Below are 72089 nucleotides of genomic sequence, written 5' to 3'. Positions count from 1 at the left end.
AAAAATTACACATTCTCAGAAGTAGTACTTTTTTAGATTGTCTACATTCCAAGTTCTAGGCAGGCGACATCCGTTCGGAGTTTCCAGACGGTAGGTGCCGTTCCTGACTTCTTCATAAATCCGGTAGGGGCCCTCCCAATTAGGGGTTAGCTTCCCAGCCTCATTGGCCCTACCGGTTGCCTCCATTTTTCGTAACACAAAGTCATCCACTTTTAGGGGACGCTTGTGCACTCTCTTGTTATAGGCTCTGGTCATCCTCAGACGGTATATCTCATGGCGCAGGGCAGCATTGCCCCTACGTTCCGGGAGGGAGTCCAATGCCAGCCGCATGGCCTCCCAATTTGCCTCCTCATCATAGAGCATAACTCTGAGAGTCGGCTCATAATGCTCAATAGGCAAGACAGCTTCAGCACCGTATACCATAAGAAATGGGGTTTCTCCGGTTGCCCCTTTAGCAGTTGTCCGGATGGCCATAGGACATGAATTAATTCTTCTGCCCATAAACCACCGGCCCGTTCAATTTTCTGTTTTATGCCGTCGGAGATGAGTTTGTTGAAGGCTTCAACTTGGCCGTTTGCTTGGGGTCGGCTGACTGATGCAAAACAATGTGAGACACCCTGATCTCCCAACCAAGTCTTGAGCTGAGGGGTCTCAAACTGAGGGCCATTGTCAAACACCATAGACATAGGTACCCCAAACCGGGTGATGATGTTCTTCCAGATGAAGGAGATGACATCCTTTGTCTTGATGTTTTTAACCGGCTCAGCTTCTACCCATTTGGTGAAATAATCCACAGCCACCAAAATGTAGCGCTTTCCGCCTGGGGCAGGCGTATAAGGACCCAAGATATCCATGCCCCATTTGGCAAATGGGATTGGGCAGTGGATTGCCGTCAGATCAGTAGCCGGGCGACGAATCAGTGGGCCAAACCTTTGGCACTTATCGCATCTTTTGACCAACTCTTTGGCGTCTGCTTCAAGAGTAGGCCAAAAGTATTGCCGCCTGGCTCTGACGGCTAAAGACCTGCCGCCTACATGAGAGGCGCAGTATCCGGCATGCAATTCTTCGAGAATTTCTTTTCCCTTTTTTGGGGTAACACACTTCAATAAAGGTTTGAGGAAACCTGCCTTGAAGAGTTCTCCATTTTTCAACTCGAAGTTTGCTGCCCGCTTTTTCAGGACGGCTGCCTCCTGTGATGAATCAGGAAGCGTGCCGTCTGCTAAATATTCCCGGATGCCATCCATCCAGGTAAAGCTTCGGTCTAAGGTTCCAATGGGCTCTTCATGTATGCTTCTCTTTTCAAGAACTTCCCAAAAGACCGACCGAGGAGTATCACAGCAGGCGGAAGAAGCCAATTTAGACAATGCATCCGCCTGGTTGTTATCTGACCTAGGCACTTGATTCAGACGGAATTCCTCAAGTGCCCCAGTCTCTTCTTTGACTGCCTGAAGATATTTGATCATAGCCGGATGAGTTGCCTCATATGCTCCCTCATACTGGCTAACGACCAATTGTGAATCAGAATAGGCGTCAATTTTAGTTGCCCCTGGTTCCTTACACATGCGGATTCCGGCTAGCAGGGCTTCATATTCCGCCTCGTTATTTGAGGCTTGAAACTTAAACCGCAGTGCATATTCAAATTTGTCCCCCTCAGGGGACTCATATATAATTCCTGCACCGCAGCCGTTCTTTGTTGAGCTTCCGTCCACATACACTTTCCAAACCTGGTCAACATTATCCGGTTGCACCGGTCGTGTCATTTCAACAATGAAGTCGGCAAACGCCTGACCTTTCACTGCCTTTCTAGGTTTAAAAGTGATTTCAAGACTTTGCATTTCAATAGCCCATTTCAACATTCTGCCGGATGACTCCAAAGCAGACATTGGCCGCTTGAGGGGCTGGTCGGTGTAGATTACCACCGGATGAGCCAGGAAGTAAGGTTTCAATTTCTTGAAAGCCATATACAGGGCAAGGCGAAATTTTTCTACCATGGGGTACCGGAGCTCAGCATTTTTTAAGACATGGCTAATGAAATAGACCGGAAGCTGAACACCGTCTTTCTCAGCAAGGAGAACGGCACTAAGGGCATGATCTGAGACGGCTAAGTACATGTATAACACCTCCCTAGGAAGTGGACTAACAAGTCTTGGGAAAGAGTGGAGGTGTTCTTTCAGCCGTTGAAAGGTCGCCTCAGCCTCATCCCCCCATTCAAATCTGGTCTTCTTCTTGATTGCTTGGAAGAAGTAAAGGCATTTGTCACCTGACCGGCTGAGGAATCTCCCCAGAGCAGCCAGGCAACCGGTTAGTCTCTGTGCTTCCTTGACAGTGCGGGGTGACTTCATGTCAATCACCGCCTGTATCTTCTCAGGGTTAGCCTCTATCCCCCTTTGATCAATCAGGAATCCGAGAAACTTCCCAGACTCAACACCAAAGACGCATTTCTTAGTATTCAACATGACCTTATGTCGTCTGAGTGTGGTGAAGGTTTCTCGGAGATCAGCAAGGTGATCCGCCTGCTGTTTGGATTTGACTATCATGTCGTCAATGTATGCCTCTACATTCCTCCCAATCTAATTAATAAAGACAGTATTAATCATCCGTTGGAACGTAGCCGACGCATTTTTCAAGCCAAACGGCATCACCGTGTAACAGAATAGCCCCTGATCAGTGACGAAGGCCGTCTTTTCTTAATCTTTCTTCCACAGGGGTATCTGATGGAAGCCGGAGTAGGCATCCATAAAACTCATCAAGGCATGCCCGGCTGTTGAGTCGACCAGACTGTCGATCTTAGGAAGCGGATAACTGTCCTTGGGACATGCCTTGTTAAGATCTGTTTAATCAACACACATCCGCCAGGTACCATTCGGCTTCTTTACAAGCACAACATTTGCCACCCAGTCGGGGAAATTACATGGCCGAATGAACCCAGCATCCAACAGCTTTTTTACTTCGGCTGCTGCCGCCTGACTTCTTTCCTCGCCGTGATTTCTTTTCTTTTGCCGGATGGGCTTCTTTTTAGGGTCCACGGCGAGTTTGTGGACAACAAGATTCGGGCTGACGCCTGGCATCTCTTCCACTTCAAAGGCAAAAATGTCCTTGAATTCTTTCAGCAGAAGGTGCAAGTCTGCACCTAACTTAGCGAAGGCAACCGTCCCAACCTTCACAGTACGCTCCGGACGGCTGTCGTCCAGAGGTATGTCAATATGTTAACCAGCCGGTTGGGGACAGAGTTCATCTGACCGTTCACCGGTCAGTGATTGCTATTTTTTCTCCTTATTTACCTCCACCAGCATAGGTGCCTTTCTTTTCTTTCCGGCGGCTGGTGGGGCAGGCGCTGGGTCAGCATCCTTGACATTGTCAAGGTCTATTGGTTCCTGGCCGCCTGGGGTTACAGTATCTTTGACGGCTGAAAGATAGCACTCTCGAGCCGTCTTCTGATCCCCATTCAGGGAACCAACAGTGCCATCATCCCTCTCATACTTGATGAGCATGAGAGATGGGATGATTACTGCCTTGGCTACGTTGAGGGTTGGCCTGCCAAGGATAATGTTGTAGGCGGTCGACTCCTCAACGACCAAGAATCTGACGACAATGTGTCGTCCTTGGCCCTTCTCTCCCAGCCGGATGGGTAAGTCAATTCTTCCAGCTGGGTAGACCATCCCACCCCCAAAACCAACCAAGGGGTGGGTGACCGGATGCATGCTGCTGACATTGTATTTCAGCTTTTGCAAGCACCGGAGGCTGATGATGTCTGACGAGCTGCCGGTGTCAATAAGGATTCTTCCAACAAGTTGGTTGGCAACCTTACATTCAATGACGACCGGGTCATCATGCGGATGGCGGACGCTGCCCCTGTCCTTCTCAGTGATCAAGACGTCTGGGAAGGAGGTGCTTGCAGACGCCTGCTCATCATCATCCTTGTCCATCTTTCGAAGATGGCTCTTGGTGCCCCGGATGGTAGGGCCACCACAGGAAAACCCGCCTGCTATTGTGTAGACCGGCTCCTTGTCGGTATCCGAGCTACTAGCAGGCTGGGGGGTAGTCTTGGTGGACTGACCCTTATTCTTCTTCTTTGCTCCGGCTGGGGACTTAGAAATATAGGACTTCAGCATTCCTTTGTCAGCCAGACGGTCCAACGCCCTTTGAAGGCTGAAACAGTCGTTGGTGTCATGGCCAACTTCCTCATGGTATTGGCAAAATTTATTTTTGTTCCTTGATTGAATGGAACTTTTCATTGGATTCGGTTTCTCTAGGGACAGCCGGTCCTTAATTTCCATGAGGATGGAATTGCAGTCCTTGATAAACTCGTACTTGGGGACGTACGGTTTAAACTCTTTCTTCTTCTTCTGAGACGGCTGGTCAGAATCACTAACCGCCCAGATTTCTTTTCTCTTTTTGCTCTCTTCTTTCTTTTTAGCCGGTTGAGCAGGTCGGTTGTCTTTCTGCTTGTTGGACTTTTTAGAGTCCGACTGGCTACCAGGCGAGCAGAGGTCGGTAGCTTGAATGTAGCTTTCCGCCTCCCTCAGGGCCGCCTGTAGGGTGAAAGCCCCTTTTCTGACTAGGTCGAACTTAAAGGTCGACCCGTCTCTCAGACCTTTGAAAAAGTCTGTAAAAGCTACCTCATCAGACAGTCCCTTAATCTGAATTCTGATCAGATTGAACCGCCTGACATATGAGCGCAGCCCTTCTCTCTCTCCCTGCTTAATAGTGCTCAAATCAAGGCTTGTTTTTCTTAGCAAGGATGTTTATTGAGAAGTTAGAAGCAAACAGGGAGGCTAGCTTCCTGAAGCTATCGATGGACCCGGCTGGCAAATTACCAAACCAATGTTGGGCAATGCCCTTCAATGTAGCCGGGAAGCACCGACACCAAGTGGCATCATCCAACCCCTGCAGATAAATGAGGTTGGTGTAAGCCATAAGGTGGTCTTTCGGATTGGTGGTACCATCATAGGTACCAACCAATACATTCTTAACCTTGGCCGACTGGGTCGCCTCGGTTATCTCCCGGGTGAACGCAGAAGGCTGTTCACCCAGGCGCAGCAGACGAAGCTGCCAGTCCAGTGGCTGGACATTTGGATATGCCGCCTGACCTCCAAAGAAGGTCGGCTGCATGAAGTGAGGAGGATACTGCCCGTAAGCCTGTGTAGGTACATACGGTACAGCTCCAATCATGTGAGGGACAGAATGGACGGTATTACCGCCTGTCTGGCTCTCATGCAAGGAAGATGCATTCCCGGCAGAGGTATTGTTGAAGCTGTCTGGAAAGTTCGACGTTGAAGTCGACTCAGACATCGACTGGTTTCTCCTCCGATTAATGATCTCCCGGGAATCAAGAGTTGATTTTTTACTTCTCACCGACTGCTGAGTCCGGCGAGGGTTATTGGTGTTCCTCCCAGGAAGGAGAATTTTTTACCAATCAATGGTCCCGGCTACCTTCTCCTTTGGATGAGGAGTGGGCTGCCGGTTTCTGACTGACTTCCCCTTCTCTAGAGGAGTCTTCTTCGCCGACTGACCTTTACTTGGGCCAGCCCGGATTTTGGTGATCAGCTCTTTAATTTCACCCTTGAAACTTGTCATGAATCTCATGAGTTCGTCTCGGGTGACAGGGGCTGATCCAGCGGCCGTTTGGGTTTCCCCTTCTGGCTGCCCAGTGGGTCGGCTTGGACCCACCTGGGTGGCACCCCGCTCCATAATATCTCTGGGCCGGATGCTCTTCATTCTGAGCGAGCCATCTTCGGCTGTAAAGGTTTCGACCTGAGGATCTTCATCCTCCTGGTCTATAAAAACTTCTGGGTCATCGTCCAGACAGTTAGGGGGTGGTACAGACTCTTGAACCATCTTCGAGGTACTCTCCCCACAGACGGCGCCAAATGTTTTAGGGTGTTTTTGTCCCTTGGGAGAGTTACGTCACGAAGTCTGATCCGGCTGAGCTGTACCTGCAAAATAACGGAGACTCCGGGTGGTCGGAGCTCCGCCTCCGAAGGTCAAGTTAGTAACTTGAAACGAAATAAAGAGAACGAAAATTTAGGTGGGTATCTGCTTGGATTCCAAGCTCAGGTCTTTCTTTGATGTAAGAGAATAAGGGTGTAATAAATGATTCAATGTGTCCCCAAAATGGGGAAATATCTCCCTATTTATAGGGTCGTTGGAAAATGTGCCCCAATCTAGGTCACTTGACCTAGATTTATTGGGCTGCGCCGTTTTACGGCACCCCTAGGAATTTGGGCCCTTGAAGGCCGCCATTTCAGAGGCATATCTGAGGGCGCCAAGTGTCAAGAGGATGTTGAGCCACATGGGCCATCTTGAGCTCGACACGTGGCGACCTCTCATTGGTCCACGTGTCTAGGGTAAAAATACCCTAAATAGGGACCAAAAGACGGCTCGAGAGTGTTACCTCTCGGACGTCAAGCCCGCGGCCGTAACATCCGGTCGGGGCAAGCAAACAATCGACCTCGACGATGTCGAGGAAGAACAGTCGGCCCCACCAGCCGAAAAGAAAAGAAAGACTGATCAGCTTGTGGTGGTCAAAAAAGAAAAACAATAGCAATCACTGACCGGGGAACGGTCGGATGACCTCCGTCCCCAGCCTACCAGTGAACACATTGATATCCCTCTGGACAACAGCCATCCAGAACGGACTGTTAAGGTGGGGACGGTTGCATTTGCAAAGCTGGGTGAAAGCCTTCACCAGCTACTCAGAGAATTCAAAGACATCTTTGCCTTTGAAGTGGAAGAGATGCCAGGCATCAGCCCGGATCTCGCTGTCCACAAACTCGCCGTGGATCCTAAAAAGAATCCCATCCGGCAAAAGAAAAGAAACCACGGCAAAGAAAGAAGTCAGGCGGCAGCTGCCGAAGTAAAAAAGCTGTTAGATGCCAAGTTCATTCGGCCATGCAATTTCCCTGAGTGGGTAGCTAACGTTGTGTTAGTAAAAAAGCCGAATGGAACTTGGAGGATGTGTGTTGACTACACAGACCTCAACAAGGCATGTCCAAAGGATAGTTATCCATTGCCTAAGATCGACAGTCTGGTCGACTTAACAGCCGGACATGCCTTGATGAGTTTTATGGACGCCTATTCAGGTTTCCATTAGATCCCCCTGTGGAAAAAAGATCAAGAAAAGACGGCATTCGTCACTGATCAAGGGTTGTTCTGTTATACAGTGATGCCGTTTGGTTTGAAGAATGCGCCTACTACCTTCCAACGAATGATTAATACGGTCTTCTTTAATAAAATCGGAAGGAATGTAGAGGCGTACATTGATGACATGATAGTCAAATCCAAACAACAGGCGGATCATCTTGCTGATCTCCGAGAAACATTCGCCACACTCAGGCGGCACAAGGTCATGCTAAACCCAAAAAGTGTGTCTTTGGTGTTGAGTCTGGGAAGTTTCTCGGATTTTTGATTGACCAAAGGGGAATAGAGGCCAACCCTGAGAAAATACAGGCGGTAATCGACATGTAGTCGCCCCGTACTGTGAAGGAAGTGCAGAAACTAACATGTTGTCTGGCGGCCTTGGGGAGATTCCTCAGTCGGTCAGGCGACAAGTGCCTCTACTTTTTCCAGGCAATCAAAAAGAAGACAAACTTTGAATGGGGGGATGATGCAGAGGCGGCCTTTCAAAAGCTGAAAACTCATCTGCACTATTTGCCGAGGCTTGTCAGCCCTTTGCCCAAAGAGAAGCTCTTCATGTACTTAGCCGTCTCTGATCATGCCCTCAGTGTCGTTCTCTTAGCTGAAAGAGACGGCATCCAGCTCCCGGTGTATTTCATTAGCCATGTTATGAGAAATGCGGAGCTTCGGTACCCCATGGTTGAGAAATTCGGCCTTGCCCTTTACATGGCCATCAAGAAGCTTAAACCCTACTTCTTGGCGCATGCGGTAGAAGTCTATACTTACCAACCGATCAAACGGCCACTCACAACCTTGGAGTCTTCTGGACGAATGCTCAAATGGGCGATTGAAATGCAAGGATTGGAAATCACTTACGAACCAAGGAAAGCAATAAAGGGGCAAGCATTCGCCGACTTTATTGTGGAAATGACAAGGCCGGTTGCTCCGGATGATACTAGTCAGGTTTGGAAAGTGTATGTGGATGGGAGCTCCACTGCGAACGGCTGTGGTGCAGGAATTATCTGTCAGTCTCCTGAAGGAGGCAAATACGAGTATGCACTACGGTTCAAGTTCCAAGTCTCTAACAATGAGGCCGAGTATGAAGCCTTGCTTGCTGGCATTCGGTACTGTAAGGCAGCAGGGGCAAAGAAAATTGACGCCTGCTCGGATATACAACTGGTCGTACTCCAAGTCAATGGGACGTACGAGGCCACTCATCCGGCCATGATTAAATACTTGCAGGCGGTCAAGAATGAAGTTGGGACACTTGAAGAATTCCATCTAACTCAAGTGCCCAGGTCTTCAAACAATCAAGCGGATGCTCTGTCCAAGCTGGCATCATCCGCCTCCTGTGAAACGCCTCGGTCAGTTTTCTGGGAGGTCATGGAAAGAACAAGTATATCTGAGGAAGACCCCATTGGAATTCTTGACCGAAGCTCAACCTGGATGGACAGCATCCGGGCCTATCTTGCAGACAGCACGCTCCCTGACTCACCACAGGAGGCGGCTGTTCTGAAAAAACGAGCGGCTAACTTCGAGTTGCGACAAGGAGAACTCTTCAGGGCTGGTTTTCTGAAACCCCTGTTGAAGTGTGTTACCCCTGAGAAGGGTAAGGAAGTCCTCAAAGAGTTGCATTCAGGGTTCTGCGCCTCCCATATAGGCGGCAGATCCCTCGCTGCCAAGGCCAGGCGGCTTTACTTCTGGCCAACTCTGGAGTCGGATGCAATGGAAATGGTAAAAAAATGTGACAAGTGCCAAAAATTTGGCAAGCTCATCCATCGTCCGGCTACAGACCTGACGGCCATCCACAGCCCAATACCTTTTGCCAAATGGGGCATGGACATTCTGGGGCCATATACAACTGCGCCAGGCAGCAAGCGCTATATACTGGTAGCTGTGGATTACTTTACCAAGTGGGTAGAGGCGGAGGCAGTCAAAAACATCAAGACAAAAGACGTCATTTCCTTCATCTGGAGGAACATAATCACTCATTTCGGGGTGCCCATGTCTATGGTTTTTGACAATGGTCCTCAATTTGAGACGCCTCAACTCAAGACTTGGCTAAGAGACCAGGGGGTCTCAAGCTTCTTTGCATCAGTCGGCCGGTCTCAAGCAAACGGCCAGGTCGAAGCCTTCAACAAGTTAATCTCAGACGGGATTAAAAAGAAAATTGAACGGGCTGGTGGTCTCTGGGCGGATGAATTACCACACGTCCTCTGGTCCATCAGAACAACTACTAAAGGGGCAACTGGAGAAACCCCGTTTCTCATGGTGTATGGTGCAGAAGCTGTCCTGCCCATTGAACACTATGAGCCGACTCTTCGAGTCATGTTATATGACGAGGAAGCTAACTGGGAGGCCATGCGGCTGGCATTGGACTCACTTCCAGAGCGTAGGGGCAATGCTGCCTTACGCCATGAGATTTATCGTCTGAGAATGACACGAGCTTACAACAAGAGAGTACACAAGCGCCCTCTCAAAGTGGGGGACTTTGTGCTACGGAAAATGGAGGCAGTCGGTAGGGCGAATGAACAGGGAAAGCTAACCCCAAATTGGGAAGGCCCCTACCGAATCTATGAGGAAGTAAGAGACGGCACCTACCGCCTAGAAGACCCAGACGGCAGGTAGCTGCCTAAAACTTGGAATGTAGACAACTTGAAAAAGTACTTTTTCTAAGTACGAATATAAAGACTTCAATTTTGATATCTAAAGTTTTGTTAATGAGAATATGCCTTCATTTCCTAACTTGTCTTCATTTCCTAACTGTACAGATAGCCAATGCGTTTGGAACGCGTCTGTCCCAACAGCAGACGCCCCAATCCTTCTGAAGGAGCCGATTGCTTTAGAACAGTCGTTCCTACGAAATTCATTAAGTGAATATCGACACTTAACAAATATTTATTCAACCATTTAAGAGGCCTAAGGACTGATAAAATAATGACGAGGCCCATGGCCGGATATTAATAAACGAAAGAGACCGAATGGTCACAGTCTGCTCCAACATGAGTATGACCGTCTGCTCCAACATGAGTCAGATAACCGGCGACGTCCATTCGGGCGAATTCGTCGAGGAGAAGCATCTCCCATTTGGGTGGCACATTGCTCTACAAATATAACAAGCGGCCCTACCGAATGCTAAGGCAGCATTCGCAGTCATTTGTTTTAATCGAAAGTGAAATCTAAAAGGCCTGAATTTTCTAACTGTTCTAGCACAGCTCGAAAATGGTCACTGTTTCATAAGTAGAGACTAATGCGGCATTAAGCCGGATGCGCCTGTTTTTGCCCAGGGGCAAAGCAGGCGGAACATTCTTGTTAATATACGAGTTAAGTTAACTACTTAAGCACCTAATGAGGCTTTTGACCGGATGACGCCTGTTCTTTGCTTTTGGGGCAAGACAGGCGGACAATTATTTTTAAAGAACATTTGCTAAGTTATAAACTTATCTTATCTCAAAGAGGCCTATGGCCGGATGCGCCTGTTTTTAGCTCACGGGGCAAAACAGGTGGAAGTTTTCCCCTAGCAAAATTTTCTAAGTTGGAAATTTGAGTTTTGTTTGAGCCAATGGCCGAATGAAAACTTTAAGTTGCCAATTCTGGATGGACGTCTGCTGATGTGAATTATTGATCCGAAAATCAACAAAACACAAGGGATATGTTTAAGTCTAATTCTATACAGGAAATCCACCAAGAATTAAACAAAAACTAAGATTAATCAATTAAGAATCCACCTAATTAATCAATCCAAACGAATGTTTTAACTAAAACAAGCCAAACAGCAATTGATCGCAATCAACCAAAACTCAAGTATGCAACTTAAGAAATAAATCTGAATATTAATCTATGTATGTTTATTCGTGTGTTTACAGCCCTATTTATAAGACTTAGTTTACCTAGGAAGATTAGGACAAGTCCCTAATTCAATCCTAATTAAACTAGAATTCTAACTTGCTTGAAGAGCAAGCACCTTGGCGCACAAGCATACACCAAACTGATTTATTTTGCTAACTAACTGATTTTTAAAGCAACTAAATAAATAAATAAAAATTAAAGAACTAAATAAAGATTAAAGATCCTAATGCTTGAACCAAGAAAAACCCTTTCAAGTGAAAGGTAAAAACTTGTAAGCAAAATCTAAGTAAAGAAAATTCAAGAAAGTTCAAGAAAGTGAACTAGACTCCAAGAAAAGTCACTAAGCAAACCGTGGCTTTGCTTTGATATCCAAGAAAGTGTCCATGCAATGCTAGGCTTGAATCAATGTTTAGGGATAAACTATCTTGATGCATGATAAGCAAATCTTCGAAGTTCTTCATGCTTAGACTTGCATCATCTGCCGAGTGGTTTGGGGCAATCACCATAGTGATTGATTGACTTAGAAACCATGAATACTCTTCTAAGTATCAATAATTTCTAAGTAAATCAATCCAATAAACCAAAACCACTCGACATCCGTCCAGGGGCAAGAACATTCGCATGGTATACAGGTTATAATACTTAGCCAAAAACATGCAATGAAAAATTAAAAAATGCAAAGGACAACAATATGAATAACTTCAGCCAAATGGCCGAATGATTTAAAATTAAAAAGACCAATCGCCATCAGACGACTGGTTAAGATTGTTTTCTGGCAAAGCCAGAGAAATTGTTAAAGTACCCGACCCCTTGGTCGGTAAAGATACACCAATACTCGGCACGCAGGCCGGAAAAACAAGTACATGGCCATTCGGCCGCAGAAAAAAATAAAAAGCCTAAGTGATCAGGGGAGAGCCTCTTCATTGGCAGCCGGCCTGTTGTCCTTCGGCTGCTCTTCATCATTTTTCTCTTGTTCCTCCACCTGATCTTCCTCCTCACCACCAGAGGACGACTCCCCAGAAGAGTCGGACCCAGAGCTTTCCTCGGCCTCAGCAGCAACCTTAGCTTCATTCTCAGCCTCGTCAAGAAGGCGAGCGTCGAATGCTCTGCTGGCTTCATCGAACTTGGATTTCCAAGTCTGATAGTCCGAGTCCGGCTGCACAGCCGCCCAAGTGTCCCGCATGATGGCATCATAGTCGCTCATCATTTTCTTAACAAGAGTTTCTCTCTCTTGTTCGGCTACGGACTCAAACTTGGTCTTCAGCTGATGCTCCTGGTTTAGCTCGATCCAAGGCTGACTCGGACCGAGCTTTAGCGGCTGTTACCTCTTTGGACTTGTCCTTGAGGGGTTTCCTGAGCCCTTGGACGCGCAGCATGGCCTGCAAAAAGAGCCGAATGGTTAAAACCAGGCGGATAAAGACTTGAGCAAAAAAAAAAAAAAAAAAAAAAGAATTGAATTGCTTAAGATAAAACTCATACCTCGCAGAGGTTCCCCAAGATGTCATCCAAGTCCAGGGTGCCGACTCCTCTGACAGACGCTTTGTCCTCAGGATCAACCGCCCTCAGCATGGACTTGGCCATTTGGATTACAGTCGGCCTCTGCACAGGGACTGAGAAGGAAAGAGAGTTAGAAAAATAACACAAGTATATCTAAATGGAAGAACAAGAAAGGCGAATGGTTTTTACCGTCGTCCTGTGGTTCCTCCTCTTTTCCCAAACTCCTCCTCTCTCCTGCTGAGCCGACAGCAGTGGTGAGTTGCTTGAAGCCACCCTTCGATGTCCTCTGGACATCCGGTTTGCTGATCCCCCTATCAGCTTCGAGAGAAGAGGCGTCTGGGCCTTTCTTGGGCTTGTGAGCAATGTGCTTCCGGCCGCCCTTGCCGGATGCGCTCACATCACCCGCTCTTGTCTTTTGGATTTTAGGGTCGGATGGTTTTGAGGGAGATTTGGTAGGGGCACCCTACATCAACACAAGATAAAACAAGTTAGAAATCATTCGGACAAATTTAACATTGGTCAGAAATGATAAGTATAAAGAGTTCTCACCTTGGGGGTGCCGCCAGTTTTCTGCTCATCCACCTTGGTGTGGGTGGTTGCCTCTGCCCTGTTTAGGACATTTGATCTGTATCGAGCAGCAGATACAGCCAGCTTCCTTGAGGCCGAGAGCTTCTCCATTGCCTTGTCTGCAAAAATGAACAAGTGTTAGCACCATCAAACAAGTATTGAAAAGCAAAATGAAATTGCATATAAAGCAGACGGCCGACTACCTCTCGGCATTTCAGAGCTTAGCCCACAGGCGGCTAAGAACGTTCCCTCTTCAAACCATTTGTACAAAGGGAGATAGCATTGAGGGGTGACCTCCTTGTCCCCCTCATCATTCGTCCTCCTTGTCCATGATCTCCTCCTTTGCCCGCCTAGAAAGAGGCGGCAATGCACTCCTGCCTGCTAGGAGAGGTGGATTCTTATTCCACCTGTTATACTTTTGGTTCAGGCGGCTGTCGGCAGACTTGACTATGTAAAACTTAGTCCTCCAGTCATTCCACTTGTTCTCTTTGCCAACAGCCATCATGTACCCCTTGCAAGTGGTCAAGGTGTACCAGCCCTCACCGCCCCTAGCAGGCGCCCTGCTCAGATAGTGCATGTGGGCGAACGCTTCAAAGCTTGCCTCCACCTGCAGCATCTCACAGGCGGCAACGTACCCCAGAATATTAATCCAGGAGTTGGGTACAAGTTGCCAGATACCTAGTTGGTATCCATCCAAGATCCTCTCCACGGCCGGATGGAGAGGGAAGCGGAGGCCAACTTGGAAGGCCGCTTCATAGTAGCCAAATGCTCTGTCTTGATAGCTGGCCAGGCTCGGCCAGGTAATGGTGTCGCCCTCGTTAGGGACCGACAAAGTATAGCCATAGCCTAGAACGACCTTGCGCCTAAAATTGGCTAGGCCGGATGCCATGGAGCTCCGCCTGCTGAGCGGAACATGATGATAGTAGGGGGCTCTCTCCAAGCGCCTGGAAGCGCTCGGCTCGGCCCAGCTTTCCCCCTTATCCACTGCCAGGGACTCCCTGGCAGAATCTATTTTCGTTCTTGCCTCCTCTGAAGTTATGGAGGCGTTCTCTGAAGAAGATGACGAGGCCGACTCGTCATCAGAGCTCTCATCAGAGCTAGGGGACCGCCGACTGGTGCCAGCGGGGTTCTCCCCCAGACTCTCTTCCGGCGCCTGTCCAGAAGGCCCGGGTTGATATTGTTCATCCGCCTCCTCCAGGATTCCATCACTAGGAGTTCCACTAGATGTGGGCGAATGGTAATAGGTGGGGGTTGGAGGAAGATAAGAAGGGCTGTCAGGATGCTCCGACACCTCACTTCGAGGCACCCTTATTGAGCCGTCTGAATAAACAGTCGACCCATCTGAATGGTAGAAAATTCCATCGGAGCTACATTGTCTTGTTGTTCTTTTGGTTCTGGCCATAGTATCCTGCACAGACACGGAAACAGTCGGATTTGGAGAAGTTCGCAAAGCAGGGTCTTTGGCCAAGCATTCGACACTGCTAGTTCTAGATTCAGCCGTCCCCGGTGACCGGCTGATCACTATCCTCTGTCGTGCCGCATGCGATTAGGGAACCATTTTTTTGAAAACAAAGAAAAAATGAAGAGTAAAAGAAAAAACAGGCGTTACCTTTAGAAGAAGGGTGAAAGACGCTTGGTTGACTGAAGAACGGTCGGACAGTTGGCCGAGTGTCGGATGCTTGAAAAGTTAAAACGCTTAGGGAATTTTGAGATTCTTTAAGTCAAAAAGTCCAAGATTCTCCAAAGATTCGCAAAGGTGTGAATCCAAGGGGGGGGGGTCAAACCTCACTATTTATAGGGGGGTAAAACCCTAAAAATTTTCCCTCCAACAGTAACTTTTTGAATCCGACCACTCGGATACTGACACCTGTCACAGGTGTCACGTGCAATGCACGTGACCCCTGTAAGGGGAAAATGATTTGGGTATTTTATACTCGGCCAGGTGGCCCAATCAGAAAGCGCCACGTTTCCTCCAAAGAGGTGCCATTTGGACCTATGGAATGATGACACGTGGAAGGCGGACACTCTTCTGTCCTGCGCAGACTGATGATCCAGCATGGACTATTTAGATGGCGACACGTGTCACCCAAAAGATGCCCAAAGGTCTTTTGGGCTCAGTGACACGTGTCACTCAGGCATTTCCCCTGGGATGACGGCCTTCAAAGGCCCAAATCCCGAGGCGCCGCAAAACGGCGTGACCTAATTCCTAGGTCACCAGATCCTAGGAGGGGCACACTTTCCAAAAGGACCCTATAAATAGGGACATTCTTACATTTATGACAAGACAGAGAATATACACGTAATACGAGACAACGCGTCACTTATCACAGAGCTGTCGTTTTCAAGGAACACACAGCACTTTACCTGAGCTTGGAATCCGAGCAGATAAACTTTACTTCCGCACGTTTTATTACCGAACGCTTACTAACTTAATCTTCGGAGGCGGACCACCGACCATCCGGCGGTCTGTTTGCTTTGCAGGTACAGGCGTCCTTTGTTGAATCCAGTCTCAGTGTTGTAACTCTCCCAAGGGACAAAAACCCCCAAAACAATTTTCGTGTTTATTTTATCTTATTTTCCCTTTCTTTCTCTTGTTTTCTCTTTAATAACATTTCTTGTTTATTTGGTAATTTTGTCGTGTTTTAGTTCTTTTCGTAGTTTTTATTATAATTAGTTTATTTTCGTATTTTATTTGTTTTCGATTTATTTTATTTCGCTCCTTTCCTTTGTTACTTTCATAGTTTTAAGTTTATTTTATTTAATTGTATAGTTTTATGTCTTTATTAGTTTTAGTTTTATTTCTCTTATTTTTAGTTTTATTTATTTATTTTTATTAGTTTAGTGTTACTTCTCTTTTTCTATTTTATTTTATTTATTCCTATTTTATTTATTTTATTTTATTTGTCTCGGTTTCACCCTCGGGTTTGTTTGTGTGTAGGCTCAAGTTCAAAGTCCAAGCCGAGGCTTTTCAATTGCCACCCAACATCAAGCCCCTGCTGCCTCCTATCTGTCACCCCACCTTCCTTATCCTCCACCACACCAAAACAAACCAAAACCCCCTGCTCCAATTCACCGAGCTGCTGCGCCCCCCTCGCAACACCACTCACCTCCAATACACCAAGCAACAGCACCACTGCTCTCACCACCTCACGCGACCACAACCAGCGCTCACCCTTCACCAATAACCCCTCACTTCCAGTCGCCAACAACAACAGCAATCACCACCGCAACAGCTACTATAGCAGCAGCCCGCAACAGTTGCTGCACCTCCCACGCCTGCCACAATCTCCACCGCTGCAACTCTCACCACCAATAGTGCAGCGGCGCATCTCCACTAGCCCAAATCGCAGCAACCAACTTCACCACCGCCCCAATTTACACCCACAATCAGCTGCACTCGCAACAATCACCAGCAGCAGCACTTTGCGCCACATCAAACCACCAATTCGCACAAGCAACGACCAAAAATCAGAGCAATTAGCAAATTCTCAAGGTTCGAGCAAACCGTTGAGGGTTTGGTCGAAGTACGAGTCAGAGACATTTGAAGTTGTCCAAATTGAATAGGTGTGGTCGAACATACCCATGGTTTGATCAAACCAGCCCATAGTTCGGCCGCACCTACCCTCGGTTCGATCGAACCACTTCACGAGCTTCACACGTGATAATTAATGAGAGCAAACAATTGGAGCTTGGTGATTACCGTTGATTTCGATTTGTAATGATGATGGCCGTTGATGATGGTTGTTCGATGATGATGATAGCAGCAGCCATAGATTTCGAAGAAGGGGAAATCGGGGTCTGATGGTTTTTGTGGGATTTGTGGGTTTATTTTTCTTTTTCTTTTATTTTTATTTGTTTTGCTTTTCCTTTTCTTATTTCTTTTCTCTTTTATTTTCTCTTTTATTTTTCCTTTTCTTTCTTTATTTATTTCCTTCTGTTTTCTATTTTTCCTAGTTTTATTAAGTTAGTATATATGCCCATTTTTGGGGTAATTAAAGGGGGAATAACCATCTATTCTACTCTCTAATTAGTTTTAGGAGAGCTTCTCTCTCTCTAGGTTTAGGTTAGGATTAGGATAGTTTAGAGAGAGAAAGTGAGGGTTTCACCATTGTTGAGCTTGGATATTGAAGAAGAAGATTGACTATCTTGTTTGTAGATATTCACATTCAATCAATGAGAATCTCTAACTCTCTCTCCTCTATTTTTATTTGTTTTATTTTGATTATTATTTTAGTTGTTGGTATTGCTTGTTAATCATGTTTATTCTTGATTGTTTGTTAATTAATCTTGATATTAGCATGATTATTGAGTAATTTCCCCATTAAGGGGATGGTTGTGGTGTAGTTGGATCTTGAGCATGTTCTAGGGTTTAGAATTGATTTATTTGTGATTAAAGTCTTTATATGCTTGATATTCTTTAATCTTCTTGCAAGTGCACATTGTTAGTTGATTAAAGGTGAATCTTTGCTAACAAGAAACGGAAGTTGACTTAGTTAAGGTTCATTACTATCGATTGTTATTTAATAGTACCTCCTAGTATAAGGTTCTAATGTGGAAACATAGAGGCTATGTTAGGAGAAGCCAATTGACCCCGGAAGGCGGCTAGATTGGACCCTTTACTTCAATATTCATGCATGTTTAGTTCATAATTAATTCAATTTCTATGCCTTTGTTTATGTTCAAGTGAATGCTATACCTAAACCATTTCCCTTTATGTTTTATTTCTTGTTTTTAGCATCTTTAGACTTTAGTTTAATTATCCCCTATTCCGGACTAGCTTAATTGTCGATAACATTTGGTGGTGTTTATCCGTTCTCTGTGGTTCGACCCCTATGCTTGCCTTATACTCGTATTAGGTTTGTTTAGGTTGTATAAATTGTATTTGATCTAGGGATAGACAATTGACGACGCGTTTATTGCCTTGTCATGTTCTTGGAAATTGGGCCTTGAAGGGCGCAATTCTAGAAAACATCTAAGGCTGACATGTGTCACCTGGCAATTGTCCCAAATGGACCTGCCTAGGCTTGACACGTGACCCTCTCTAATTGGTCTACGTGGATAGTTTAATTTTACCTAAAACATTTGCCCCTCACAGGTGACACGTGGCTGGCCACATGGCGCATGTGACACGTGAACTATTCACCTTCTAGGGTTTGAAGTTGATAGCTTTTACCCTTCTATAAATAGAAGGTTTCACCCTCTCTCTCTCTCTTCATTTCACACTAGCGCATTTGACTTCTTAGAGAAAGAAACTTTGCATCCGTCTGCTGTGATTTTGCGTTTTTCCGTCTACGCTTCAAGGAGCACATCCGGTCATCGCGTGTAGCAGTTTTCAGATATTCATAGCTAAGTTTAAAGGTAACCGCCTATTTTAATTTCTAGCCTTTTATACTTTTTCGCTTGTATAGTTAGGCTTGAAAAACAAAATGGACTCTCCATCGACACACTCGGCACCGCCTAGGTCATTAAGCCGGTCTCCTGGTACGACTGAATCTAGAACTGGGGGTGCCTTTTTTGGACATTCGGACCTGCTGTGCTCATCCTCAAATACCTCCTATTTCGGGGTTTTTTTTATTCCTTTGGGAGAGTTATAGCTCAAGACTAGATTCAGCAAGGACTCCTGTACCTGCAAAATAAACGGAGCACCGAATGGTCGATGGTATGCCTCCGAAGATTAAGTTAGTATGATATACGGAATAAAACGTGCGAAAATTGAGGTTATTTGCTCGGATTCCAAGCTCGGGTGCTGTCTGTTTCTTGAGAACGAAAGCTTAGTAATGATTGCAAAAAGTAACCTGTCCCCATAAATAAGGGGAATGTCCCTATTTATAGGGACCTAAGAAAGTGTTCCCTCCCTAGGGTTTAGGGCATGTCGTTTTGCAGCGCCCTTAAAGTTTGGGCCTTGAAGGGCGCCATTTCAGAAAGGGTTATCTGAGTGACACGTGTCACGCATCTGGAAGGGCCATTTGGGCGCATCCTAGGGAGACACGTGTTGCTCTCTCTCATTGGTCCACTTAGGGTATTAACTACCCTAAATCATTTGCCCCTCACAGGTATCATGTGGTATGCCACGGGGCACCTGTGACAGGTGTCGGCCTCTGATTGGCCGAGGATTTACTTTTACTGTTCACCTGAATCTAGGTTTTACCTTGGATCATTTACCCTCTCTATAAATAGAGGGGTAGACCTCCCTTGGATTCAAACTTGCGTGACCTCTATAAACAACCGGATGTCTCTACGGCATCGAAGGGTTGTGAGCCACGCATTGCTGTGGTTGGCGCTGCAACAGCAGAAGGGGAATCTCCTCTGCCCCGCGTCTAAGGTAAGACACGAGTCGAACTCACCTGGCCGGTTGACTATATGCGAGTCAAGACTCAGGTCAATCCCCCTGAAGGTTAGATGAGCAGCCGACATGAGTCGGGTGCCGCCTATGCTGCTTTCTCATCAAGTACTTCTTTTAGTGTAGATATGATGCAAGTCTAAGCATGGAGAACTTCGAAGATTTGCTTATCATGCATCAAGATAGCTTGTCCCTAAACATTGATTCAAGCCAAGCATTGCATGGACACTTTCTTGGATATCAAAGCAAAGCCACGGTTTGCTTAGTGGTTTTTCTTGGAGTCTAGTTCACTTTCTTGAACTTTCTTGAATTTTCTTTACTTAGATTTTGCTTACAAGTTTTTACCTTTCACTTGAAAGGGTTTTTCTTGGTTCAAGCATTAGGATCTTTAATCTTTATTAAGTTCTTTAATTTTTATTTATTTATTTAGTTGCTTTAAAAATCAGTTAGTTAGCAAAATAAATCAGTTTAGGCGTGTGCTTGTTCTCCAAGGAGTTTGGTGTATGCTTGTGCGCCAAGGTGCTTGCTCTTCAAGAAAGTTAGAATTCTAGTTTAATTAGGATTGAATTAGGAACTTGTCCTTATCTTCCTAGGTAAACTAAGTCTTATAAATAGGGCTGTAAAACACACGAATAAATACATAGATTAATATTCAAATTTATTTCTTAAGTTGCATACTTGAGTTTTTGTTGATTGTGATCAATTGCTGTTTTGCTTGTTTTAGTTAAAACATTCGTTTGGATTGATTAGTTAGGTGGATTCTTAATTGATTAATCTTAGTTTTTGTTTAATTCTTGGTGGATTTCCTGTATAGAATTAGACTTAAACATATCCCTTGTGTTTTGTTGATTTTCGGATCAATAATTCACATCATCTTTGGTATCAGAGCAGGTTTGCGCAACTTCGGAAAAAATTAAACTGGGAACAATTGGCTGGGAATTTTTGCGTGATTTTTTTTGCATTAAACTCTAAAAACGTCCAGCTATCACCATATAAAATTTCATAATTTTTGGTTGAGTAACGCGCTCTACACAGCCTCAAACGTTTGGTGTTTGTGCACTGTTTTGCGGTTGGGAGTCCGGTTTTTGTGTTGCCTAGTTTTCCTTCAAGATTCGATCTTTTAATCAAGATTTTTGCATAAACTGACTTGGTTTGTGTAGGAATCATGAGTGACGAGGAGGTTCCACAGGTTCCAAGGGGATTAACCTTAGAACAGGCTCAAAATCTTAGAAGAGATAGGCGAATTGACGAGTTGGCAGCAAGGATGGATGAGATATTAAAACGGCTTGATACTCTTGCTGGAGATTCTTCAAGGAAAGGGAATTCTAACCCTAATTATGGTTCAAGTGAGGAAGAACAACCAAGGAGGAACCCAAGGAGGCCACGAAATAATTATTCCTCAAGTGATGAATCACCAAGGCCTAGGAGGAGAGATCGACCAAAGGATGATGATAGGAACCTTAGATTAGATCTTCCCGAATTCAATGGGAGTATGAATGAACCTGAAAAATACTTTGAGTGGATTAGAAGGGCCGAGACACTCTTTGATTACAAGGAGTATGATGAAAGGAAAAGATGCAAATTGGCTGAATTAAAACTGACCGGTTATGCTAGTCTTTGGTATGATAATCTAAAGAAGAAGAGGCATAAGGAGGGGCGTGCAAGAATCTCAACTTGGGAACAACTCAAGAAGCACATGAAAAAAAGGTTTGTACCTAGTGATTATATTCAAGATGTTTATCTTAAGATGCAACTTTTTAAACAAAATTCTATGACTGTTGAGAATTACATTGGTGAATTTGAAAAGTTATGCATGCTATGTGGCTTAGAAGAGATTGTTGAGCATAAGATTGCTAGATTTATTTCGGGGTTGAATGATAATATTGCTGAAAAAGTTGAATTGCAACAATATTGGTCCTTTGAGGATGTTTGCAAGGTAGCTTTGAAAGTTGAAAAACAGATAAAGGGGAAGAAAGGGACGTACACTAAGCCCTTTGTAAAAGGTTTCACTAAACCTTTTGAGAAGAACAGCTTGGAGAAAAGTGGTTCTAGTTCGAACTACAAGGAGACTAAATCAAAATTTGAAGCTCCTAAAAAGCTTGTTGAAGATAGGAAGTGCTTCAAGTGTGGTAGTGTTGGGCACATTGCAACTAATTGTCCATCAAAAAGAGTAATGACTGCTCAAGAGTGGGAACAAGAACAAGCTAAGTGTGAGCAGGGTAGTGACTATGAAGAAAAGAACGAAGAGGAAAACTTTGAAGAAGAGGAGGGGCATATTGACGAAATTGATCCCGAGACTCATGGTCAAAGTTTGGTTCTAAGAAGGGCGCTACACTCTAAAACCGTACCTATGGAAAACAATCAAAGGGAGAAAATCTTTCTTACAAGGTGCAAGGTAGAAGATAGGTTGTGTGACATGATCATAGACACGGGGAGTTGCACTAATGTGGTATCTACTACTTTGGTAGACAAATTGAAGTGGCCAACTACTGAACATCCAAGCCCTTATAAGCTTCATTGGCTTAATAATTCGAGTGATGTTCAGGTAACTAAACAAGCCTTAATCTCCTTTTCAATTGGTAAATTTCTTGATAAAGTTTTGTGTGATGTTTGTCCTATGGATGCTTGTCATATACTATTAGGCCGTCCTTGGCAATATGATAGATTTGTGAAGTTTGATGGAAGGACTAATGTGTATGTTGTGAGAAAAGGAGAAAAAGAGAGACCGGTTGCTTTAAAACCTTTGATATGCAACAAGTCTTCTAATGTTACCTCTAATTCGAAGAGTTCTTATTTGATTAGTGAGAGGGAATTAGAAAAAGAAATTTGCAGCAACAAGGTGGTATATATACTTGTTTCTAATGAGATTCGAATTGATCAAGATAAACAAGCAAAGAGGCCGTATGAATTGGAATCTGTTTTAGAAGAATTCAAGGATGTCTTTCCTAAGGAATTACCTCCAGGACTACCTCCTATTCGTGGGATAGAGCATCAAATTGACTTGATTCCGGGAGCACCATTACCTAATAAGGCAGCCTATAGAAGTAATCCGGAGGAAACAAAGGAGATGCAAAGGCAAATTGAAGAGCTTATGGCTAGAGGATACGTGAGGGAAAGTATGAGCCCTTGTTCCGTGCCTACTTTACTTGTCCCAAAGAAAGATGGGAGTTGGCGCATGTGTATTGATAGTAGGAGTGTGAATAACATCACTATCAAATACCGATTTCCTATTCCAAGGTTAGATGATCTACTTGATGAACTACATGGTTCAAAGTTGTTTTCTAAGATTGATCTTATGAGTGGTTATCATCAAATTCGAATGAGAGAAGGAGATGAGTGGAAGACAGCATTCAAGACTAAGTTAGGGTTGTATGAATGGTTGGTGATGCCGTTTGGACTCACTAATGCACCTAGCACTTTCATGAGGTTGATGCATGAGGTACTTAAACCTTTCCTTGGCAAGTTTGTTGTTGTTTATTTAGATGATATTCTGATATACTCAAAAAATTTGCATGATCATCTAAATCATCTAACAAGTGTGTTTGAAGTGTTAAGAGAGAAGAAACTCTATGCTAAGCTTGAAAAATGCTACTTCTTAGTGCCTAGTGTTACTTTTCTTGGTTATGTTGTATCAAAAGATGGAGTTTCAGTTGATCATTCGAAAGTAGAGGCTATTAAAACTTGGCCTATTCCTACTAATATGAGTGAAGTAAGGTCTTTTCATGGTCTAGCTTTGTTCTATAGAAGATTTGTCAAGAATTTCTCAAGTATTGTGGCGCCTATGACCGAATGTTTGAAGAAGGACAAGGGTAAATTCGAATGGACTAAAGAAGCTCAAAGTGCGTTTGAGTTGGTTAAAAAGAAGCTATGTGAAGCACCTATACTTGCGTTACCAGATTTCTCAAGTCCTTTTAAAGTTGAAACCGATGCTAGTGGAGTTGGAATTGGAGCAGTTTTACTCCAAAAGAAGAGGCCTATTGCATATTTCAGTGAGAAATTGGGAGGAGCTCGATTGAACTATTCTACTTATGATAAAGAGTTCTATGCCATTGTTAGAGCTTTAGATCATCGGAGTCATTATCTCCGACCTAATCACTTTGTGTTGCATTCTGATCATGAAGCATTGAAGTACATACATGGACAACAAAAGCTCAATCCTAGACATGCTACGTGGGTTGAATTTTTACAATCATTTAATTTTTCTTCAAAGTACAAAGAAGGGAAATCGAATGTTGTGGCTGATGCATTATCTAGAAGATACACTTTGATTGGAATTCTAAATAGCAAGCTACTTGGTTTTGAATTGATCAAAGAATACTGTAAAAGTGATGATGATTTTGCTACATTGATTGAAGAGTGTTCTAAAGGAGCCGTGGGTTCTTATTTGCTGCAAGATGGTTTTCTTTTCAAAGGAAATCGACTTTGTCTTCCTAAGTGTTCTATTAGAGAGCTAGTTGTTAGAGAAGCTCATGGGGGAGGAATTGCTGGTCACTTTGGCATTACAAAGACCTTGAGTATGTTACAAGAACACTTCTATTGGCCTAAGATGCTCACGGATGTGCAACTAGTTATTTCTAGGTGTGCAACTTGTCAAAAAGCGAAGGCTACTTTTCATCAAGGCTTGTATACTCCTTTACCTGTTCCAGATTCACCTTGGGAAGATATTTCTATGGATTTTATTGTGGGATTGCCGAGAACACAACGGGGGAAAGATTCTATTATGGTTGTTGTGGATAGGTTTTCTAAGATGGCTCATTTTGTTCCTTGTCACAAAGTGGATGATGCTATGAAAGTGGCGGAATTATACTTCAAAGAGATTGTTAGATTGCATGGAATTCCGAAAACTATTGTGAGTGATCGAGATACAAAGTTCATGAGTTTCTTTTGGAAGTCTCTATGGAAGCTTGTGGGAACTAAATTGCTCTTTAGTACATCTTACCATCCACAAACTGATGGACAAACCGAGGTTACTAATCGTACTCTTGGTGCGCTATTGCGTGGGTTAGTGAGTAAGACACAAAAGGATTGGGACATCAAGTTAGCTCATGCGGAGTTTGCTTATAATAGATCACCTACATATGCTACCAAACATAGTCCTTTTGAGGTAGTCTATGGAGTCAATCCGAAACTTCCAATTGATCTTGTTCCATTGCCTAAGGGTGAGTTAATTCACAAAGATGCCGAGTCTAAGTTGAAGAGTATGCTGAAATTACATGCTCAAGTTCGAACAAGAATAGAGAAAGTAAATGACATGTACAAAGCTAGAGCAAACAAGCATAGAAAGCAACAAGGTTACAATGTTGGAGACTTGGTATGGTTACATTTGAGAAAGGAAAGATTTCCAGGAAAACGCAAGAATAAGTTGATGCCTAGAAGTGAAGGTCCTTTCAAGATTGTTGAGAAGATCAATGACAATGCTTATAAGTTAGAACTTCCGGGAGAATATGGAGTTAGTGCTACATTCAATGTTGGCGATTTGGCTAAGTATATTCCTGATGAAGAACTTCGAGATTTGAGGACAAATTCTTTCGAAGAAGAGGAGGATGATGCAAGTCTAAGCATGGAGAACTTCGAAGATTTGCTTATCATGCATCAAGATAGCTTGTCCCTAAACATTGATTCAAGCCAAGCATTGCATGGACACTTTCTTGGATATCAAAGCAAAGCCACGGTTTGCTTAGTGGTTTTTCTTGGAGTCTAGTTCACTTTCTTGAACTTTCTTGAATTTTCTTTACTTAGATTTTGCTTACAAGTTTTTACCTTTCACTTGAAAGGGTTTTTCTTGGTTCAAGCATTAGGATCTTTAATCTTTATTAAGTTCTTTAATTTTTATTTATTTATTTAGTTGCTTTAAAAATCAGTTAGTTAGCAAAATAAATCAGTTTAGGCGTGTGCTTGTTCTCCAAGGAGTTTGGTGTATGCTTGTGCGCCAAGGTGCTTGCTCTTCAAGCAAGTTAGAATTCTAGTTTAATTAGGATTGAATTAGGAACTTGTCCTTATCTTCCTAGGTAAACTAAGTCTTATAAATAGGGCTGTAAAACACATGAATAAATACATAGATTAATATTCAAATTTATTTCTTAAGTTGCATACTTGAGTTTTTGTTGATTGTGATCAATTGCTGTTTTGCTTGTTTTAGTTAAAACATTCGTTTGGATTGATTAGTTAGGTGGATTCTTAATTGATTAATCTTAGTTTTTGTTTAATTCTTGGTGGATTTCCTGTATAGAATTAGACTTAAACATATCCCTTGTGTTTTGTTGATTTTCGGATCAATAATTCACATCAAGATACTCCCTCAGCGCCGCCTGACATGCAGGCATATGCTAAGAGGATGGTGTGGACACTCACCCTGACAGAGAAACACTCTGTGCCGAATGTGCAGGTCGTGGACTTCGACCAAATCCAGAGCCTGCTGGCTGAGGTAATTTTTACTTAGAACCTTATCTTTTTAAGCTTTTAACTCTCCTTGTTAACCGTTTGACCCCTACTTTTCAGGCGATGCTGAGGGTAGACGGGCTTAGGGTCCCCTTCAGACAGAAGGGAGAAGAGGTAAATGACGCTAAATAGAGGGTCGTTTAAGCTCTCAACTCTGCAGAATGCAGTAAAATATAATGTGATGTTGAAATTAAAGCAATAGAGTTGAAACAAGAGGAGCTAATAAAGAACTTGATGGCTGCTAATGACGTCGCTAACGAGTGAGTGGCCAATCTTGAGGAGGAGCTGAAGACTGCCCAGTCGAATCTCAAGGCCTTAGCGAGAGCTGACACGGAGAACGCCCAACTGAGAGCAGAACTGGCTGGTTGCCGAGAACAAACCAGATACTGAGGCCCGGCTGCACATTGCATGGGGTCTGATCCATCCTAAGGTTGAGTTTGATGTGCTTAGTCTTTGATACGATTACGCCACTGAGGTGTATGACGCATAGCAGCTCAACGAGCAGGCCCCGCCTCCCTTCAAGACATGGGACCTTGAACAAGGCTACTAGGTTTTTTTATTGCAGGGAAGATCCGGTTGTAAACCCGGATGATCAGATCCAGGCTAATGAAGCTTAAGTTGATCAGGTCTAGGATGGTCAGGTCCCGGATGCTCAAACTAAAACAAGCCTCCCAGCAGGTCAGAACCAACCGGAGCAGACCCAGCAGCCGTGATTCAGCTTCCTCCTTTTTTTCATCGGCAGTATGCCAATCTTTAGCTTTTTCTGGCCTGCGTGTCGAGTATTTCTGTGTTTTTACCGACTAAGGAGTTGGGTAACAATTTCTCTTTCTCTTCCCCCGGATGTATATCCGGTTTAACAGTATTATTCGGTTCTAACCGGTTCTGAATGGAATTTGCCGACTGAGTCGGCTTGATGAACTTGCTATTTTGTTTCAATTTTTGCATTTAAATTTTGAAATTTTTATTTTTAAATTTTTGCCTAACTTTTTACAAGATGCGGCATTCAGATAGTATACCGGCTACTCTTGCTCCTGGCGGCTGTGTGGTTGGTTTCAGTACTTCTTTGATTGATTGACTTTGGAATGTTTGATACTTTAAAGAGTATGGAATGTTCCTAAGTCAATCAATCACAATAGTGATTGCCCCAAACCAAGTACACAGCCGTCCAAAGCAGCCATTTTACCCAACCGAGTGTTCGCATGTAACTTCTTTGTGAGCTAGACGTGAACTTGCCGCCGAGCAGTTAATGGAACTAGGAATGTTTTGGGTATTTTTGTCCCTCGGTAGAGTTACGTCACAAAGATTGGTCCAGCTCGAGCTGCACCTGCAAAACAACGGAGACTCCGGTTGTTGGAGCTCCGCCTCCGACGATCAAGTTAGTAAGAGAATAAAGATTGCGGAAATTTATGTGGGTATCTGCTTGGATTCCAAGGTCAGGTGTTTCTCTGATAAGAGAGAAAGTAGGTGTAATAAATGATTTATTGTGTCCCAAAATAAGGAAATATCTCCCTATTTATAGGGTTGGTAGGTGAGCCCCAATCTAGTCACTTGACCTAAATTTTAGTGGGTTGTGCCGACTTACGGCGCTTCTTGGGTATTGGGCCCTTGAAGGCCGCAATTTCAGAAGTTATCTGAAGGGGACACGTGTTAGGTGGCTATTGGGCCACTTGAGCCAGCCTGAGCTTGACACGTGGCCTTCTCTCATTGGCCCACATGTCTAGGGTATTTTTACCCTAAACATTTGCCCCTCACAGGGGTCACGTGGCTGCCACGTGATGCCTGTGACACGTGTCCACCTATGAAAGGTGAACAGTAAAAACAGCTAGTAAATTTAGGGTGTGACGGGGATGCCCCCATTTCACCCCTCTATAAATAGAAGTTTACCCCTCCTCCCTTCTCTCACTATTTCATTTTCCTTGACTTTCTAGAGAGAGAAAGAGAGATTTTTAGAGAGAGACTCTCTAGTTCCATCCGCTCAGATTCTCAAGATTTCCGTGTGCTAACTTTGCAACACCCGGTCACTCTCTGTAGCAGTTTTTAGAGTTTCCAGAGTTAACGTATGGTAACCGCCTGTACCATTCTTAGCTTTTCCTTCTTTTCAAGTTGTATACATTCTTTTTTCCGTCTGTATACATAGTCTTTAAAACATAAAATGAGCTCTCAATCCACACACTCGGCACTGCCTAGGACATTCAGTCAGTCTCCCGGAATGGCTGAATCTAGAACAGAGGGTTCCTTTTCTGGACTGTCGGAACTGCTGTGCTCATCCTTGAATTCCTCCCTCTTTGTGTATGTACAAGACACAATGGCTAGAGTAAAACAGACGGCTAGAAAGTCTAAGAGCCGGCACGCTATGGAAGTGCCCGCCGACGAGATTGTTTCGAATGGGTCTGACGAAGTGGTTCTGACGATGAGGCTCCCTCTTCCTCCGGGAGCTCAAGCATAAGAGAGGTAGACAGTGAAGAGGTCGCCTCCTCTAAAGGGTCTGAGGAAGAGACAGGCGGCAATGAGGCCGCTGAAAGATTGGGAGCCGAGAAATCTATCTCCGATCAAGATAATTTTGCGGATGACTATCAGCAACCGGCGAAAGCTTCAGCCAACCCTGACCCAAAGAAGATTAGAATGTTTCCGGGAGACATAGCACTGATGAAGAGTGGCTTCAGGGCCTTCAAAGAAAAACACCCCTTTGGAAAGGGGTGGTGTTTTTGGGTATTTTATACCTGGCCAAGTGGCCCAATCAGAACTTGACACATGTCACTGGAAGGGGCGCCACCTTGGACCTTCCACATGGTAACACGTGTCAGGCAGATACAGCCTTGATTTGGGGTATTTGATGATCCCAAGTGGACCAATGAGAGAGCAACACATGTCGCCCTAAGAGACGCCCAAATGGCCTCTGAGGATGTGCGACACGTGTCACTCAGATATCAGCTCTGTAATAAATGTTGATGTGATGTCCTAGGTTGAATGATTACCTGCCCCATAAATGAGGGGATTGTCCCTATTATAGGGTCTTTTGGGGAAGTGTACCCTCAGGTTTGATGACCTAGGAAAACACCCGAGCTCGGAATCCGAGCAGATAACTTTATTTCCGCACGTTTTACTCCGAATACTTTACTAACTTAAGCTTCGGAGGCGGACCACTGACTATCCGGCGATCCATTTGTTTTGCAGGTACAGGTGACCTTGTTGAATCCAGTCTAGAGTTGTAACTCTCCCGAGGGACACAAAAAACCCCGAAACATTTGGCGCCGTCTATGGGGAGAGTACCTCTAAGATGGCTTCTCAAGATAATCCTGTGCCGCCTCCAGAGACCAATCGGCCTCTGGAAGAAATACAGGTCCAAACGGACCATGACTCAGGTGACGACGCAGATGTCGAAACCTATGTGGCCCCTAATGGGTCACTCATCTCTAAGCGCCTCCGTAAAAAAGACAGGCGGGAGCGCAATGCTAACCAGGCGGGTACTAAATAGGCCCCCTGGCCCTCAAGTAGGCCACAGGGCATGCAACTGATGCCTCCCAGGCGGCAGGATCAGCCCCAGTCACCCGTGACGAGCTCATGAAATTCATGAGTAGCCTCAGGGGTGAAATCAAAGGACTAATCAACAAGTGGACGGCTACCCCAAGAAAGGAGCAGTCGACCACAAGGCCTGCCAAGTCTGGGCAGCAGAAGTTGGTCCGAGACCTACAGCCGACTCCTCACCCGGAGAAGGCCCTGCCTCAGTTTGACCTGTCAAGGCTCCGTTTCCCTAAAACAGTGAAAAGGAAAGCCATCCGGCATGTTCATCCGGATGGTAGCAAACAGACATTTTATGATGCTCGTTAGTACATCGACCAGCTAAGGAATCAGCAGGTGTTGGAGTCGGCTTCAACGTCGACTTATCATGATAGTTTTCAGAACACCTCGGTGAGGAATTCCTCTTCCGGGCCGAGGACTCCCTCTAGCGGCCCCCTCATGCAGTCGGGGCCTCACCTAATCAATTTCGCGCAGTATGTGGCACAGCCACCATATAGACTGCTACTTTACCTTACATCCAGCTTGCCTTCTTCTGAGGACAGGCGGCATATAACTATTTGCCTTTGGACTGACAGCTTTGGCTACAAAACCTTGGGGAGCAGCCCTCTGCATTCTCTAGGGAAATAGTCGAGGCCGAACAACTGGCCAAGGTTAAAAATGTCATGGTTGGAACCTATGATTGTACTTCCAACCCTAAAGACCACCTCTTAGCATACACCCACCTCATGTACTTACAGGGGTTGGACGAGCCTGGATTTAGGCTATGTGCAGCAGGGAGATAGGGAAGGGCTGCAATCATACGTCAGGCGGTTCAATCTGGTGAGAATCCAAATACAAGGACTATCTGACAAAGTAGCTTTCAAAAACTTTTTCAAAGGTCTGAAGGATGGGTCGACTTTCAAGTTCGAACTCGTCCGCAAGAAAATCTTCACCCTCCAAGGAGCCTTGATGGAGGCGGACGCTTATATACAGGCGACCGAGCTCTGCCCCTGTAATAAGTAGTCGGACTCAAAGAAGTCTGACCGACAGAAGGAGTGTTGTAGCCAAACCTAACAACTTGGTTATGGACGTTTCTTTGGTTCAAGATGTAGCATCATGCATTAGCTCAAAGAGACGGCATCCAGCTCCCAGTCTACTTCATTAGCCACGTTCTTAGAAACGCAGAGCTTCGGTACCCCATGGTTGAAAATTTTGGTCTCGCCCTTCTCTTGGCTGTCAAGAAGTTGAGACCATACTTCTTGGCACATCCGGTCACGGACTACACTAACTAACCAATCAAGCAGCCAATGACAACCCTAGAGTCTTCTGGTCGAATGCTTAAATGGGCTATTGAATTATAGGAACTGGAAATCACTTTTGACCCAAGGAAGGCAATAAAAGGGCAAGCATTTGCAGACTTTATTGTTGAAATGACAAGGCCAGCTAAGCCGGATCATATCAATCAGGTATGGAAAGTGTATGTGGACGGAAGCTCCACAATGAACGGCTGTGGTGCAGGCGTAATTTGTAAGTCTCCTGAGGGATACAAATATGCATATGCACTACGGTTCAAGTTACAGGCCTCAAATAATGAGGCCGAGTATGAAGCCCTGTTAGCCGGCATTTGGATGTGCAAGGCGGTAGGGGCAACAAGAACTGACGCCTTCTCTGACTCTCAATCGGTCGTAAGCCAATACAATGGAGTCTATGAAGCCACCCATCCGGTTATGATCAAATACTTGCAGGCGGTCAAGGCTAAAGCTGGGACTCTTGAAGACTTCAAGTTAAGCCAAGTGCCCAGATCAAAAAATAATCAGGCGGATGCTCTGTCAAAACTGGCCTCATCCGCCTCGTGTGAAACACCTCGGTCAGTCTTCTGGGAAGTCATGGAAGAGAGAAGTGTATCTGATGAAGACCCCATTGGAGTACTTGACCGAAGCTCCACCTAGATGGATAGCATCCGGGCATACCTCACAGACGGCACCCTCCCAAATTCACCTCAAGAGGCGGCCGTGCTGAAGAAACAGGTTGCAAACTTTGAGATAAGGCAAGGAGAGCTCTTCAAAGCAGGTTTCATGAAGCCTCTTCTGAAGTGTGTGACCCTAGAAAAGGGGCAAGAAATCCTCGAAGAATTGCATGCCGGATACTGCGACTCTCATATAGGCGGCAGATCCTTAACTGTCAGGGCCAAGCGGCATTATTTCTGGCCTACCCTGGAGTCGGATGCTATGGAGATGGTTAAAAAATGTGACAAGTGTCAAATGTTTGCCAAGGTGATCCATCGTCCGGCAACTTACCTGACGACAATCCACAGTCCTATGCCGTTTGCTAAATGGGGCATGGACATTCTAGGTCCATATACGACTGCTCCAGGCGGCAGGCGCTACATTTTAGTGGCTGTGGATTACTTTACCAAATGGGTAGAGGTAGAGGCGGTCAATAACATCAAGACAAAGGGCGTGATTTCCTTTATCTAGAAGAATATCATCACTCATTTCGGGGTGCCTATGTCTATGGTTTTTGACAATGGTCCTCAGTTTGAGACTCCTCACTTCTTAGGAGATCAGGGGATCTCCAATTATTTTGCATCAGTCGGCCGACCCCAAGCAAACGGCCAAGTTGAAGCCTTCAACAAATTAATCTCAAACGGCATAAAAAAGAAAATTGAGAGAGCTGGCGGCCTATGGGCGGATGAATTACCATACCTTCTGTAAGCCATCAGAACAACCGTAAAAGGGGCAACTGGAGAGACCCCATTCCTCATGGTGTACGGGGCAGAAGCTGTCTTGCCTATTGAACACTATGAGCTGACTCTTCGGATTATGCTATATGATGAAGAGTCAAACTGGGAGGCCATGCGCCTGGCATTGGATTCACTCCCAGAGCGCAGGGGAATGCTGCCTTGCACCATAAGATCTACCGTCTGAGAATGACTCGAGCATACAACAAAAGAGTACACAAGCGTCCTTCAAAAGTTGGGGACTTTGTGTTACGGAAAATGGAGGCAGTCGGTAGGGCGAATGAACAAGGGAATTTAACCCCAAATTGGGAAGGCCCCAATCGAATCTATGAAGAAGTAAGAGGCAGCACCTACTGCATGGAAACACCAGACGGTAGGAGGCTACCCAAAACCTGGAATGTAGATAACCTAAAGAAGTATTACTTCTGAAATTTCGTAAAGTTTTTTGACTTGTTAATGAAATTTTGCCTTCATTTCATACTTGTCTTTATTATCTTTATTTTGAGCACCGGCTTCACAAAGTGCAGAAGGACAAGGCTCATAAAAATGAAGGATGTCGTCTGCACTATGTGCTGGCTTATCCTACTTACCCTCTATGGTACCGCCTGAACAATGTCCAGGCGGACCAAAATTTTAAATAGCGACGTTGGAGTATCGCCTGCACAATATGCAAACGGCCAACGGCGAGTTTCTGCTAGCTACCGCCTGCCCTATAGGCAAACGGCTAAGCACATTCTTAATCTAAATACAGTTTCGGGATCGCCTGCCCCAACAGAAGACGCCCAAAAGAGAACCTGACTGCACCAAAGCAATCTGCCTTAAACTTATCCTTAAGCTAAGTTAATAACTTAGTAGCTAACGTCTAAGTGACGAAAGGCCAATGGCCGGATGAAAAACTAAGCGTTTAACTTAGCAGCTAGTTATCTTTTATTTCAAGCTAAGTCATTGACTTAGTGGCTATTCAATTCTTTAACCGACGCCAATGGACGGATAAATATTATTTAAACTACCGTTTGCTCCAACATGAGTATGACTGTCTGCTCCAATATGATTCAGGCAACCGGCGACGTCCATTCGGGCGAATTCGTCGAGGGGAAGCATCTCCTATTTGGGTGGCAAATTGAAAACAACAAGCGCCCCTACCGAATGCGCTAAGGCAGCGCTCACAGTCGTTTGACTTAATCTAACTTGAAAAAAGCACCGAGTTTTCCACCTGTTCTAGTACAGATGGATGACGGCTACTGTTTTAGGATTAAAGGCTATCTCACCGCCTGTCCTTTCTATGGGGCAAGGCAGGCGGACCAATATGTTCTTAATTAAAATGTTAAGTTAAAAGACTTAGCAATTTTTCCATATTACTCGAGGCCTTTGGCCGGATGCATTTATAGAACCATCTGCTCTATATGGCCGTCTGTCGCTTGGTTTGGGGCAATCACCATAGTGATTGATTGACTTAGAAACCATTCATACTCTTTAAAGTATAAAAATTTCTAAGTTAATCAATCCATTCAACTGAAACCAAGCGACATCCGGCCAGTGGCAAGAACATTCGCATACTATATAGGTTAAAATACTTAAGCCAAAATTCTATGCATGAAAATTGAAAACTTTGAAAATTTTTAAAGCATAAACACCTATATAAATAAAACCGGTCAAACGACCGGATGCTTCATAAAAATAAAAGCCGTCACAATTGACGATTGAGAAGGTTAACTGGCAGAGCAAGGAATTATCAAATTACCCGACCCCTGGTTGGTAAAAGATATAATGATTACTCGGCACGCAGGCCGAAAAAGTAGAATAACTAGCCATTTGGCCGCAGAAAGAAAAAACATTAAGCTTAAAGATCAGGGGAGCTTCTCAGCATTGGCATCCGCCTTATCCTCCGGCGCATGCTCCTTGGATTCCTCATCTCCCTCATGATCATCCTCCTCATCCCCAGAAGACGAGCCGCCTGACGAGCTGGACTCCTCGGAGACATTCTTGGCAGCCGCCTCCTTCTCGGCCGTCTCTTGAGCTTCCCTAAGGAGTCGGGCATTGAACTCGTCATTTGCCTTATAGAACTGGGCTTTCCAAGTTTGATAATCAGCAGACGGCTGAACAGCTGCCCAGGCCGCACCCATGATGACCTCATTATCGTCCATCATTTGTTTGACCAAGGCCTGTTTCTCCTCCTCCAAAAAGGACCTATACTTGGTTCGGAGTTGGGTTTCCTAGTTGCTCAGCCGCCCTCAGAGTCTTTTGACCGTCTCCTCGAGGTTAAGCGCCTTGGATTCCGCCTCCTTGAGAGTCTCTAGCTTCTCCTCAAGGCCCTTGACCTGCTCCTGGAGCTCCTTCACCCGCTACTTTGCTGCGTCCAAGTTCTACTAGTTTTGCTGATTTGCTGACGCCTGCGAATACAACATATCAAGTGTCAGAATCTCATTTTTAGCAATCTCAAAATGAGCTTTGTCTAGAGTAAAGGCGGCCTAAGCATTCGCTGCCTTTACCTCCCTAGTCTTCTCATTGAGTGGCCTTTTGAGACCACTCATGCACAGCATAGCCTGAAGTCGTCCAAAACAAGTAAATTAATCAGAAACCATTCGACAAAAAAAAAATAATTAACCAGGTTATAAGAAGAAGTTTTACTTCGCAAAGAAGCGCCAGTATGCCATCAAGGTCTAGGGTGCCGACCCCTCTAACGGCACCCAGTCTTGAGCATCCGCCTTGCCATCTGAAGGATAGTTGGCCTCACTGTTGTAGCCAAGCCAAACAACTTGGTTATGGACATTTCTTTGGTTCAAGATGTAGCATCATGTATTGGTGCTATGCATTCTATCCATGGGCAGCAAGATATTCAATCCGAAGTGACTAATAGAACTTTGGGATCCTTGCTGCGGTCTTTGGCTACTAAACGTCCCAAGCAATGGGAAGAGATGCTTCCTCATGCGGAGTTTGCTTACAATCGTGTGCCTAGCAAGACAACAGGTTTGAGTCCTTTTGAAGTGGTGTATGGATTCAATCCTTGCACTCCTATTGATCTCACTCCCATTCCCTCACCAAACAAGTTCAACAATGATGCCGAGGTGCGTACAAAAGAAATCAAGTCTATGCATGAGCAAGTTCGCTCCAAAATTGAACAAGCTAATGTAAAGACAAAGGCATACTATGACAAGAAGAGAAAGGAGGTCCGTTTTCAGCCCGGTGACTTAGTTTGGATTCATCTTCGAAAGGAAAGATTTCCTTCCAAAAGGCGGTCCAAGGTTAGTCCTCGTAGTGATGGTCCATTTGCTATTGTTGAAAAGGTGAATGATAATGCTTACAAAGTTGAGTTGCCCGGAGATTATGGTGTTTCTAGCACCTTTAAGGTGGCTGATTTATCACCTTACTATGATGAGTTTGAAGAGTTGCCGAGTTTGAGGGCAAACTCTTTTCAAGAAGGGGGGGATGTTGTAGCCAAGCCTAACAACTTGGTTATGGACATTTCTTTGGTTCAAGATGTAGCATCATGTATTGGTGCTATGCATTCTATCCATGGGCAGCAAGATATTCAATCCTTTGAATTTCTTGTTGTTCTTATTAACTAGTTTATTCTAGTTCTTTTTATGCTTTGAATAAATTGTAAACTTTAGTCATTTTAAGTTTGCAAATTAGTTATATTTTTCTTAGTTCTTTTTAGCTGATTTTAGTTCGAAAAATATTGTCACATTCACACAAAAGTACAAGTGCAAAGATACATCAAAATGGCAGCCATTTAAGCTTGGAATCCGAAATTCTTTTACAAGGAATTTCAAAGCTTTGACTTGGAGTTACAATCAGTTTCAAAGAGGAATTACAAGCCTTAACTTCAGCCTTCAAGTGGCCGTTTATGTCAGTCAACATTGGAGCATCTAAAGCCTTAAATTCAGCCTTCAATTGGCCGTTTATTTCAGTTAAGCATTGGAGCATCTAAAGGGCGTCCAAGTGCATCTTTGTCCACATTCATTCAAGCTTATTTCAAGGCTTGAATCAAGGAAGAGTTATACCTCTTTGCTGTTTGAATTTGGGCGTGGATATTGGAGGAAATACATCTCCTAATTACTGCTTTGTTGGGCGTGAATCAAGGGAGAGTTATGCTCTCATTTCTGATTTTATTTTCAGTCATAATTTGGAGGTTACAAACTACCATTTTCTCTTTGATGTATCTAGTTAAATAAGGCTTCTTTTATTAATGTATCTAGACAACAAAAAGATGATTTGTACTTAGCTTAGGCGTGTAACAAGTGAGCTGAACAGCCACTTAAGTTAGCTTGTACTTAAGGATGCTTGTTTACTATAAATAGCAGGCAAATGTGAATGAAAAAATCAGATTATTCAAACAAAATATCTTGTCTTACATTCGTTTCTTGGATTAGAAACAAAAACCTGAAATTCTTGGATTTGGAATTTCGTTTCCTTTGCTTCGTTAGCTAGTTTAGGCTACTAGTTGGCTTGTGATCTTAGGAATCCAAAACGTTTCTTAGTGGTGTGACTTTATCTAAGAAGCCTTTGGTTCTTAGCCTTAACTATCTCTTGGTTTATCCCTTGTGTATTTCGAGTGTTACTCCAAATATACAACATTTGGCGCTAGAAGGAGGGGGATCTAGCAAAACACGGTCATTGCTTTCTCGTTACCTTCGGAGTGTCGCCTGGCGGCTGTTCATCCGCCTGCTTAAGGTTCGAGCGGTAGAAAGCGGCAGAGATAGTCGGCTTCTTATGAGAGGGAAGCTTAGCCATTGCTTTCTCTGCAACAAACAACAAAAAGAGTTAGCAATGAAATAAATAAGAAACAAAGTGGGTAGCAAAGCTAATAAATTCATGCGGCCAGCTACCTCTCGGCATCTCCATACTAAGGCCGCACGCGGCCAGGTACGTCCCGTCCGAGAGCCACTCAAATATGGGAATATAACTTTTGGGGGTGACTTGCTTGACCCCTATCTCGTTGTTCATTCGGACGAACATAGTAAAGAGGCCCCGATCAAAAATCTCCTCCTGTGCCCGCCTGGGAACAGGCGGAAGGGCTTTCTTCCCAGCCAAGAGGAGCGGATATCGAGTCCAGCGGTTGTACCGCTTGTTTCTTAGGCGGTATGGCGAAGAGACTATGTAAAATTTAGTTCTCCAGTCCTTTCATTTGATATCTTTCCCCAGCGTCATCATATAACGGGTATGGCTGGTCAGAGTAAACCAGCCGACCCCGCTTGGATTTGGAGTCCTGCTCAAGTAATGCATGTGAGCAAACGCCTCGAAGCTGGGCTCCACCTCCAGCATCTCACAGGCGGCAACGTAGCCTAGAATGTTGACCCAAGAGTTGGGGGCTAGTTGCCAGATACCCAACTGGTATCCGTCCAAGATCCTCTCCACAGCCGGATGGAGAGGGAAGCGAAGTCCTGCCTAGATGGCCGCCTCGTAGCAGCTGAAGCACTGGTCACCATAGCAGGCCATCTCAGGCCAGGTGACCGTGTCTTTAGCATCCGGCACAGACAAAAGGAACCCATGTCCCATGACACGGGTAGAAGAAATTTGGGAAGATCGTCCTTCATGATCTTCCTCTTGTCTTCAAGGACGTGCAGATAATAAGGCGCACATTCATGCCGCCTGGAAGCAGACGACTCCTCCCAGCCCTCTCCCTTTACAACGGAGAGGGACTCTCAGGCAGCTTTAAGATTCAACTGCGCCTCCTCCGAGTCAAGGGGGACGCAGTTGGAAGATGATGACGCAGAGTCATCATCAGAGTTCTCTTCGGAGTTGGGGACCTGCTGGCTGGAACCAGCAGTGTCCTCCCCCATCTCATCATCCAACACCGATCCACTTGGCCTAGGGTTCTCATATTCTTCGTCACACTCCTCCAAGAATGAGTCATTGGGAGTGCTGACGGTGCTAGGGGGTTCCCTACTAATTTCAGAGACAGGCGCCCTAATGGAGCCGTCAGAAAAAATAGTCTCACTGTCCGAATGGTACCAAGAAGCATCCGTCCTATATCTCCTTGTCGTCTGCTTTGTTCTGGTCATCGTGTCCTGCAGGGGTACAGACACTGTTGGATTTGGAGATGTACTTAGAGGAAAGTTCTCGAACGAGCATTTGGCACTCCTAGTTCTAGATTCCGCCGTCCCCGGTGACCGACTGATCACTAATCTAGGTCGTGCCGGGTGTGTTTGGGAAACAATTTTTGATAAAGAGAAAAAATGCAAAGAAAATAAGTAAAAAATGGATCAGGCGGTTACCTAAGAAGAAGGTAACAAGAGGCGTCGGTCTGGGGCGTCTGTTGAGCAGGCCAACTAGGATGGCTGTCTGTCGGATGCTTGTGACGTCAAAGTCTTTGCAAGTCAAATTTAAAGATTCACGCAAATGTGAATGCAAGGGAGGTCAACCCTTCTATTTATAGGGGGGGGGGGGTAAAACGTTCCAGAGTAAAACCCTAAAACAGAACAGTAAAAGTAAGTTTTTGGCCATTTATGGCATGACACTTGTCACAGGCGTCACGTGCCGAGCGCGTGACCCCTGTGAGAGGCAAATGTTTTGGGTATTTTATACCCGGCCAAGTGGCCCAATCATAACCTAACACATGTCACTAAAAGGGGCGCCACCTTGGACCTTCTAGATGGTGACACGTGTCAGGCAGATACTACCCTGATCTGGGGAATTTAATAACCCCAAGTGGACCAATAAGAGAGCGACACGTGTTGCCCTAAGAGACGCTCAAATGGCCTCTGAGGATGTGCGACACGTGTCACTTAGATATCACCTCTAAAATGGCGGCCTTCAAAGGCCCAAACTTTGAGGCTCCGCAAAACGGCGTGGCCCTAATATCTAGGTCATCAAACCCTAGGGAGGGCACACTTCCCTAAATGACCTTATAAATAGGGACAATCCCCTTATTAATGGGGCAAGTAATCAATCAACCTAGGACATCACATTAACATTTTTTTACAGAGTTGTCGTTCTCAAGAAACAGACAGCACAACACCCGAGCTCGGAATCCGTATTTTCGCACGTTTTACTCCGAATACTTTACTAACTTAAGCTTCGGAGGTGGACCACCGACCATTCGGCGGTCCTTTTGTTTTGCAGGTACAGGCGACCTTGTGGAATCTAGTCTAGAGTTGTAACCCTCCCGAGGGACACAAAAAACCCCGAAACAGGTGGGATATTATAGTTCTGCCTGGGGACGCGGTTATGGCCTGGAAGGATAACATAAAAAATGCAGACAACTATTTTGTCTGCTATGAGGCGGTAATAGAAGCTGGCCTCTAGTTCCCCCTCCATACTAGGATTAGGAAAAATCCTTAAGGGGTATGACCTGGGTGTATGGAAGCTCACCCCAAATTCATGGGTGAATATTCTGAGCTACATTGCCGCCTGCGAGCTCCAGAATATTGCCCCTACCTTTTCCGCCTTTGCTCATATGCACTATTTGGGCAAGGCCCCAGGCGGTCATGGGGCGTGGTATACTCGTACCACTTTGCCCCTGTATCTGATGACTTTGGACAAAGTGCCCAAATGGTCTGGGTGGAAGGAGAAGTTTTATTTGGTCTCCTCCCCCACTCTGAGACACAACCGGGCGCTGCACCGGTACAATAAGGAACCGGTCCTCCTGGGCAGGAAATGTCCTCTCCCGGCACTCTCTTCTAGGGCCCGTGAGCAAATAATGGATCCGGGTTTCTTCGAAACCACAATTGAGCCCTTGGGGGATGGGACTCATATTATTTTGGTTAAAAATTGGATCCCCCCATCCGGACTTCTTCAAGGATGAAAGATTCCTGTCCGCTTGCGAGTTAAGCACCGTGTTTCCCAAGGGTAAATCCACTTTGCATCCGGCTTTTCTGTTGTTTTTCATTTTTGTACTTCAACTTTTTATTATTTTTTCGCTAACTTTTTATTTTCTCTTTGCAGCCGACACCTTGAAGATGGTTGATCCGGAAAAAACCCCGGCTAAGTATGTTGTGCAACTGCGCAAAGAAAGCGTGCTCTCCAAGAGAGCAGCCGTCGAGGCCAAGGAGGCTAAGAAAGGCGGGGTAAGACCGCCTGACCTGTCTTGTTTCCTTTAAATTTCTTCCAAGAGTTTTTTGCCGGCTGGTAACATTTGATTCTTTATTTGCAGGATGCCACTAAACGCGTTCCACGCTCCATCTCCAAGCTTTTCAAAAGGCAAGGGGTGGAGCTAGACAAAACTCCGGCTGCTAAGGCCACGAAGAAGAACCCCTCCCAGTCAACTTCTACTACCAATCCGGATCGTCCTACGACCTGTGGCAAATCACCTTCCGCCATGAAGATTCTGAGTGAAAGCTCATAACGCTCAGGGAAGAAAGCGACGGATGCCTCTACTGGGGGGGAGGATGCCTCTAAGCCCCATCCTCAAACCCAATGTAAGAACAAGATTGAACTTCCTTGGCCGCTTGACTTTATGCGAGTCAAGACTAAGGTTGACCTTTTGGGGGTTCAGTCAGCAGCCGGCAACGAATGAATGCCAACTACGCTGCATCCCTCTCACCAAGTACTTCTTTTGGTGCAGATCTTACATCCGATGAGCCGGATCTTCCTAGGTTTGCTAAACGGATGGTGAGGACCGTCACCTGGTCTGAGAAGAACTCCATACCTGATATGTTGGTAGTGGACTTTGACCGTATTCTTCAACTTGATTATGATATTTTTCTTTTATTACCAAGTGTTTCATATTCCGGCTGCCCTTTCTCAGGTTATGCTGAGGGTGGATGGACTTCGGGGCCCCTTCAGGCGGAAAAAAGAAGAGGTAAATGACGCCAAACGCAGGGCCACTGAAAACCTCAACTCTGCTGAATATGCTAATTATATGTGTGAATTAAAGATTAAAGTAGTAGAGTTGAAACAGGAGGAGCAGATCCAGAGTCTGACGGCTGCTAACGACGAAGCCAACAGCCGGGCTAATGACCTTGATAAAAAAAACTAGCAGATGCTAAAGCTAAGCTCAAGGCATTAGTGGACACTGATAAGGAGAACACGAAGCTCCGAGCAGACGTCACCTGGTTGGGGGTGGAGATTGTCAACCTGCGGAACCAGCAGGCTAATAAGATCGCCAAGGAGCAGGCTCGGCTGATGGAGTAGAATGAGCGGGACAATGCAGCCCGTCTGAAGATAACCTGGGGGCTCCTTTATCCGGATATAGACTTTGTAGTCTACAAACTTAGGTATGACTACGCCACTGCGGTGTATGATGCCCAAGTTTTGGAGAGGCAGCTCCGGCTCGCTTCAAAGACTAGGCTGCTGAGCTGGGATATGAAGTCTGAGACAATGAAGGGGAGCCGACATAGGACAAGCAAAATGAAGACAACCAGCCTCAGGCGGCTGATAATCAATCAGAAGCCCTCCTAACTTGTCAAAAACAGTCGGGTCAGCAGCCTTCACCTCAACCTTGAACCAGCCTCCCTAAATTCTGCGGCAGTATGCCATTTATTTTCTTCTCCGGCTTGCAAGCCGAGTATGCTGTAATTTTACCAACTAAGGGGTTGGGTTGACAATTTGTTTCTTTTGTTTCTACACCGGATGTGATTCCGGTTAACAATCATTCTGGCCTTTGTGCCAGTTTTAATTTTATGAAGTATTCTGACTCAGTCGGTCTCTTATACATGTTTGCGTTCGAATTTTTTTTAATTGAATTTTTGCATATATAATGCAATTCTTTGATAGTTTGCCTAACTTATAAAAAGCATGCGGCAGTTTGTAATCCGGCTGTTCTTGCCCCTGGACGGCTGTGTGGTTGGTTTCATTTCAAATGGATTGATTGGCTTGAAAACATTTGATACTTGAAAAAGTATGAGATGTTTATAGGCTAATCAATCACAATGGTGATTGCCTCAAACCAAGTGCACAGCCGATCATTAAAACGGGTGCTCCAAGCCTCTTAGCCAAATGGTAAAATTCCGTCTGGGGTTGTTGCATAGCCATTACACAAAACTCTTTTGCCCCAATTGGAAGAGTCTGTGCAATTTTGGAATAAATAATCTAAGTAAGAACTTCGGTCAAAAACCGACTGATGCCTTAGGGCATCTGGTATTTCGATGACTTAATCGTTCTGTAGACTATTCTGGCCAGACGGCTATGAGTAGACTAATTGGTTGTTCAATCTTGTCGTCTGCATAGATACGTAGAGCTGACAAAGAGTCTGCTCTCTGCGACGATTGCACCTGAAGGGGTGTCGCCGGACGCCTTGTCCATATTGGGTTAGGCGGTTTTGTAAAATAAGCAACCATCTGGCCATTAACCTTTGGTCTTGTTCGAGACCGGTTGTATAGCTACTAAGCGTTTTTCTGCCTAGTTTATCAATCTGGCCATTGGTCGCATGTTATTTAAACGTTGAATTCACCATTAAGTTTCGAACTTAGTTGGTTTAGCAAATAATCCGTCTGAGCGTTGCCCAGACGAAATAGTAATTATAAAGATAACAACACAATTGAAAACAAAGCCTGATTTCTCATTGATTGACTCACTGTTTACAAAAAATTTACATTTCTCAGAAGTAGTACTTTTTAAAGTTATCTACATTCCAAGTTCTAGGTAAACGCCGACCGTTTGGAGTTTCAAGACGGTAAGTGCCATCCCTGACTTCTTCATAAATCCTAATGGGGCCTTCCCAATTAGGAGTTAGTTTTCCAGCTTCATTGGCCCTACCGGTTCCCTCCATTTTACGTAACACAAAGTCGTCAACTTTCAAAGGACGCTTGCGTACTTTCTTGTTGTAGGCTCTGGTCATTCTCAGACGGTATATCTCATGGGGCAGGGCAGCATTGCCCCTGCGTTCCGGGAGGGAGTCTAATGCTAGCCGCCTGGCCTCCTAATTTGCCACTTCATCATAAAGCATGAATCTGAGAGTCGGCTCGTAGTGTTCAATGGGCAAGACGGCTTCACACCATATACCATAAGAAATGGGGTTTCAGCGGTTGCCCCTTTGGCAGTAGTCCGGATGGCCCATAGGACATGAATTAGCTCTTCTGCCCATAAGCCACCGGCTCTTTCCATTTTCTTTTTTATGCAGTCTGAGATGAGTTTGTTGAAGGCTTCAACTTGGTCGTTTGAGATGAATTTGTTGAAGGCTTCAACTTGGTCGTTTGCTTGGGGTCGGCCGACTGATGCAAAACAATGTGAGATACCCTGATCTCCCAACCAAGTCTTAAGGTGAGGTGTTTCAAACCGAGGGCCATTATCAAACACCATAGACATAGGTACCCCGAACCGGGTGATGATGTTCTTCCAAATTAAAGAGATGACATCCTTAGTCTTGATGTTCTTAACCGGCTCAGCTTCTACCCATTTGGTAAAATAATCCACAACCACCAAACTCTTTAGCGTCTGCTTCAAGAGTAGGCCAAAAGTAATGCCGCCTGGCTCTGACGGCTAGGGACCTGTCGCCTATTTAAGAGGCACATTATCCAGCATGCAATTCTTCAAGAACTTCTTTCCCCTTTTCTAGGTTAACACACTTCAACAAAGGTTTAAGGAAACCCGCCTTGAAGAGCTCTCCGTTTCTCAACTCGAAGTTTGCTGCTCGCTTCTTCATGACGACCGCTTCCTGTGGTGAATCAGGAAGTGTGTTGTCTGCTAAATATGCCATCCATCCAGGTAGAGCTTCGGTCCAAGACTCCAATGGGCTCTTCATATATACTTCTATTTTCAAGAACTTCCCAAAAGACTGACTGAGGCGTATCACAGCAAGCGGATGAAGCCAATTTGGACAACGCATCCTCCTGGTTGTTATCTGACCTGGGCACTTGACTCAAACGGAATTCCTTAATTGCCCCGACCTCTTCTTTGATTGCTTGAAGGTAATTGATCATAGCCGGATGAGTTGCCTCATATTTTCCCTTATACTGGCTTACGACCAACATTGAATCAGAGTAGGCGTCAATTTTAGTTGCCCCTGTTGCCTTACAAATGCGATTTCCGGCTAGCAGGGCTTTATATTCCGCCTCGTTATTTGAGGCTTGAAACTTAAACCGCAGTGCATATTCAAATCTTGTACCCCTCAGGGGACTCGTATATAATTTCTGCACCGCAGCCGTTCTTCGTCGAGCTCCCATCTACATACACTTTCCAAACCTGATCAATGTTATCCGGCTAAACCGATCGTGTCATTTCAACAATGAAGTCGGCAAACGCCTGAACTTTCACTTTCTTTCTAGGTTCAAAAGTGATTTCAAGACTTTGCATTTCAATAGTCCATTTCAGCATTCTGTCGAATGATTCCAAGGTAGACATTAGCCACTTGAGGGGCTGATCGGTGTAAATTACCACCGGATGGGCCAGAAAATACGGCTTCAATTTCTTGAAGGCCATGTATAGGGCAAGGCCAAAACTTTCAAACATGGGATACCGGAGCTCGGCAATTTTTAGAACATGGCTAATGAAATAGACTGGGAGCTGAATGTCGTCTCTCTCAGCAAGGAGAACAACACTGAGAGCATGATCTGAGATGGCTAGGTACATATAAAACGACTCTTTGGGCAGAGGACTAAGAAGCCTTGGCAAAGAGTGCAGGTGCTCTTCTAGCTTTTGAAAGGCCGCCTCAGTATCACCCCCCCATTCAAATCTGGTCTTCTTCCTGATTGCTTGGAAGAAGTAAAGGCATTTGTCACCTGACCGGCTGAGGGACCTCCCTAAGGCTGCCAGACAACCGGTTAGTCTTTGTGCTTCCTTGAGAGTGTGGGGTGACTTCATGTCAATTACCGCCTGTATCTTCTCGGGGTTAGCCTCTATCCCCCCCTTTGATCAATCAGGAATCTGAGAAACTTCCCAGACTCAACACCAAAGACGCATTTCTGTAACATAACCTTATGCCGCCTGAGTGTGGTGAAGGTTTCTCGGAGATCAGCAAGGTAATCCGCCTGCTGCTTGGATTTCACTATCATGTCATCAAAATATGCCTCCACATTCCTCCCAATTTGATTAATGAAGACAGTATTAATCATCCGTTGGAATGTAGCCGGCACGTTTTTCAAGCCAAACGGCATCACAGTGTAACAGAATAACCCCTGATTAGTGACGAAGGTCGTCTTCTCTTGATCTTTTTTCCATAGGGGTATCTGATGGAAGCCGGAGTAAGCATCCATGAAACTCATCAAGGCATGCCCGACTGTCGAATCGACCAAACTGTCGATCTTTGGAAGTGGGTAACTGTCCTTAGGACATGCCTTGTTGAGGTCTGTATAATCAACGCACATACGCCAGGTACCATTCGGCTTCTTTACAAGCACAACATTCGCCACCCTGTCGGGAAAATTACATAGCCGAATGAACCTCGCGTCCAACATCTTTTTTACTTCGGCAGCTGCCGCCTGACTTCTCTCCTCACCGTGATTTCTTTTCTTTTGCCGGATGGGCTTCTTTTTAGGATCCACGGCAAGTTTGTGGATAACAAGATCCGAGCTAACGCCTGACATCTCCTCCACTTCAAAGGTAAAAATGTCTTTGAATTCTTTCAGCAGGAGGTGCAGATCTGCACCCAATTTAGCATGAGCAGCCGTCCCAACCTTAACAGTACGCTCTGGACGGCTGTCGTCTAGAGGTATATCAATATGGTCTGTAGCCGACTGGGGACGAAGCTTAGCTCACCTCTCCCCGGTCAGTGATTGCTATTTTTTCTCTTTCTTCACCTCCACCAGCAGCGGTGCCTTTCTTTTCTTTCCGGCTGCTGATGGGGCCGGGGCTGTGTCGGCATCCTTGACAGTGTCAAGGTCTATTGGTTCTGGGCCTTGATCGCCTGGGGTCATAGTATCTTTGACGGTTGAGAGGTAGCACTCCCGGGCCGTCTTTTGATCCCCATTCAAGGAACTAACAGAGCTGTCATCCCTCTCATACTTGATGAGCATGAGAGAAGGGATGATTACAGCCTTGACTTCGTTGAGGGTTGGCCGGCCTAGAATAATGTTATAGGCGGTCAGCTCCTCAACAATCAAGAACTTAACGACAAGGTGTCGTCCTTTTCCTTTTTCACCCAGCCAGATTGGTAAATCAACCCTTCCGACTAGGTAAACCATTCCACCCCCAAAGCCAACCACGGGGTGTGTTACCGGATGCATGCTGCTGACATTGTATTTAAGCTTTTGTAGGCACCAGAGACTGATGATGTCCGATGAGCTGTCGGTGTCAATAAGGATTCCTCCAACCATCTGGTTGGCAACCTTACATTCAATGATGATCGGGTCGTCATGCGGACGACGAACGCTGCCCCTGTCCTTCTCAGTGATCAGAACGTCTGGGAAGGAGGAGCTAGTAGACGCTTGATCATCATCATCATTATCCATCTTTCGAAGATGGCTCTTGGTGCCCCGGATAGTAGGGCCATCGCATGAGAACCCGCCTGCTATTGTGTAGACCAGCCCCTTATCGGTGTCCGAACTACTAGCAGGATGGGGTGTCTTAGACGACTGCCCCGGGTTCTTTTTATTAGTCCCTTTGGACTTAGAGATATATGACTTTAACATCCTCTTGTCAGCCAGACGGTCCAACGCCCGTTGAAGGCTGAAGCAGTCATTGGTGTCATGGCCAACTTCTTCATGGTATTGGCAAAATTTATTTTTGTTCTTTGATTAAATGGAACTTTTCATTGGATTCGGCTTCTCTAGAGACAGCGGTCCTTGATCTCCATGAGGATGGAGTTGCAGTCCTTGTTAAACTCGTACTTAGGAACGTACGGTTTAAATTCTTTCTTCTTCTTTTGAGACTGTTGGTCAGAATCACTAACCGCCCAGACTTCTTTTCTTTTCTTGCTCTCTTCTTTCTTCTTGGACGGCTGAGCAGGCCGGCTATCTTTCAGTTTGTCAGACTTCTTAGAGTTCGACTGATTACCAGGCGAGCAAAGGTCGGTTGCTTGAATATAGATTTCCGCCTCCCTCAGGGCCTCTTGTAAAGTTAAAGCCCCTTTTCTGACTAGGTCGAACTTAAAAGTCGACCCGTCACTCAGACCCTTGAAAAAGTCTGTAAAAGCTACCTCGTCAGACAGTCCTTGAATCTGAATTCTGATCAGATTGAACCGCCTGACATAGGAGCGCAATCCTTCTCTCTCCCCCTGCTTAATGGTGCTCAAGTCAAGACTTGTTTTCTTCGCAGGGATGTTCATCGAGAAGTTGGAAGCAAACAGGAAGGCAAGCTTCCTGAAACTATCAATGGACCCGGCTGGCAGGTTGCCAAAACATTGTTGGGCAATGCCCTTCAATGTAGCCGGGAAGCGTCGACACCAAGTGGCATCATCCAACCCTTGTAAATACATGAGGTTAGTGTAAGCCATGAGGTGATCTTCTGGGTTGGAGGTACCGTCATAGGTGCTTACCAACACATTTTTAACCTTGGCCGGCTATGCTGCCTCGGTTATCTCCCGGGTGAACGCAGAAGGTTGTTCACCAAGGCGAAGCAGATAAAGCTGCCAGTCCAGAGGTTGGACGTTGTTGTATGCCGCTTGACCTCCAAAGAGGGTCGGCTGCATGAAATAGGGAGAATACTGACCGTAGACCTGAGAAGGTACATACGGTGCAGTCCCAATTATCTGAGGACTAGAATGGACGGTATTACTGCCTGTTTAGCTCTCATGCAAGGAAGGTACATTCCCTGCAGAAGTGTTGTTGAAGCTGTCTGGAAAGCTCGACGTAGAAGCCGACTCAGACAACTGCTTATTTCTCTTGCGGGTGATGATCTCCCGGGCTTCAAGAGTTGATTTTTTGCTTCCCACCGGCTATTGAGTCCGGCGGGGATTGTTTGCATTCCTTTGCGGCAGAAGAATTTTGGACCAATCAATGGTCCCGGCTGCCTTCTCCTTTGGATGAGGAGTTGGCTGCCGATCTCTGACTGACTTCCCCATCTCCAGAGGAGTCTTTTTTGCTGACTGACCCCTACTTGGGCCAACCCGGCTCTTAGAAACTTGTCATGAACTTCTTGAGTTCGTCTCGGTTGACGGGTGCCGATCCACTGGCCGTATGGTTTTCCCCTTCCTGCTGCCTAGGGGGTCGATTTGTACCCGCCTGGCTGGCACCCCGCTCTAGAGTGTCTCCAGACCGGATGCGTTTTGTTATAAGGGAGCCATCATCGGCTATATAAGTTTCAACCTGAGGATCTTCATCCTCTTGGTCAGTAAAAATTTTCGGGTCGTCGCCCAGACGCTTAGGAGGTGGTACAGACTCTTGAACCATCTTTGAGGTACTCTCCCCACAGACGGCGCCAAATGTTTTGGGTGTTTTTTTTTCCCTTGGGAGATTTACGTCACAAAGATTGGTCCGGCTGAGTCGTACCTGCAAAACAACGGAGACTCCGGGTGGTTGGAGCTCCGCCTCCGAAGATCAAGTTAGTGACTTGAAAGAGAATAAAGAGTGCGATAATTTAGATGGGGATTTGCTTGGATTCCAAGCTCAGGTGCTTCTCTGATGAGAGGAAATGTAGGTTTAATAAATCATTGAACGTGTCCCCAAAATTGGGAAATATCTCCCTATTTATAGGGTCATTGGTAGAAGTGCCCCTATCTAGGTCGCTTGACCTAGATTTTAGTGGGTTGCGCTATTTGACGGCGCTTCTAGGGATTTGGGCCCCTGAAGGCCGCCACTTCAGAATTCTTCTGAAGGAGCCACGTGTCGGATGGTTAGAGGACCACTTGGGTCAGCCTGGTCTTGACACGTGGCCTTCTCTTATAGGGACACCTGTCTACGGTAATTTTTACCCTAAACAAAAAGCATTGAATTTTTCGAACCGTTCTAGTACAGGAGGAAAGTGGCTACCGTTTTATTTTAAAGGCTATACAGTCTCCAGTCCTTGCTTTGCGGCAAGACAGACGAACAATGATTTTCTTAAAATAGGCTAAGTAATAAAACTTAGCGGGTTAACTATATCTCTCATAAGGCCTTTGGCCGGATGCATTGAGTTACTAAAAATCGCCTGTTCTACATGGCCATCAGTCGCTTGTTTTGTGGAATCACCATAGTGATTGATCGACTTAAAAACCGTGCATACTCTATAAAGTATCAAAAATTTCTAAGTCAATCAATCCATTTTTTGAAACCTATCGACATCCGGCCAGGGGCAAGGACATTCGCATAGCATACAGGTTAAAAATACTTAGCCAAAAATTCTATGCATAATAAATTGAAAACTTTAAAAATTAAAGCATAAGCACCAATATGAATAAAACCGGTCAAACAACCGGATGCTTAATAAATAAACAAACAACCGTCAAAATTGACGACTATAAATGTTAGCTGGCAAAGCCAGATTTTGTTGAATTACCCGACCCCTTGGTCGGTAAAGATACACAGATACTCGGCACACAAGTCGAAAAAGCAAAATACTGGGCCATCTGGCCACAGAAAAGATACCTAAAATCTTAAAAGATCAGGGGAAGGTCTCAGCATTAGCATCCGCCTTGTCCTCCGTCGTCTGCTTCTTCTTTTTCCCTTCATCCTCCGCCTGATCCTCATCGTCCCCAGAGGATGAATCATCAAAGGAGTCGGACCCCTCCTTGGCCTCCCTTGCAGCCGCCTCCTCTACTTCTCTCAAGAGTTAGGCATTAAACTCAGCATTTGCCTTATCAAACTGGACCTTCCAAGTCTGATAGTCGGCTGAAGGCTGCACTTCTTCCTAGGCCGCATGCATGATGGCTTCGTTATCATCCATCATTTTTTTTAACCAAGGCCCGTTTCTCCTCCTCCATCAGAGGCCTATACTTGGTCTTGAGTTGGGTTTCTTGGTTCTACCCCTTGAGTTTTTTACCGTCCCCTCGAGGTCCTCAGCCTTCTTCCGTGCCTCCTGTAGGGGCTCCAGCTTCTCCTTGAGGCCCTTGACCTCATCTTGGAGCTCCTTGACCCGCCTCTTTGCTGCGTCCAGATTCTGCTGGACTTGCAGTTTTGCCGACGCATGGGAATACAACATATTAAGTGTCAAAATTTCATTTTGAGCAATCTCAAACTAAGCTTTGTCCAAGGAAGAGGCAGCCCGAGCATTTGCTCTTTTTACCTTTATGGTCTTCTCGTTGAGTGGCTTTTTAAGACCACTCACACGAAGCATAGCCTACAGTCGGGCAAAATAAAAAGAAGAAATCAGAAAACATTAGGCTTAATCATTAATCAAGTCAAAAGACACAAGTCTTACCTCGCAAAGAAGCGCCTGATTGGCGTTGAGGTTAAGGGTCCCGACTTCTCTGACAGACGCCTTGTCTTCAAGATCAAGCAACCTGAGCATATGCTTGGCCATATGAAGGATAGTCGGCCTTGCTGGAGCATCTGTCAAGATAAGCAAAATAGACTAAATAAGAGCTTTGAAAAGACAGTTACCTTTTTATCAATGAGGAATATGGCCGGATGCATTACCTTCCTCCCCCCCTGCGGTATCACTGCTTCCTGCTGAGCCGTCAACAGTAGTGAGTGGCACGCCACTCTTCGATACTCGTTGCTGAGCATTCGGCTTAGTGGGTGTTTGGATGGGGGTAGAGACGCCAGTTCCCTTCTTCGGCTTATAGGCGATATGCTTTTTGCGGCTTTGGGTGACATCGCCAGCCGTCTGCTTTCGCAATTTGGTATCCGACTGTGGGGTGGGGATAAGCTTTGTTGAGCCACCCTGCCAAAAGAGTTAGCACGTTAGTTGAGATCTCATGAAAATTTTCAATAAGTAAAAGAAACCTTTACCTAAGGAATGTCGCTTGGCAACTGCTCTTCATTCGTTCGCTTGAGGTTCAAACGATAGAAGGCGGCAGAGGTAACAGCCGTCTTCTTGTGAGACGGAAGCTTTGACATTACAAAGTCTGCACAAATGAAGTAAAGAGGTTAAAAACTCAGACAAAACTTATAAACATTATGAGCAACTAAGCAATGAAAATGCATGCGGCCTACTACCTCTCGGCTTCTCAGAGCTAAGGCCACAGGCAGTCAAATATGTCCCATCCGAGAGCCACTCGAATCGGGGAATGTAGCCCTAGGGGGTTACCTCCTTAACCCCCGTCTCTTCATTAGTTCGGACGACCACTAAAAACAGGCCCTGATCCAAAATCTCTTCCTGCGCCTGCCTGGGTACAGGCGGCAGGGCTTTCTTCCCAACAAGGAGGGGCGGTTCCTTTGTCCAACGGTTGTATCGCTTGTTCTTTTGGAAGTTTGAGGAAGAGACTATGTAAAACTTAGTTCTCCAATCCTTCCACTTGTTCTTCTTACCCAGAGTCATCATATATCCCTTATGGATGGTTAGAGTAAACTAACCGGCCCCAGTTGCATGTGGAGTCTTGCTTAGGTAGTGCATGTGAGAAAACGTTTCAAAGCTAGGCTCCGCCTCCAACATCTCACAGTCGGCAACGTAGCCCAATATGTTAACCCAAGAATTGGGGGGTAGTTGTCAGACTCCCAGTTGGTATCCGTCCAAAATCCTCTCCACAGCCGAATGGAGAGGGAAGCGTAGTCCTGCCTGGATGGATGCCTCGTAGCATCCAAAGCATTAGTCACCATAGCTAGCCATTGCTGGCCAGATGACCCTGTCCTCAGCATCTGGAACGGACAACATGAAGCATGTCCCATGACATGCTTGGAAATGAACTTGGGAAGTTCAGCAGACATCAATTTCTGCCTGCTTTCGGCGACATGCAAAAAAAAAGGGCGCACGTTCCTGCCGCTGTCAAGTAGACAACTCTTCCCAGCCCTCACTCTTCTCAACGGACAGGGATTCTCAGGTAGCTTTAAGATTGGACCGCGCCTCCTCCGAGCCAACTAAGGCGCTGTCAGAAGATGATGACGCACAATCATCATTAGAAGATGAATCAAAGCTGGGGGCATGTCAGCTGGTGCTAGCTGTTTTGGGTGTTTTTGTCCCTCGGGAGAGTTACAACTTAGAGATTGGTGACGCGCGGACTATACTTGCAAAACAACGAAAACTTTGGGTGGTTGAAGCTCTGCCTCCGATGATCAAATTAGTACTTGAATATAGACGGGAGAAAGTGCGGAAAAAGAGATGAGATCTTCTCGGATTCTGAGATCAGGTGATTTTCTGATTTAAGAGAGTGTAGGGTATACTATAATAATTGTAGATGTCCCAAAAATGGGGAAATCTCCCTATTTATAGGGTAATTGGTAAATGTGCCCCTAATTAGGTCAGTTCGACCTAATTATTCTAGGCTGCGCCGAATTACGGCTTTCTCGGGATTTGAGCTATTAAAGGTTGCCTTTTTCTCCCAAGTTCTAGGAAGGACACGTGTCGAGTAATGATTGGTCTTATTCTGACCAACCAGGGCTTGACACGTGTCAAGGTATGATTTGACCACGTGGCATGGGTAAAATTACCCAAAATATTTTCCCCTCATAGATGTGACGTGGCGCGCCACGTGGCATATGTGACACATGTCACTCAACAATAGGTGGTAAAAAATTTTTTACTGTGAAAATTTTAACTTTTTAGATTCCGGGGAAATTACGGAATTGCCCTTAATTTTACCCCTCTATATATACTAACTTTACCCCTGGTTACCCAAAAGTTAGAGAGAGAGAGTCTGCTTACCGCCTGTGTGTGTGAACATAAATTCTTCGTTTTCCCGCCTACATCAGCCAGTTCTCAACCGTCTGTACCCCAAGCAAGCAAGGTCAACTTCAGTAGCAAACCTCGGTCGGTCATCACCGTTTGCCCCCCTTTCAGAGACAAATGTAAGGTACCGCCTCTACCCCTTTCAACTCATTTCATTTGTTTCAATTCATTCAATAAATGGACTCATCACCAACACACACGGCACGACCTAGGTCAGTAGTCAGCTGGTCACCTGGGACGGCTAAATCTAGGATTGGGAGTCCCAGTTCTGGGTGCATGGAGCAATTTTGTACTCCTCAACCAACCATCTATGTGTCTTTGCAGGACACGATGGCTAGAACTAAACATACAGCCACCAGACAGCGTTGGAGAGACAGTACTTTGGAAGTGTCGTCCAATGAGATAACACCGGTTATGGGGTTTGAGAGCAATGAAGGCTCAGGGGAATATTCCCCATGTGGGGTCCCTAGAATTCCCAACGACACAATCTTATATGCGGGTAGAGACGGTGAAGGGGCCGTCTCCCAATTGGAAATTGACGACGCCCACCCTGTAGACAAAGACGGGGAGATGTCTACCTCAAGGTCAGCCGGTGACGAGGGAGATGACGAGGACTCCGCCTCAGGGTCTGGATCTGAGGATGATAGTGAACCCCCTTTCCCCGCTTGAGGATAGTGAGGTTGAGGAGAGAGAGAAATAGAAAGAGAAAGATGATCCCTTTAAAATTCACGTATCCGCTAAAGACTAGCGGATAATGTTAAACGGTATTGAGGGCTTTGTAAAGAAACGACCCCTAGGAAAGGGTTATACCTAGGGCTGAGCAACACCGGGTACCCGGTCAGAAATAGTAGACCCGGAACCAGAACCGGTTAGTACCGGGTCCGAAAATTGGAGCTAGAACTGGTACTGGTATAACCGGGTCCTATATTTTTGGAACCTGACCAAGAACCGGTGAGTCCCGGTTCCAAAACTGGGTACCCGGTTATTTTTTTTCATGAATTTTTGTACGAATTTATGAAAAGTTGAAATGCAAAATTAACATGAAAAAAACGGAAAAAAATAAATTAAAAATAATTAAATTATTACATTTAAATGTTCAGAATTGAGCATAAAATACAAAGGATACAATAGATAAATGTAGATCTAACAAACCACTCGAATTCAAAGCAAAATTTGATATAATACAACTAGTAACTACAAAGTCTTCATCTTCAACCTGCAAATTGCTGGAGAAATACTCCACCTTTTCCTTTCTCCATTAATGGATGTGAAATATTAGAGTTTTTGAGAGTTGAGAGATGATAGTGAAAGAAAGGTTTTGTCAGAGAGTTTTAATAGAGAGAAACGTGAAGTAGAGGCTAAGAGAGTGAAAGTGAATTATTTTAGGGTTCATAATAAAAAAGGGTTTTATATTCGTCCTATCTTTTACTTGGGCAGCAGAGTAATAAGAGTATTGAAGTAAAAAAAAAAAAAAAAAAAGCTAATTGCAACCCCTAATCGGATACCCACCGGGTACCGGGTCCAATAATTTGGGACCCATAACTAGAACTGGTTAAAACTGAGTCCTTATTTTTGGACCCGGACCCGGAACTAGTTCAACAAGTTCCGGACATGGACCCGGCGGTTCCAACAGGTTCTGGTTTCGGAACCGGGTACCCAAATTTTTTGCTCACCCCTAGTTATACCATCCTGGTGCCGCCTGAGCTAGGCACAATCTTCTTGAAGGATGACCAGGAGAACGCCGATGTTTATTTTGGATGCGACGAGGCGGCATTCCTAGCAGGCCTCCGTTTCTCGCTTCACCATGCGGTGAGGGCCAGACTTAGGGCTTATGGCCTAGGAGTCTGACAGCTCTCTCCAAACTTATAGGCCAACATTCTTGGATATGTTGCCGCCTGTGAGATGTAAAATTTGAACCCTAGCTGGCAGGCTTTTACACACATGCACTATCTAAGTCGTAATACAGGCGGCTGGAGGGCGTGGTACACTCTGACCACCCTCCCTCAATATCAGATGACTTTGGACAATGTGTCCAAATATGACTGTTGGAAGGCCCACTTTTACTTGTTGTCTACCCCAACCCACCGAGTGAACAGGGAGCTGCGCCGGTATAATAAAAAACCCGACCTTCTAGGTCGCAAATATGCCCTCCCCAAGATACCAGGGGATGACTATGATGCCATCATGGACACTAATTTTTTTGAGCTCCATCCAGAGACTCTCTCAACCGGGGACGTAATCAAGGTCCCCAATAATATGATTCCCAAGTGCAAATGGTTCAAGGATGAGGCGTTATTGTCCGCTTGCGGGCTTAGCACCATGATTCCAAAAAGTACGTCTGACCTGCATCCATTAATGCCGCTTATACTTCTGCTATTCAATCATGATTTTTGTTTTGGGTAATTTTACCCATGCCACGTGGCCCAATCAAACCTTGATATGTGTCATACCCTGGTTGGTCCGAATTAGGCCATTCTCCTTGTTTTGGGTAAAATTACCCTGCCACGTGGCGGCTTGAGAATAAGACACGTGTTCGCCCAGCATTAGGACACTTGTCCGCCCAGCATTGGTCTAAACAAAACCAACCGAATACTGACACGTGGACCCCACTGTCATGTCATGGAATGACGGCTTTCAGGCCCGATTCCCAATAACTTGTCATAGCCCACCAAATCTAGGTCACATGACCTAGAATATGGGCACATTTTCCCATGACCCTATAAATAGGGAGAGATTCCCCATTATGAGGGAAGATTGAATCATTTATTACATCACCTGCATTTCTCTCACATCACAAAAAGCACCTGATCTCGGGATCTGTAAAGATCTTACCTTTATCTTTTTCCGCACTTTTTACTCACTCCTACACGTTCTAACCTGATCGTCAGAGGCGGAACTCCAACCAACAGGAGTCTCCGTTGTTTTGCAGGTACAGGCCACACCGGACCAATCTTCGAGCTGTAACTCTCCCGAGGGATTAAAAATACCCAAAACATTTGGCTCCGTCTGTGGGGAGAGTACCTCAAGATGGTTCAAGAGTCTGTACCACAACCTGATCCTACCAATTTACCACCTTTTATCCAACCGGTAACTCAAGAAAACCCTCAAGCGGTTACTCAATCGGGAAGTTCTGGTATTCCTCAGCCAACCAGCCGGCCTCAGCCAGAGGTCGTCACTAAGGATGAAACTGATGATGATAATGTGGAGACGTATGTAGCCAAGGACGACTCCTTCATCTCCAAGTACAGACGTTCTAGAGACCAGCTGGAACGGAACATCGACCAGGCGGATCTAAGCAAAAGGCCCCCTGGAAGGACAGGAGGAAAAGCCCCTAAAAGCAGGGAGACACCCTAGTCACTCGGGAGGAGCTCATGAAGTTCATGAACTCCTTCAAGGGTGAAATCAAAGAAATGATCAGCAAGAACAAGGTTGGTCCTGGCAAGAGCCAACCGGCTAGAAAGACTTCTCCCCTTGAGAAGAAGAAGTCAGTCAAGGATAGGCAGCCAACTCCCCATCCAAAGGAGAAGGCAGTCGCACGCCTTGATTGGACTAAGATCCTCCTGTCCACTGGGCCTCAGAGGAACGTCCGGCATGATCAGCCGGAAGCCAGTAAAAAATCAACTCACGACGCTCGGCACATCATCGAGCGAAGAAGAAATCAGCAGCTGTCTGAGTCAACCTCAACCTCGAGCTTTCCAGACAGCTTCAAAGAAACCTTTGTAAGGAACTCTCTGTCCTTACATGAGAGTGGAACCGGTGGCAAGTCCGGTCAGCTTGGTCCCCAACTGATCGGACGCGCCCCGCATGCGTCTCAGGCGCAGTATGGTCAGTATGACCTTCAGTTCATGCAGCCGGCCCCCTTTGGAGGTCAGGCGGCATACGTCTAACCTCTGGACTGGCAGCTCCGTCTGCTTAGACTTGGTGAACAACCTTCTGCGTTCACCAGGGAGATAACCGAGGCCGTTCAACCTGCTAAGGTTAAGAATGTGTTGGTGGGTACTTATGATGGTACTGCCAACCTAGAAGACCACCTCATGGCGTACACCAACCTCATGTATTTGCAGGGGTTGGATGATGCCACTTGGTGCCGTTGTTTCCCGGCCACATTGAAGGGCATTGCCCAACAATGGTTTGGCAATCTGCCAGCCGGATCCATTGATAGCTTCAGGAAGCTAGCCTTCTTGTTCGCTTCCAACTTCTCAATGAACATCCCTGCAAAGAAAATAAGTCTTGACTTGAGCACCATTAAGCAGGGTGAGAAGGAGGGCCTTCGCTCGTACGTCAAGCAGTTCAACCTGACCCGGTTTCAAATCCAGGGGTTGTCTGACGACGTAGCTTTCACAGACTTTTTCAATGGTTTGAAAGACGGTTCAACGTTTAAGTTTGACCTGGTCAGGAAAGGGGCATTCACCCTACCGGCGGCATTGAGGGAGGCCGGAAGCTTTATACAGGCGACCGACTTCTGCTCGTCTGACAATCAGTCGGACTCTAAGAAGTCCGACAAACCAAAAGACAGCCGGCCTAACCAGCCGGCAAAAATGAAGGAAGAGAACAAGAAGAGAAAGGAAGCCTGGGCGGTGGATGACTCTAATCAACCGTCCCGGAAGAAAAAGAAGGAGTTTAAGCCGTACGTCCCCAAGTACGAGTTTAACAAAGATTGCAACTCCATTTTCATGGAGATTAAGGATCGGCTAACCCTTGAGAAGCCGAATCCTATGAAGAGTTCCCTCCAGAAGCGGAACAAAAACAAATTTTGCCAATTTCACGAAGAAGTTGGCCACGATACCAACGACTGCTTTTGTCTTCAAAGGGTGTTGGATCGTTTAGCGGACAAGGGGATGTTGAAGTCTTACATCTCCAAGTCCAAGGGGAAGAATCCAGGACAGTCGTTAAAGACCGTCCAGCCTACTACTAGCACGCACGGACACTGATAAAGATTCGGTCTACACCATAGCAGGTGGATTCTCTTGTGGAGGCCCTACTATTCGGGGCACCAAGAGCCATCTGAGGCAGATGGACTCGGCTGTTGATGAGGAGCAGGCGTCTGCTAGCAGCACCTTCCCTGATGTCCTGATTACTGAGAAGGACAAGGGCAGGGTCCGCCGCCCGCACGACGATCCGGTCGTCATTGAGTGTAAAGTCGCCCACCAGCTGGTTGGACGAATACTTATAGAAACCGGCAGTTCCTCAGATATCATCAGTTACAAGTGCTTGCAAAAGCTGAAGTACAAGCCCAGCAGCATGCACCCGGTATCCCACCCCCTGGTTGGCTTTGGGGGTGGAATGGTGTACCCATCCGGCCGAATTGACTTACCCATCCGGCTGGGAGAAAAAGGAGAAGGACGACATCTGGTCATCAAGTTCTTGGTCGTTGAAGAGTTGACCGCCTATAACATTATTTTACGGCGGCCCACCCTCAACGAAGCCAAGGCGGTAATCATTCCTTCGCTCATGCTGATCAAGTAAGAAAAAGATGATAGCTCTGTTGGTTCTTTGAACGGAGATCAGAAGACGGCCCGGGAGTGCTATCTCTCGGCTGTCAAGGATACAGTGGCCCTAGATGGTCAGGGGCAAGACCCAATAGACCTTGACGATGTCAAGGATACCAGCTAAGCCCCACCAGCAGAAAACAAAATTTGCTCAGCTGGTGGAGGTGAAGAAAGAAAAGAAATAGCAATCAATGACCGGAGAGCGGTCAGATGAGCTCCGTCCGCAGCCGGCTGGTGAGCATATTGATCTCGCTCTGGACGACATTCGTCCGGATCGAACTGTAAAGGTTGGGATGGCTGCTTATGCTAAGTTGGGTGTAGACTTACACCTTCTATTGAAAGAATTCAAAGACATCTTTGCCTTTGAAGTGGAAGAGATGCCAGGCGTTAGCCCGGATCTCGCTGTCCACAAGCTCGTCGTGGATTCTAAGAGAAAGCCCATCCGGCAGAATGTTAAAATGGGCTATTGAAATGCAAAGTCTTGAAATCACTTACGAACCAAGCAAGGCAGTGAAGGGTCAGGCGTTCGCCGACTTCATTGTTGAAATGACACGTCCGGTTCCCCCGGATAATTCCAATCAGGTTTAGAAAGTGTATGTAGACGGGAGCTCTACAAAAAATGGTTGTGGTGCAGGCGTCATCTATGAGTCTCCTGAAGGAGATAAATTTGAGTATGCACTACGATTTAAGTTTCAGGCCTCAAACAATGAGGCGGAGTATGAGGCCCTACTAGCCGGCATCCGTATGTGTAAGGCAGCTGGGGCAACGAAAATTGACGCCTACTCTGATTCGCAATTGGTTGTTAGCCAGTATGAGGGGATCTTTGAAGCAACTCATCCGGCTATGATCGTCAAAGAAGAGGCCGGGACACTTGAAGAATTCAACTTGAGTCAAGTTCCTAGGTCAGACAACAATCAGGCGGATGCATTGTCCAAGTTAGCCTCCTCTGCCTGCTGTGACACACCTCGGTCAGTCTTTTGGGAAGTTCTAGAAAAAAGAAGTATACATGAAGAGCCCATTGGAATTCTTGACCGAAGTTCCACCTGGATGGATGGCATACGGGCTTACCTAACTGATGGAACGCTTCCGGATTCACCCCAGGAGGCGGCCATCCTGAAAAAGCGAGCTGCAACCTTTGAGATGAAAAACGGAGAACTCTTCAAGGCTGGTTTTCTGAAGCCTCTGTTGAAGTGTGTTACCCCAAAGAAGGGGAAGGAGATTCTCGAAGACCTACATGCGGGGTTCTATGCCTCCCATATAGGCGGCAGGTCTTTGGCTGTCAGAGCTAGATGGCATTACTTCTGGCCAACTCTTGAATTAGATGCCATGGAAATGGTTAGAAAATGTGACAAGTGTCAAAGGTTTGGCAAAATGATCCACCGTCCGGCTATTGATCTGACGGCAATCCACAGCCCAGTCCCGTTTGCTAAATGGGGCATGGACATCTTTGGTCCTTATACGCCTACTCCAGGCGGAAAACACTACATTCTGGTGGCTGTGGATTACTTCACCAAGTGGGTGGAGGCAAAGGCGGTCAAGAACATCAAGACAAAGGATGTCATCTCCTTCATTTGGAAGAACATCATCACTTGGTTTGGGGTACCTATGTCTATGGTGTTTGATAATGGCTCTCAGTTTGAGACACCTCAACTCACAACTTGGTTGGGAGATCAGGGAATCTCCAGCTACTTTGCTTCAGTCGGCCGACCCCAAGCAAATGGCCAAGTTGAAGCCTTTAACAAGCTCATCTCATACGGCATAAAGAAGAAAATTGAAAGAGCCGCTAGTCTATGGGCAGAAGAATTAATCCATGTCTTATGGGCCATCCGGACTACCGCAAAGGGGGCAACCGACGAAACCCCATTCTTCATGGTTTATGGTGCTGAGGCCGTCTTGCCCATTGAGCGCTATGAGCCTACTCTAAGAGTCATGCTATATGATGAAAAGGCAAATTGGGAGGCCATGCGGCTTGCATTAGACTCCCTCCCGGAACGCAGGGGCAATGCTACCCTTTGCCATGAGATATACCGTCTGAGAATGACTAGAGCCTACAACAAGAAAGTGCACAAGCGTCCCTTGAAAGTGGACGATCTTGTGTTGCGAAAAATGGAGGCAACCGGTAGGGCGAATGAACTTGGAAAGTTAAATCCTAATTGGGAAGGTCCCTATCGGATCTATTAAGAAGTAAGAGACAGCACCTACCGCCTGGAGACACCAGACGGTAGGCCGCTGCCCAGAACTTGGAATGTAGACAATCTCAAAAAATACTACTTCTAAACCTTGTAAATTTTTTGTAAATAGTAAGCCTATGAATGAAAAAGTTGCTTCCTGTTTCAAATTATGTTTTAAAGTTATTTATCATGTTGTTTACTTAACATACATGCGCCCTACTATGTTAGCTATCTGCTTGAGAAGCAGATAGAATCGTCTGATCAGTACAGATCTGAATAAGAGGCCAATGGCCAGAGATCAAACTAAGCACAAAAAGGCTTAGTGGCTACACAACCGCCCTTCAAACAGAGCATGAGGCTCTAAGCCGGATGGTTGGACATTTTATAAATTCGCCTACTCCAATGCGAAACATGGCGTCCGGCGACGCCCCTCCGGGTGTTATCGTCGCAGAGAGCATTCTATTATTTGCTGTACCAACACATACAGACGGCAAAGATTGAACGGTCTGATCGACCAACTCATAGCCGCCTGCCCCTAGTAACTTGAAGAACGAATCGGTCTTATGAAACCGGATGGTCATTATATCACCCGGCTATTGACCCAAGTTTTAACTCAGGTTACTCCCAGAAATTATACAGTCTCCCTAAATGGGGCAAACAGGCTAAGTATAATTAGAAAAAATTGTGATTATCAACCTACACAAACAGACCGATTCTAAAATTGGCCCTAGTAGGATAGCTTAAACCTGTTGAAGGCACCTGAGGCTGCCTGGAAAATACAAGTTCGCCTGCTATCGTAATAAAAGAATAGCAGGCGGAGTAAGCAAATTTTATATTCTAATTCATGCACCTGTAATATTTGTAGCATGACTAGTCATCCAACCATGACATCAAGGTCGAAAGACCGTCTGCATTCGGCACCGTCTGATCATATGGCCAGCTGTGTGCTTGGCTTGGGGCAATCACCTTACTGATTGATTGACCTAGAAATCAGTCATACCCTTCTTTGGTATCACCAATTTCCAATCAATCAACCAACTTGTAAACCTAAGCGCACAGCCGTCCAGGGGCAAAGCATCCGGTATGCCATACCTATCAAGCCCAAATTCAAATGCAAAATTTAAAGGCAAAGTATAAAAAGCAACCGACCTAACGGCTGGATGATTCATCATTAATTAAAAAGCTGACCCCATGGTCAGCCAAAATATTGTTAAACGGCTAAACAGTCGGAGACATAAAAAAAATTGTTGATTAAGTGACCCGACCCCACGGTCGGTAAAGAAACAAGGAGATACTCGGCACGCAGGCCGGAAATGCATTCATTATGGCCATAGGGCCGCAGAAAAAACTCAGAAACAGCTTAATTAGCCCCGGGACCCGACTGCTCTTCATTATCATCCGCCCCTTCCTACTCATTGGCGGGATGATCGAAAGTTTGATCCTCAGCTTGATCCCGGTGCTCCCCATCCAAGGCTCCCTCCTCCGCCAAAGCCTCCGCCTGCTAGAGCCTCCGCCTGCTCCTGCTGCTCTTGATCCAAGGCGTCAGTCGCCTGCTCATAACGATACCCCAGATGGAGTAATCGTCATTAGGAAAGAGAGCCTTCCATGCCATCTTCATTCGAGTGACACAGTCGGCCTCATTCTCCTTTATGAGCTTGCACTTCTCCTCTTCAGCGCGCTTCACATACTTGGATCTGAGCTGCTCCTCCTGGTTGGCAAGTTTTTTCTTTAAGTTCTCGACCTGACGACGGAGACTGGTTGTGTCTCTGTCGATGTCCTGTAACTTGTCAAGCTCCACCTTGGTTGTCTTCAGCTTCCCCTTGAGCTCAGCCACCTTCTGCTGAGCCGCCTCCAAATCCTTCTTAACATGCAAGTTGGCAGCCGCCTGAGATATCCCGAGTTAGCAACTCATTCTTGTTTACATCATATTGTGCTCTATTAAGATTGGAGGCGGCCCTAAGGTTGGCAGCTCTTACCTCCTTGGTCTTCTCGTTGAATGGCTTTTTGAGCCCATTCACTCGTAGCATAGCCTGGATCCGGACAAGAGAAAAGGGTCGTTAGCAAAACAAGCGATCCGAATGAGATTTTAAGTTGAAATATATTAAGTTCTCACCTCAGCGAGAAGAGCAAGGATAGCATCCAGGTTCATGCTGCCAACTCCCCGGATGGAGTCTCGCTGCTCAGTAGTGAAAACTCAAGAACCTGAAATGACAACCAGGTCCTGGACCTGCTTGCTGCGGCGCTTGTCAGGGGAGCCTGCTCCCGCAGACGGCGAATCCATGGAAGCTTTGGATTAGGACGCCTGCTTTAGAGCAGAGAGAGCAGCCGGCGATTTACCGCGGTAGAGGGGTGAGACTCGAAGTTGCTGGCGGATGGCTTGTGAGCCACAGTCTTCCGGGGGCGCTTGGGGGGAGTCGGAGCCGCCTCTTCCGCAGTCCGCTTGGGGGGCTTGAGGTTCACCCCAAGGACGACTGGAGGCTTCACTGAGCCCTCCTGTACAACGATTCACAAGTTAGTGAAATTAAGGCTAAGTTAATGAGAAAAGGCCGGATGAAAGAAGGACTTACATGTTCAAGCTGCTCCCGCTTGAAGATCTGATTTTTCTTGTTCATCATCTGGCTGTAGGCGGAGGCGGTGCCGCTTGGCTTCTTGTTTGGGGTAAGCTAGGACATTGCTTCTTCTGCAAAAAGGCCGGATGGGTGGTTAGAAAACAACAATAAAATTCTTTTGCTAAAAGTAAAGCATGCATGATATAACCCCCATCCGTCTACCCACCTCTTCCTTTTTCTAAGCTCAGGCCACAGGCGGCCAAATAGGTCGGGTCCTTGAGCCATTCATATTGGGGAATGTAGCTGTTGAACCTGATTTCCTTCTCAGAACCCCCCTCTACCGCCTGCATTTCCACCTTAAACAACCCATGGTCAAGGATTTGATCCCAACCTTCTTCAGAGACATGCGGTAGAAGGGACTTTTGGCCTAAGAAATAAGGGTTCTGGTTCCAAGAGTTGAACTTGGCATTCCGGCTGGTGTTTGGGGAAGTGATTATATAGAATTTGTTCCTCCAGTCCTTCCACTTGGACTCCTTCCCAAGTGTCATCATGTACCCCTTATTGCTAGTAAGGGTGTACCAGCCGGGGCCAGCTGACTGAGGGGCTTTGCTCAAGTAGTTCATAGAAGCAAACGCCTCAAATCCAGGTTCAATGTTCTGCATCCTGTAGGCGGCTACATACCCCAGGATGTTCACCCATGAATTTGGGGTGAGTTGCCACACCCCCAGGCGGTACCCGTCTAAGATCGCCTCAATGGCCGGATCCAAGGGAAACCTCAGGCCCGCCTGTATCACTGCGGCATAGCAGTCGAATGCAGTGTCCTTATAGCTTTGGTTAAGGGGCCAAACTACAGCATCCGTCAAAGCTGGCACTTCGACTTCATATCCGGCCCCCATGACATAAGTGTCCCTAAAGTCACTCAACCCCTTCAGCATTATTTTCTGGGTGGAAAGGGAAATGTGTGTGAAGTAAGGGGTGTATTTGTCTTGAAGGAAAGAGGACGCCTCACCTTGACCCCTTGCAGGGGAAGCGGGCTCCTCATCAGGTTTTTCAGACGGCTCCTGTTCAGTTTTGGAGCCGCCTGAGTCAGAGGTTGAGGTTGTGAGGGAGAAAGAGTGGGAAGACCCCTGGTCAGATTCAGTTTCCTGCTGACCAACCGGCATGTCCAGAATTGAGTCTTCCGGAGTGTTTGGAGTGCCTGGTTTGTCATAATACACCTCGCTCCGAGGCACCCTAATGGAGCCATCCCCCTCTTCAGTTCTCGCTGTTCGTTTGGTTCTAGCCATGGTGTCCTGCACAGACACAAAGACGGTTGGATTGGGGGACGGATGAAGAGTGGGGAAAACGGCACCCCCAGTCCTAGATTCAGCCGTCCTAGGTGACCGACTAACAGCTATCCTAGGCCGTGCCGAATGTGTTTGTGAAACCATTTTACGAAAGCAAAGGAAAAACAAACACAGACGGAAATTTTAAAAGTTTAAACAGAAGAGAGCTAGACGGTTACCTTGAGAAAGGTACGATTGAGTTGAAATGAGCCGATTGGTGCAGATGAACAGTAACAAGCGGCAGAGGATACAATTTTTTGTGAAAATTCTCTAGAAACTCTCTCAAATTTCACGCAAAGATGTGTGAAATGAGGGTCAAAAAATTACTTTTATAGAGGGGTAATTCCGGGGCACCTCGGTAATCCCCCAGAGGGAGAACAGTAAATTCTTACTTCACTAAATGAGGCGCTGACATGTGTCACAGACGCCCCGTGGCGCGCCACGTCACCTCTATGACAGGGGCAAATGCTTTGGGTAAAATTACCCTGCCACGTGGCGGCCTGAGAATAAGACACGTGTCCGCCCAGCATTAGGACACTTGTCCGCCCAGCATTGGTCTAAACAAAACCAACCGAATACTAACACGTGGACCCCACTGTCATGTCATGGAATGGCGGCTTTCAGGCCCGATTCCCAATAGCTTGTCATAGCCCACCAAATCTAGGTCACATGACCTAGAATAAGGGCACATTTTCCCATGACCCTATAAATAGGGAGAGATTCCCCATTATGAGGGAGGATTGAATCATTTATTACATCACCTGCATTTCTCTCACATCAGAGAAAGCACTTGATCTCGGGATCTGTAAAGATCTCATCTTTATCTTTTTCCGCACTTTTTACTCACTCCTACACGTTCTAACCTGATCGTCGGAGGCGGAACTCCAACCAACAGGAGTCTCCGTTGTTTTGCAGGTACAGGCCGCACCGGGCCAATCTTCGAGCTGTAACTCTCCCGAGGGACTAAAAACACCCAAAACACTCCTTCTAACACGTGTCTCTCATAGAGTTTGGGAGAAAAAGGCGGCCTTCATTGGCCAAAATCCCGAGAAAGCCGCAATACGGCGTAGAGCAGAATAATTAGGTCAGAATGACCTAATATGGGGCACATTTCTCGATGACCCTATAAATAGGGAGATTTCCCCCATTTTTGGGACATCTACAATTATTACAACATACCCTACATTCTCTTGCATATGAGAATCACCTAATCTCGGAACCCGAGCACATCTCACCTCTTTTTCCGTATTTTCTCCCGTTTATCTTCAAGTACTAACTTGATCGTTTGAGGCGGAGCTCCAACCACTCGGAGTCTCCGTTGTTTTGCAAGTACATGCCGCGCGCAACCAGTCTTTAAGCTGTAACTCTCCCGAGGGACAAAAACACCCAAAACATTTGGCACCATCTGTGGGGAGAGTACCTAAATGATGGTTCAAGAGTCTGTACCACCTTCTGACCGCCCGGTTAACCAACCGGAGGTGTTTACTAACCAAGAGGATGATGATCCTCAGGTCAAAACCTACATAGCCAAGGACGACTCTCTGATTACCAAGCGCATCCGCCCCAGAGACACTCTAGAGCGGGGTGCAAGCCAGGCGGGTACAAGCCGACCCCCTGGTCAACCGAAAGGGGAAACCCATACGGCAGTCGGATCCGCCCTAGTCACCCGGGATGAACTCATGAAATTCATGACTAATTTCAAGAGTGAAATTCAGGATCTGATCACCAAGAGCAAGGCTGGCCTAAGCAAGGGTCAGTCGGCAAGAAAGACTCCTCCAGGGAGGAGAAAGCCAATCAGGGACAGGCAGCCACTCCTCATCCAAAGTACAAGGCGGCTGGGACCCTTGAATGGTCTAGGATTCTTCTACCCCAGAAGAATACAACAACCGCTCGCCAAAATGAACAGCCGGTGGGTAATAACAAATCAATTTCTGACGCTCGGGAAATTATCACTCGTAGAATAAGTCAGCAGCTGTCTGAGTCAGCCTCAACAATGAGCTTTCTAGACAACTCCAAATATACATTTGCAGGGAATGCTCAATCCTTGCATGAGAGCCATACAAGCTCTAATACGGTCCACTCTGGCCCTCACATAATTGGGAATGCACCGTATGTACCCCCTACGGTCTACGGTCAGTAATCCCTCATTTCATGCCGCTTACCCTCTTTAGGGGTCAGGCAGCATTCAATGTCCAACCTTTGGACTGGAAGCTCCGTCTGCTCAAACTTGGTGAACAAACTTCTGCGTTCACCAAGGAGATAACCGAAGCCGCACAGCCGACCAAGGTTAAGAATGTGTTGGTGGGTGCTTACGATGGTACCACCAACCCGGAGGACCACCTCATGGCCTACTCTAACCTCATGCATATGCAGGGGCTGGAGGATGCTATGTGGTGCCAGTGCATCCCGGCTATATTGAAGGGCATTGCCCAATAATGGTTTGGCAACTTGCCAACCGGATGCATCGACATCTTCAGGAAGCTTGCCTTCCTATTGGCCTCCAACTTCTCGTTGAACATCCCTGCCAAGAAGACAAGTCTCGACTTGAGAACCATCCGATAGGGAGATAGAGAAGGACTTCGCTCTTATGTCAGGCGGTTTAACCTGGTGAGAATTCAAATCCTAGGGTTGTCTTACGAGGTAGCCTATACAAACTTCTTCAAGGGTCTGATGGATGGGTCGACCTTTAAGTTCGATCTTGTCTGTAAGAGGGTTTTTACCCTTCAAGAGGCATTGATAGAGGCGGAGAGCTTTATTCAAGCTACCGACCTCTTCTCGTCCAAGCATTAGTCGGACTCAAAGAAGTCTGACAAACAAATGGAGAGTCAGTCTGCTTAGCCGACTCAAAAAGCTGAAGAAAGCAAAACAAGAAATGATAATTGGGCGGTTGAGGAACTTGATCAGCCGTCCAAAACGAAGAAGAAAAAATTCAAACCGTATGTTTCGCGGTATGAATTCAATAAAGAAGTTGCTACACCATCATTACAGAGGTCAAGGACCGGCTAACCATTGAGAAGCCAAATCCTATGAAGAGTTCCGTTTAGTTGTGGAACAAGAATAAATTCTGCCACTTCCATCAGGAGGTGGGACATGACACCAATGACTGCTACAAGAGCGGACGTTGGACCGTTTGGCTGACAAGGGCTTGCTGAAGTCCTATGTCTTGAATTCCAAAGCGGCTTCTGAGATGAATCTGGGGCAGTCGTTAAAAACTTTCCAGCCTACTAGTAGTTTGGATACTGACAAGTATTCGGTCTACACTATAGCAGGCGGATTCACAAGCGGTGGTCCGACCATCCGGGACATCTAGGATAATCTGAAGAGGATGATTCATTCAGTTGATGATGGACAACCGTCCTCAAGCGGGACATTCCCATACGTCCTCATCACTGAGAAGGATCGGGGTAAGGTTCGCCGAGCGCATGACGACCCAGTCGTCATTGGAGGCAACGTCGCCAACCAGCTGGTTGGCCGGATCCTCATAGACACAGGTAGCTCTTTTGTTCTCATCAGCTACAAGTGTTTGTCCCGGCTTAATAACAATCGAGATTGTCTACGCGATGTCTCCCACCCATTAGTTGGCTTTGGGGGAGGAGTCGTGCACCCAGTCGGACAAATTGGCATTCCCATCTGACTAGGGGAGAAAAGAGAAAGGCGACACATGGTCGTCCAATTCTTGGTAGTTAAGGAGTTGATCGCCTATATCATTATTCTTGGCCGACCCACTTTGAACGAGTGCAAGGCCGTCATCAACCCAGCTCTCATGCTTCTCAAGTACGAAAGGGATGATGGCATTATTGGCTCCCTCAACGGGGATCAGAAGCTGGCGAGAGAGTGCTATCTCTCAAACGTCAAGCCAACTGCTTCCGCAGCCGGTCAGCTGAAGGAGCCAATAGACCTTGACGATGTCAAGGACTCGAATTCACCTCCTCCAGCAGCCGCAAAGAAGAGAAAACCGGAAAAGTTGGTTGAGGTGAAGAAGGAGAAGAAATAACAATCCTTGATCGGGGAATGGTTAGATGATCTCCGTCCCTAGCCGGCTGGTGAGCACATTGATATACCTCTGGATAACAGCCGTCTAGAGCGAACGGTTAAGGTGGGGATGGCTGCCTTTGAAAGGCTTGGTGAAGACTTGCACCTTCTGATGAAAGAATTCAAAGACATCTTTGCCTTTGAAGTGGAAGAGATGTCAGGCATCAGCCCGGATCTTGCTATCCACAAGCTCGCCATGGATCCTAAGAAGAAGCCCATCCGGCGAAAGAAAAGAAATCACGGCGAGGAAAGAAGTCAGGCAACAACTGCCAAAGTAAAAAAGCTGCTAGACGCTGGATTCATTCGGCCATGTAACTTCCCCGATTGGGTTGCGAATGTTGTGCATGTAAAGAAGCCGAATGGTACTTGGCGTATGTGTGTTGATTACATAGACCTCAACAAGGCATGTCCAAAGGATAGTTATCCGCTCCCAAAGATCGACAGTCTAGTTGACTCTACAGCCTGTCATGCCTTGATGAGTTTTATGGATGCCTACTCCAGCTTCCATCAGATACCCCTGTGGAAAAAAGATCAAGAGAAGACGACCTTTTGTCACTGATCAGGGGTTATTCTGCTATACTGTGATGTCGTTTGGCTTGATGAATGCGCCGGCTACTTTCCAACGGATGATTAATACAGTCTTCATTAATTAGATTGGGAGTAATGTAGAAGTGTACATTGATGACATGATAGCCAAGTCCAAGCTACAAACGGATCATCTTGTTGATCTCCGAGAAACCTTCACCACACTCAAGCGGCATAAGGTCATTTTAAATCCCAAAAAGTGTGTTTTTGGTGTTGAGTCTGGGAAGTTTCTCGGATTCCTGATTGATCAAAGGGGGATAGAAGCTAACCCCGAGAAGATACATGCGGTAATTGACATGAAGTCGCCCTGCATTGTTAAGGAAGCTCAAAGGCTTACAGGTTACCTGGCTATGCTTGGGAGATTGCTCAGTCGGTCAGGTGACGAGTGTCTTTATTTCTTCCAGGCAATCAGGAAGAAGACTAGATTTGAATGGGGGGATGATGTTGAGGCGGCCTTTCAAGAATAAAAAGAACATTTACACTCCTTGCCAAGGCTTGTCAGCCCTTTGCCAAAGGAGACGCTCTTCATGTACCTAGCCATCTCAGATCATGCCCTCAGTGCTGATATCCTTGCTGAGAAAGACGACAATAAGCTCCCAGTCTATTTCATTAGCCATATGCTCATGAATTCTGAACTCCGATACCCCATGGTCGAAAATTTGGGCCTCGCTCTTTACATGGCGGTTAAGAAGTTAAAACCATACTTCTTGGCACATCCGGTGGTGATCTATATAGATCAGCCCCTCACGCGGACAATGACGACCCTAGACTCATCCGGCAGAATGCTTAAATGGGCTATTGAAAGGCGGAGTCTTGAAATCTCCTACGAACTAAGAAAGGCAGTGAAGGGTCAGGCGTTTGTCGACTTCATTGTCGAAATGATAAGACCGGTTGCTCTGAATAACCTTGATCAGGTTTGGAAGGTGCATGTAAATGGGAGATCTACTATGAACGGCTGTGGTGCTGGCATAATCTGTGAATCCCCGGAAGGGGACAAATATGAGTATGCACTACGGTTCAAGTTTCAGGCCTCAAATAATGAGGCGGAATATGAAGACTTGCAAGCTGGTATCTGCATGTGTAAGGCAGCAAGAGCAACAAAAAATGATGCCTTCTTAGACTCTCAGTTGGTCGTTAGCCAATACCATGGTGAGTTCGAAGCCACCCATCCGGCTATGATCAAGTATTTGCAAGTGGTCAAGGCTGAAGCGGGAACACTTGAAGAATTTCATCTAAGTCAAGTGCCCCGGTCAAAGAACAACCAGGCGGATGCTCTGTAAAAACTGGCTTCCTCCGCCTCTTATGATGCGCCTCGGTCAGTCTTTTGGGAAATAATGGAAAAGCAAAACAAATCTGATGACGAACCCATTGGAATTCTGTACCAAAGTTCTACTTAGATGGATGGCATCCGGGTGTATCTCACATATGGCACGCTCCTTAATTCACCCCAGGAGGCAGCCATGCTAAAAAAGCGTGCAGCAAACTTCGAGATCAGAGAAGGAGAGCTCTTCAAGGTGGGTTTTCTGAAGGCCTTACTAAAGTGCGTAACCCCAGAAGAGGGGAGAAAAGTTCTCGAAGAGCTGTATACGAGTTACTGAGCCTCTCACTCATGCGGCAGATCCCTAGCCGTCAGAGCCAAACGACGCTATTTCTAACCCACTCTAGAGTCAGATGCCATGGAATTTGTTAAAAAATGTGACAAGTGACAAAGATTTGGCAAGCTTATCCATCGCCCGGCTACTAATATGACGGCAATCCACAACCCGATCCCGTTTTCTAAATGGAACATGGACATTCTAGGTCCGTATACGCCTGCACTAGGCAAAAAACGCTATATTCTTGTGCCTTGGACTACTTCACCAAGTGGATGGAAGTAGAGGCGGTCAAAGGCATCAAGACAAACGATGTCATCTCCTTCATTTGGAAGAACATTACCATCCGGTTTTGGGTACTGATGTCTACGGTATTTGATAATGGACCGCAATTTGAGACGCCTCAGCTCAAAACTTGGTTGGGAGATCAAGGGATCTCACACTGTCTGCATCAGTTGGCCGACCCTAAGCAAACGGCCAGGTTGAAGCCTTCAACAAACTCATCTCAGACGGTATTAAAAAGAAAATTTAAAGAGCCGGTGGTTTATGGGCTGAAGAGTTAATTCACGTCCTATGGGCCATTTGGACAACAGAAAAAGGGGCAACCGGGGAAACCCCATTCCTCATGGTTTACGGTGCAGAAGCCGTCTTGCCCATCGAGTATTATGAGCCGACTCTTTGAGTCATGATATATGATGAAGAGGCAAAATGGGAGGCCATGCGGCTGGCATTGGACTCCCTCCCGAAGCGCAAGGGCAATGCTGCCTTGCGTCATGAGATCTACCGTCTAAGAATGACTCGTCCCTACAACAAGAGAGTACACAAACTGCCATTGAAAGTTGAGGACTTTGTGCTACGAAAAATTGAAGCCACCAGTAGAGCTAATGAACAAAGAAAGCTAACTCCTAATTAGGAAGGTCCCTACCAGATTTATGAAGAAGTTAGAAATGGCACCTACCGCCTGGAAACTCCAGACGGTAGGCGGCTGCCTAAAACTTGGAATGTAGACAACTTGAAAAAATACTACTTCTAAGGCCTGTAAATTTTTGTAAATAAAAAGACTATCAATGAAAAGTTGCCTTTTATTTTCAATATTGATTTAATTGCTTTGTATGTATGCATGCGCAATCTAAGGTATCGTTTGTTGCAAGCACAGACGGACAACAAATCGAATAAGGGCATTCTATCGTTTGCTCTTACAGCATATGTATGCGGCAAAGATTGAACGACCAAATTGGTCAACTCATAGCTGTCTGACCAAAATAGTCTAAAATAATGATGAAGTCTAAAACCGAATGTCAAGAGATGTCAGCCGGTAAATCACCGAAGTTCTCTATTAGACCATTTAACGAAGTTTTACCAATTGCCCCAATGGGGCAGGCGATTAAGGTACAATGGATCAAAGATGTCCCAGACGGCATTTAAGCTGTCGGATATCCACCAAACAGGCGGACAACATGTCTCCTGTTTCTTTGATGGTTAGGCAGTAACACCCCGTGTGGCTAACAACGAAGTACCAATTACCCCAATAGGGCAGATGATTGAAGTACAATGGATTAAAGGTCCTCCAGACGACCTTTAAGCCATCTAAAGCCCATCAGATAGGTGGACAATGTCCCCTGTTTCATTGACCAAGCGGTAATCGCCCGTCTTGCTAGGAAAGAGTCCTATGTAAATACCCAGATTGGGTGCAACGACTGCTGTTTGACGGCTGTGCAATTGGTTTTAAGGCAATCACTACTGTGATTGATTGACCTTGGAACATTCCATACTCTTTAAAGTATCAAACATTCCAAAGTCAATCA

This window comes from Chenopodium album, chromosome 2 (assembly GCF_948465745.1).
Source record: "Chenopodium album chromosome 2, dcCheAlbu1.1, whole genome shotgun sequence".
Taxonomy (NCBI): domain Eukaryota; kingdom Viridiplantae; phylum Streptophyta; class Magnoliopsida; order Caryophyllales; family Amaranthaceae; genus Chenopodium; species Chenopodium album.
This window is presented reverse-complemented; position numbering follows the sequence as displayed.